Consider the following 62,381-nt stretch of genomic DNA (forward strand, 5'->3'; position numbering starts at 1 on the left):
GTACACTTTGGCAATGAGTTAAAATCCTAAAGCCTATTTAAGACTTGATCATAAATTACTTTTTGATCAGCAGCCTGGCTGTTGAATTTTGCTCTTGGTAATTAAGTGCTGCATTGTACACTTTACTGTTTGATTAATCTTCATTTATATGCTACATTTTTGCATTTTCAAAATTTAAACTTTCACAGCATTAAAGTAATCTTTGTATGTAGGCTACATGTACCATGAGTTCAGGCTATATTTTCTAACTCTTTCACATTTTGTTTTTTTTTAAACAGAGAGACATCTGAAACACCTAGTCCAAGTTTTAAAAAAGTACAAGTCTCTAAGTGGTACCCCTCAAATGATGTGACCAACATGCATTAATATATGATGTATTGATGCATGTACGAATGCTAGAACTTGAAAAAGCAACCAGTTGTATTAAACTGAGACCAATCCTTTTATCTTATCTTATCTTATATAATACAGACATTACTTCAAAAAAGAAGATGATTACGTCCTACGCGTCATGCATTTAGTCATGCATATTAACCAATGACTTAAATTCTGCCAAGTCACTGGTTTTCCTGGCTAGCTCAGGCAACCCATTCCATGCTCTAATAGCACTAGGGAAGAAGGAGTATTTGTACAAATTTGTCCTAGCATATGGGAAGGCATGAACACTGACCTGCGACATCGCAACCTGTGGGCAGTTTACACCAATAGCTCATTGCCATGTCACAGTTTTGAGAGTTAAATAGTAACATCTTAGGCCTTAAGTCAATTAGAATATTGTGTATTGTATTGTCATTACTAATTTTAAAGATGTCCTAAGCATTAAATGCTGATGTACTTGCATCTGTGCATAAGACAATGTTCATTAACTCGAATGTCTTTAACAAAATCAAAAATGATCAGTACTCTTGAACATCTCAAAATAAATGGATTGTGTAATAAAGAAGAATGGTCGTGTGATATGCATTTCAAACTTATGTAGATGGTCTCCAGTTTGCACCTTGCTCACTTCCATCTCCTGAAGTTTAGTTTAGGTCCTAAAAATAAATACATTTTTTTTTTCTTTTTTTACTTTATGATCTTTCATTAAGTGAAAACTGAAAGTCTGTTGGCCCAGGAAATTTAGATGATTTAGAACCTTGTATCTGATTCAAACAACATAATAATTCAGCTTGTCTTTGAGTCAGAAAATTAATGAGCAGTGCAGTATTTCCCCAGCCTGCGACCTTCATGTAAAGTTGTTGTTTTTTCTAGTTCTTAAGTTTGTTAATACTTGCACATCTTGAAGCTGATAGCATTTTATTGGCAGAAGTAGATGATGAAATTGTATCAGGAATAAAATATCCAGTAAATGTTAGTGTGTCTCATTTGTTTTTATTTGATGTGTTCTAACTAAATAAATCTAGAGTGCGTGTGTTATGAACTTTAACATTGTGCTGATTCAAAGCTGGATCTAGTGATAACTAAGTGTCAACCTTTATTCGCCCATAAAAGCATTTAAATTATAAATAACTTAAGAGCTAAGTTTACAATGAACATTTTTTTTTCAAGAGTTATTCATCTTGTCTGTTGCTAACCATTTTGATGATAGCTATTGATTGAAAAAGGGGGTCGGGGATTATGCTATACTATTTAAAATGTACATTAAAAGCCTTAGACCTTTAAAACAACATAAATTGATATGTTCATACAACAGCAGGATTAACCTGAATATTAAGAATGTAAACAAGCATGAGGGTGAAATAAATTTAGAGTGCGTGTGTTAACTGATCTGAATTCTTTGAAGAGAAAAAATGATCAACCAATCTGGGTTTAAAACATAATCTAATGGATCTGGGTCTACAGTCCATGCTGGTATTGCACTATGTTAAGCCCATTGTCTGCAGCATTTTACAACTTCGGAGACAATATTTTCCCTTTGCAATAAAATGAGGCCAATCCTTACAACACAGTTGTGGTCACAGGTTGGGCATCTGTTGCATTTTCACCCTTCTTTCTATTACTGATATGTATGGCATCTGCAATCCGGAGCCCTTCCTTTATGCCCTCTTTCCAAGTCGATAGGGATGGCTGCCTGGTCGTGCGGTTTGTGCCTGGACTGTCGTTCGGATTTATCGACTGTCGAGGGTTCAAACCCTGCCCGCTCCCATCCCCCGTCGTCCTGCTGGAGGTTTGGACTAGGAAGTAAACTATCTTCAACTCTGAAGGAACATCCGAAACATTTTACAAACAAACATAGATCCAGTGCTACTTTTTCCCATCTGCTAGTGTCGATTTTAAAGAGCTTAAGACCCATTATGCATCAGGAATACCCTCAACTTAGTCGCTATTGTTATAGGATATAAGATTAAAATTAGGGGGGAATACACAAAGCACTAAGAAATAAGAAACTGAGCTCTGACACAAGATATATGTGTATCCTGTTTATTGTTGACGTTACTTTTTTTTTTCCAGTTATTTTTATTTATTTGTACGGTATTGGTCTACAAAGCAGGCTTCAGTTGAACAAAGTGTGTGATTAGAAACTATCTCAAGTTATCATTCATGAGTCAACTCAAGAAAACATAAAAAAAACTAGAACATAACACAAAATAGATAATTTAATCAGGCAACTCGTTTCCTAGAAATTGGCAAAGAAATGCCTCAGTATTTTCAGGTTATGTTTATCTATTTGTAAATCATTGGCCCAGTGTTTTATGTAGGCCCAACTAAGGGTTGTTAGCGATTCTCACATTTCCTACAAAATGATTAAGCAGTGGCGTAGCTACCAATGTGCGGGTGGTGCGGGCCGCACTGGGCACCAAGTGGAGAGGGGCACCAAAATTCCCCCAGTGTGTATTAATTTCCTATTTCCCTGAGCGTTTCAGTAAAAACGACTAATTGTATGGACACAAACAAACATAAACTACTGTATTTTAAACATGAACTAACAATTTATAAACTAGTCATGTCGCTATTTTGTTTCATCTCCTTGACTATTTCTTCCATACAATGTAAGCTATAGAACAGTTTGAATCTAATTTACTAGATTTATTTCGGACACACGGTACATGTTGTTACTACACTGATCAATGCTCTGTAATACAAAAAAGAAGAATAAGATAGACAAACCTTTTTTACTTTATTGTTTAGTCCATTAGTTTAATTTAGATATAGAGTCTAGAGGGTGAAAATCTGTTACATATTGCGCATAATGTTATTGTGTATGAAATAACTGAACAATTAAAATAAAAAAAAGAAAGATGAGACGGTTATCATTGAATCCAGAAAAAAATGATGAGACTGACATCCTGAATGATGAAAAAGAATACCGCAGGTTCTAGAGACTAAAGGACAGCACACAAGCATGTCTTTAGTAAACTCCTCAAAAATTCATACTGAAGAAGCTGAACCATCAGACAGTGTAAACAATACAGAAAGCAGGATAATAAACTCTAGACTGAACGACATTGGAGATTGGCCTGATGTCATCAAAGACAATATTCGTATACACCTTGCCACTCAAGGATCTGAAACAGTTCAGCGTAAGGACAGTCAATTCAGAGAGGTGTATAGACATCCAGAATCAGCAAAAGGAAAGGCTAGAAAGCTTCCAAAGGCTTGGTTTTTCCGGCAAATGTCAAACGGCGAGAAAGTTCTTAGAAAGTGGATGTGTTATTCGCCAAAAAAGAATCCTTATTTTGCTTCCCCTGCATACTCTTCTCAACAAGATTAAGTACCAAATCTTCATTTAAATCCAAAGATGGATTCAATAATTGGTGGAGGTTCTCCCCGAAAATAGAAAAACATGAGACCAGCAGAGCTCACATTCAGTCATCGCTTGTTTGGGGGGAGCTTCAAGTTCGCCAGAGAGTAGGGAACAGTATTGACAACAAGGACCAATATTTGATTATACAAGAGACGAAAACCTGGAGAGACTACCTGAAGAGAATCTTGAACATCATTCGTTTTTCTCAAAGCAAAATATGGCACTTCGTGGGCATCGCGAGCGAGCTGAAGAAGTGTTGGAAGGGCAAAATCAAGGCAATTTCTTGGAGTTAGTAAAATTACAATCAAAGTACGATCCACTCTTGAGGGAGCATGTGCTTCGAACTAAGCTTTGTTCCAGACCGAATACATACATGTCTCCAGAAATACAAAATGAATTTATTACAATATTGGAGAATTAAGTTAAAAACAAATCATACAGCAAGTAAAACAAGCCAAATATTTCTCTATTATTTTTGACAGTACACCTGACATCTCAAAGCTGGATCAAACTTCCGAAATAAATTTTATGGTACGTTGTTATGGAAAATGACGGGGTGCAGGTTCGTGAGTCTTTTATTGACTTCATCGACACAAAGAACAAGCATGCTGCTGAAATCGCTGAGATGATTCTAGAGAAACTGCGTTCGGATGGCTTAGACATAATGGGCTGCAGGGGTCAAGGCTATAATAATGCTGTGGTCTTGAAAGGTCAAAACTACGGTGTCCAAAAACGTATTCTAGAAGTCAATCCCAAAGCACTATTCATTGCCTGCTCAAACCATTCTCTTAATTAAGCAGGAATTCGAGCTGCTGAAGCTGAAGTCAATTCGGTAACATTTTTTGGTATACTGGACCGTTTACACGCCTTTTTCTCAACTTCAACACACCGCTGGGATATCCTCATCAAAATAACCGGAACTAGCCTGAAACGTTGAGTTGAGACCCGCTGGAGCGCCAGAGGAGAAGCCGTCTAGATGATTAGGGATACATTTTCTAAAATTATAGAAACTCTGGAGACTTTAACTAGCAGAGAGGAAAATTCACCGGCTAGATCTGAAGCAGGTAGATTATTAGTTGCTATTCAGTCTTTTAATTTTCTCACCTATCTTGGATTTTGGGCTCCTGTATTAACTGAAATTAATGATACGCAAGTCTACCTTCAAAAACAAGGATTGTCTATTCGAGACTGCTCACTCAAACTAAAAAAAAATGAGAGACATTTTTAAGTAGTAATCGAGAGGCCATTGCTGAAGCCAGCATTACCTTTGCCGAAAGCGTGTGCTCAGATCTGAGAATCAGTACAGAACTTCAAAAACGTATTGGCCTGAAGAAAAAGATTCCTGGTGCGAAAAGTGACTACTCTGTACTTGCACACAAATAAGAGCTACGAAGGGAAATTTATTCTACCTTGGACAGGATTGTTCAAGAAATAATCACCCGATTCGAGCAACTTCATGATGTAGCAGATAGATATGAATTTTTGTCGCCTTCCCAACTATTAAATCCTCAGGTCGAAATCAATCTCGATAGTACTCCTAGCGACATTGATAAAAAAGAATTTCTGCTGGAGCGAGAGAGGCTTCAACGGTTTGTCACAGTTTCATCAGAAGCCTTCGCACTTCCAAAACAAGGACCTGTTGAGCTCTTGAATTTTATAAAAAATATCAGCTAGATGATTCAGTCCCGAATATCGTCATCATGATTCGCATATTTTTGACTATTGCGGTAAGCGTCGCTACATGCGAGAGAAGTTTTTCCAAACTTAAACTGATCAAGAATTACTTGCGATCAACGATGACAAATTTACGACTCACTAATTTGGCCATTTTGTCCATCGAACAAGAGCTGGTGGAAAAAGTTGATTTCGATAAAATTATTGATACTTTTGCCAGTAAGAAAGCGCGTAAAACTCACTTGTAGTATGTTTAAGTAAAAGTGATGTTTTGAATTAACAATTTTTTATTAATGAATACATATTATTTTGAACAAAAAAGTAAGGTTTTGCAATGTTATTATTTAGTTATCTTTTTTTTTTGGGGGGGGGGCATCAAGATGAGTTACCGCACCAGGCATCATATACTCTAGCTACGCCACTGTGATTAAGTCTCCTCATTTGTCTAAAAAATTGCGTGGATTCTCCTCAAATTTGAGCAGACTCTCCAACAGTATTCCAAACATTTTTAAAAAATTTTGCTAATTTCTTGCTAAAAATATATATTAAAAAAAAAAAAGCGTGTCTCTAATCATTGCGATCGTATGATTGGCTGGCCTTGAACCAGTTTGTGTGCTAGCATTTCACCTGTCACTGTTTTCTGCAGGCAGCGAATATCTAAACAGAAGACGCTCGAGCTAGATCTAGTCTACATCTTATTCGGATGGCTGTCCGGTCGTGCGGTATACCGGCACCTTCGACATAGAGGTCACGGGTATACGCGCTGGACTGTCGTTCGGTCGTTTCGATGGTCCCGGGTTCATACCTTGCCCGCTGCTATTCGTCCTACGGGAGGCTTAGGGTATAGATTATCCAGCTCTGAAGGAACATCCGAAACACGTTTACTATTGTTTACCAGCCGAACGGCTATTGTACATGACAGCCTTATATTATTACAATGACCACTTGTAAGAGAGATTAAACGTATAGCATGTACAGACCTTGGAGGCGCGATGGCTGAGCGGTAAAGCGTTTGGCTTCCGAACCTGGGGTTCCGGGTTCGAATCCTGATGAAGACTGGGATTTTTAATTTCGGGATCTTTGGGCGCCTCTAAGTTCACCCAGCAGAATTTTAAAACGCCCACGTTGACCTAGGCCACAGAAACAGATGACCTTTACATCATCTGCCCTATAAACCACAAGGTCTGAAAGGGGAACTTTATTTTTATTTATACAGACCTTAAAATGTTGGGGAAAAAAGATTTTCCACTATATGACAGTGGCCCAAAAGAGAAGATGTATGTCTTTCAGAATTGCAAATGTTCTAGGAAGAAGATATTTTAAAACACCCGGATATAATTTATTGTAGGTTTATATATATATATATATGTTTTTTTTTTAAATAGTTATTTTCGTTAAATGTAGCCAAACGTAGAAGAAACCAGAAAAATACAAGACCACGAAGTAGAGGAGGCTTACATGGAGCAGAAGTGAAAGTAAAAGTCTGCAAAATAAACGAGATTTGATTGAACAGATGGCCATGAGGCACAGGCGGCTGTGTACAAATCGACACGAGATAAGATTCTGCATCGCATTTTTCCAGATCTTATATACTGGTGCAAAGAGTGAAAACGACGCACCCTTCTAAGACAAACATTGGAAACAACTACAAAATAAAGAAGAACAGGGCGCAAGATGAGTAGAACACTTCTAGGAAACAAACCCAGAAATATATACCGCCTCCTGCCCTGACCTTTACATTCGAATATCCATCCCCGGATGATGACCAGGAAACCAAGACAAATCCAATCAAAACAGAAGATATTTCAGAGGCTATCGCGCTTCTAACAAAGTAAAAAAGTAACCATAGCTAGACTCTGTGTCAGCAGAAATGCCAAAATACGGAAGACAATTTATTGTTATAGAAGGAATGATCGCCTAAATCAGTGCTGACGAATGTCCCAAGTCCCAGAAGACTGGCAAAAACTTGGCGAACAATTGGAGTATCATCATCCTACTCTCAGTTCCAGGAATGCATCACGCCCTCCTATCAGTTCCGGGTAAAAAGTTCTGATACGACAACTACCACAAGGCGGTAGACAAAAGTCTCAAAAGAAAAGTAGGCAGGCTTCAGAAAAGGCAGATTATGTAGGGCCTACTGAACAGATTTTCATCCGGCGAACCATCTTTTGAAAAGAGGAAGCGAAAACAATTAAGGCCGTCCACGTATAACATGGCATCGCACCTTCTCAGAGGACCCAAACTCTGTGGGTAGGGCCTACCTGCTGAGAAGAGGCTGTGGAAGTCGCCTATGACCGCGCTCTTTGGGGCGAGCTTGCAAGCTTGCCGCCCTATGCGCCGTAGATAGGAAGAATTCAAAATTTGAATTTCTGAGCGTTTACCCCATCGTGTTAATGAATTAGCATGTAAATTAATTTCATATAAATCAAATTAAGGTCAATGGAATCTAGAATGCCTATTTATATATAATGTATGAGAACCATTGGCGTAGGCGTTATCTTTACACACACACTTATCAGTTACCAGCAACCAGCAACCCCGTACTAAGTGAATTCCCAAAGACTAAATATACGCAAGATTTTTCTATAATTCTTACATGAAAATGGCATGAGTCAAATTTAAAAATCATGTAGTTTTTAAAAACTGCCATTTGTATGATAATCTTAGAGAATAATGCAGATAAAAGGATGCTTAATCCATTTCACTATTCTAAACTTTTTTTTTTTTTTTTTTTTTTTTTCCGAAATAGATCTACTACTTCAACTTAGTACTTGTCTACTAGTACTACTAGAATCTAGATCCATTCTACAGTAGGCTTGTGCCTTGATCCGATTAATGGCTATTGTTTTTGCATTTGGAGAAAAGGGAATAAATCTCGCAATGTGTATAAAATTTAAAGAAAGCAACAATTAAACAAATTAGATTTAATGAACATATTTAATCATGGTTTAATCATTTGTCATATTAAAAGGGCAGTGACGCCGTATGTTTAAAAAGGAGTGATGTATGTTGAGCTTTTACATTTGTTTTGGTCTGAAAACAGGAAAAGTCATATGTACATGCGCACTGATGAAAGTATCCGGGCATCCATGTAAAGTTAGTAATTTCAATATGGCTGCACAGAGTGAGGGTGGGGGTAAAGATGACATAAAAACACATTTCGTGACTCGCGAAGGATCTTATAAACTAATGACCCATTCAGAGTATTCAAAACCTAGCCGTGTTGCATTTAATGGGCAAACAAATACTCCTGTGAAAGTATCATTTGTTGATGTAAATGACGGTACAGCGTCTCCCGATCGTTTATGTTTCAATGTTGGCAGGGAACTTTACGTTTATGTTTACAAGGGTGTTCACAAGGTAATCCAACCTAAGACAAGACGATCCATCCCATGCATAGAAATACAGCTTAAATTTTTGTATATGAGTTGAAGACGTTTTATCTCTAAGTATAATTTGGAGAACGAGCTCTAGAGAAGTAGTCAGTAGATAATCTATACTAGTCAGTAGTGAGTAGAGTCCAGAGATAAATTTGAATAATTTGATTCAACATTGTCATTGATTGATAATTTGATTCATGATTCATCAGTCATAAGACCTAAGTCTAAGTACCCAAGGGACAAGCGCCTTTAGAAGATAGTAGATCTATCTAGATTAGATTAGAGTTATATTTTTGAATGATAAAATCATAAATTATGATAAATAATAGAGAATTTAGATCTACTATGTTACATAAATGATCATGATGATTCAATGAATGGCTGACTTAATTTTAATGACCTAGCTCAGTGACTTTATCATTCTCATTTCAAATCTCACATTTGTTAGTCTAGATAAATCTCTTATTCTCTAGATCTATCATCTACCTAGAGTGTCCTAGAGTCTAGACCCAGTCAAGACTACTCTAGATTCTACATCCATCATAGTGACATTTATATAAATTTATAATTATAAAGTAAATCATTAAAATGAATTGCAATACTAATAATAACTAATAATAATAATATTGAGTTGTAGACTAAAATTGAGATATTTTGTCTTTTTAAGTAAAATTTGGAGAGTGAGCTGTAGAAAATATTAGATCTTGAAATTTAGAAAAAATGATTCTATCTTTTCATTTGATTTAAATGATTCAGTCAGACAGAAAGTTTGAGTTGTAAGACTAAGTAGATCAAAATTATTCTAAATGACCTAGCCTCCTAGCTCAGTGACTTTATCATTTCTCATCTCACTCTAGATATAGATCTCTATCTTAATATTTTTATATGATACTCACTGTAGCATGTATGGCATTGATTAAATGTGTGTGAATGTTCAGACTCTGGCTCTAATCATGAGTCTAATCTATTATTAATAGTATTATTTTAGATCAGAGATCTAGACCTAGATTCTAGACTCTAAAACTCAGACTAGAATCTTGATTCTACTAATGATCTAGATCTAATTCTAATTTAGATCTGGAATAATAGTATGGAATTCTGACACTTTTTCACACTTTTAATGAAACTTTGTATTTTTTATAGGGATAGTGTGATAGGCAGAAAATGGGAAATGTTCATTTTCTGGCATATAGGCAAAGACAATCTCTTCCAGTTGTACCCATGTCCAAAACTATCTTATTTTGTTAGCAGTACCGGTATGATACAAATTTTTGTTAGCAGTACCGGTATGATACAAATTTCAAAATGAGAATACACAAATAAAAACCTACTTTATTACTTAATAAAGGATTTCCAACTGCACCAAATTTATCCTTGAAAACAATTTATTAATTTTTAGAGGTCTAAGAATTTATTATTGAATACATATGATGCTGGCCATAGTTGTTTGCAAAAATTGGACACATGAATTAAATCGAACACAAAATCAATAGTTTCAGCCATAGACTAAATAGAAGTCTTGTCAATATCTATTTGCTTAAACTCAATAAAAATGGCCAGTGAATGTTTTTATTTTATTGGAAATGCTTCATTAGTTTAAAAATCAACAGTTATAATAAGAAAAATATAAATTTTCATTTTTGTACATAAATTTATTGAACACGCACCTATAAATTTAGTTTAGCCTAATGGACTAATTCAAAAAGATAATAATTTAAAATCTCACTAGATATGTCACTGAGGTCAAGAGAGCTAAATCTATTTTTTGAATTTCATGGTCGGAAAATAAAATATTTTTAGTTAACCATGACTTTCAATTTTAGCAAAAATTCATAACTGACGACTCTTAGTCTTCTCATATAGATAAAACTTGAGGACTTTAGAGATCCAACTTAAGTGTTACGCTTGAAACTTTTTATAACTTACATGTGGTAAGCAGCTAGATGTAATTCACAATATGATGAGTGTACATGATTCTTCAAATGGCTTAGACTTAATAGTGACTTTTAAAATTGTAGGTCAAGCACTTTGTCATAATTGCAAGTCAAATATTAACTCTTCTAAATAAAAAGATACAAGAATTCTAATTGCTCTGCAGTTGAATTCATTATAATATCTTGACATTTATTATATTTTTTTCCCCTTACTGAACTGACTTATAAATGTCTTTCTCTATTTGATTGGGATTTTAATGGATCAAATTTTTTTTTTGATAACCATTTTTTTTTAAAGTTATAATCAGTTATCTTATAATTTAAGTTTCATTTATTTAGAATGAGATATATTCACATTGTCAAATTAAATTGTCATTAAAAACAAGCTGTTAGGAATGGTCATGCTTCCTACATTTGGTCATTTATTTCTCATTAAACTTATCTACTTGGCATGTTCCTCCTTGAAAACATGTAATATCATTTTAATTCTCGCTATTTTCTGTATCCTATAGGCTGTGGACTTAACAAAGCCCATTGACAAGCGTATTTATAAAGGTACACTACCAACCTGCCATGACTTCAATCAGCATTATTTCAGCCCAGAGAGTGTCCTGCTTCTAGTTGGCTTCACTGCTGGCCAAGTCCAGCTCATTGATCCCATTAAAAAAGAAATAAGCAAACTTTACAATGAAGAGGTAACAGTTTTGTTGATGTTTTTTTTTTATTGTTGTTATAGTAACCTACGCTGTATTTGTGATTGAAGGCAATACATTATTTTTTTATAATTAAAAATTAACTGGCTCTTAAAAAATGTTATTTTGATGTAAAATTGAGTATAAAAAGTTACTGGAGGAAAAAAAACAGCAGTAAATGACAAAAGACGAAAATCGATCCCCAGCAGTAAAAATTTGTGCACATAATGTAGGCCTCAGCCAGGCCTTCCAAAAACCTGCATTCTTTCCTAATGTTAGCAATTTAAGACAAGAGGCTACAGGTTTTTCAAACATAGAAAACTGAATGTATACTTCTGTTAATAAGATATTAAGTTATAAGTAACGTATTGTTTTTTTAGATTTTAAAATAAAAATTGTTTTGTTGTTTTTATATAGCATAAAGTTTTGTTTCAATTTAAGTTTCTTTGTTGATTTCAGAGACTTATTGACAAGACAAAAGTGACCTGCATCAAATGGATTCCAAGCTCCTTAAATCAGTTTCTAGTCTCTCATTCCTCGGGACAGATGTACCTTTACAATGAGGAGTTGCCTTGTGGACAGACCCCGCCAAACTATCAGCCTTTTAAACAGGGGGATGGTTTCTCCGTCTACACTTGCAAGACAAAAAGTACTCGCAATCCTATGTATCGTTGGGTCATAGGGCAAGGAGCCATCAATGAGTTTGCCTTTTCACCTTGTTCCAAATATTTAGCAGTAGTGAGTCAAGATGGCCATCTTCGAGTGTTTCAATATAGCACTATGGATTTGTTGGGGACTATGAAAAGTTTTTTTGGTGGTTTGTTGTGTGTGAATTGGTCACCTGACGGGAAGTACATTGTGACAGGTGGTGAAGATGATTTAGTTACTGTTTGGTCTTTCCATGAAAAACGCGTTGTGTGTCGGGGTCATGGCCACAGGTCATGGGTCAACATGGTGGCTTTTGACCCATATACTTCCATTGTTTGTGATGAAACTGTCAGTGATGTTTTGGGGCCTGATGGTGAAGTTTTGTCAGGCAGGACAGCTCCGGGTGTATTAACAGATGGCTCAAACCATATATCTAAACCAGATTTAACCGGTTGTTCGCAGGATTACACTGCAAATAATTTGCCACAGCAGCAACCTAATGGCCGTCATGTGAGCACATCCAATCATTATTCTCCTTCAACTCTAGAAACAAGTACAACATTAAATTGCATTTCCTACCGCTTTGGCTCAGTGGGGCAGGACACTGAGCTGTGCTTATGGGACCTAACTGAAGACATTTTGAAGCAGCCCTATGGCAAATCTCGGACTAGTAGTGTAGGGCTAGCCGGCATCAATTCATCTTCATCGCAGTCTTTACCCCGATCCAATAGTTTACCCAGTTCGCAAAAATCAAACTCCGTAGCCTCGGTTGTGGCCAATGACGTTTCTTCAAATGCATATGCAGATGGCCACGCCCATCCTATACAAAACGCTGTGATGAATGCTAGCTCCAAATTTGCAACACTTTCTGTATCTGATCGTAAAGATGAGAAGAAAGAACACAAGAGAAACTTTAGCTTAGCTGCAAGAAACAGTGAAAAATCTTCAGTTGTGAAATCTAATAATGTTCGTCCGGTGGATAGTGCAATGAAACTCTATGGGACACAGGCTTGTCCTCGTTTGGACCAGGTTCCTATCTTGGAGCCATTAGTCTGTAAAAAAGTTTCCCATGAAAGATTAACTTCAATTTCATTCCGGAATGAGTGTATAGTGACAGCATGTCAAGAAGGTATTATTTTAACATGGGCCAGACCAGAAAAACCGGTAAGTAATCAAATTTTTTTTTTTTTTGTGTACATTATTACTTAACTAAAACAAGACATCTAAATATTACTGTTCTATCTAAATATTGCTGCTCTATCTAAATATTGCTGCTCTATGTAAATATTACTGTTATATCTAAATATTGCTGCTCTATCTAAATATTGCTGGTCTATGTAAATATTACTGTTCTATCTAAATAATGCTGTTGAAATACTTTTTGAGAAAAAAACCCCCCACTAATATTGTTTGATCATCATTACTTTATCTAGATACTGTAGAAAGACCTGCGTTTATTTACCTAAGTACATTGACAGTACATATATAATATATTCTTTTTTTTTTTTTACCAAGACTTAAGTTCATCTCCCTGAGCCTCAGCATTAGCCAATCAGGACATAGTGGCTCAGAAAGCGGTTCACCCAGCCAAGGATAATGGAGCCCCTCCTGCGTTGTAGTTTAGACACCAGTTTTATACCTTTGCCTCTTCCCCTGTCGGTGTTAATATTCCTTCCACCAGGCCCAGTAAGTGAGCCACAGGTGAAGACCAGGAGTCTATGTTAGACTTATCCCTATGAAAGTATTTTCCAGAGATTGGAGTGCTTCTAGCTCAATCTTACTGAACCTGCAACCAAAATGCATCACTGAAGAGGTTCAACTATTATTAACTCTTTCTCTCCTAATCAAAGATACCATGTTGATTTTGACCTCATTAAATTAAATTAATGTTATATTTTTAAACTTGACTTTGCATTATATAAAAAGAGCATGCATTTCCTTTTAATTCTATACCAAATACAAAATTTTCTGATAATAAACAACAAAGCTATTGGAGCCCAATCATAACAGGAGTAGTGAAATAGTAATGAGCAAATGAAGAATTCCTTCAAAACAAGAAAATAATTACGGAGAGAAAGAGTTAAGACAGCATCAAAAATAAATAATGAATGAAAGGGAAAAAATCTTTGTCCATCTCTGGGAATGTTTTGAGTATCAGAATATCTATTGTTTATTTGAAATAACAGTATTTAACTAAAACTAGAACTAAAAATTTGCTTATGATGTCATTGATTTATGAGGTCAAAAACGTCTTGAAAAGTCACAGTGTGCCCTTTAGAAATCTAGGAGACTTGAAAGTTGTGAAATAATATAAAAAAAGCAACTCTAGTGTCAAAGTGAATTAATGCAGTTGCTTTGGTTAATTCATATTGCTAGTTTGGCTGAACAAATCTAATTCTTGTGAATTCAAAAATGTGATTCTAAAATATTTATATATACAATTTATTTTCTATATGAATTAAAGTGTTTAAGCATGCTTTATTTATCATGGTGTGGATTGTGTTCATATAACAACAAAGTATATCTGCTAAATCTATTATAGATGGAAATATTTAGAATCAATTATAGCACAATGTGGCATTAGACACTCTTCTGTTTGTAACACAAAATAATAATATAATAATAATATAATAATAATAATATAATATAATAATAATATAATATATAATAATAGTATAATATAATATAATAATAATATAATATAATAATAATAATATAATAATAATATAATATAATAATAATAATAATATAATAATTTCAAAGGACGAATCTTTAAACTTTCATTCTTAACACTTATTTAAAAATAAAAGGGGGGCAACTGCCGCTAAGAAAGAAGAATTGATATGAAGATCAACTGTCACACATTGAGATATTGTTACCTTTACAACTCAATTCTTTAGTTGGCAACAGTGAAGTTCAGTTAAGCATCCTTGACATCGTTTACTTGAAAATCTCCAAGTCTGTGTCATTTTGAATATTCTAATGCCCTATATTACTTCTTGGGTCTTTATTAAATTCATTTTCTTTTATGTTGAGAGTTACGTGCATCATTTTGAATATTCTAATGCTCTTATTTCTTGGGCCTTTATCAAATTCATTTTCTTTTATGTTGAGAGTTATGTTTTATTTTCTTGTGTCGTGTTTTCAAATAAAAGAATTTTTTTTTTTCTTGTCTTTAGAGAGACGGAGCAGAATGAACTCTTGTGACCACTAAACTTAACCAACGAAGAAGACATCCCATAACTGACAGTCTGCCAAGATGATTATTTAGCGATTGACCATGCCCTGGAGCTGCCAACTCTTTAAATTTTGTTCCCAGACAAATGTTGCTGTTCATCAGGAATAAAAACAAACAAACAAATTCTGATGCGTCTAGAATGTGTTTGGTTCACTGGGATAGATGCATATGTGAACAAATACAGTCCTTGTTTGGCTCAGTGGAATAGATGCATATGTGAACATATACAGTCCTGGCAATGTTATTTATAACTTACACTGTCCATAACCCCTTTTGTATTTATTACTTTCCCTTCCCTCTATATTCCAGACTTTAGATAGTCCAGTTCTGTTGTGTTAGGGTTTGATCTTTTGTGACTCCACTAGTATTAGGGAACAAGATTGAGGTATAGTATTGTGATGTAGTTTCATTGCTATCTATAACTACTAGCCAGATGGGAGCTTTTTTTTTTTTTTGTGTGGCTACTAGCCAGATAGCACTTTTTCGATGATTACTAGCCAGATGGTTAGCACTGTTGGGCAGTTACTAACCAAATAGTATGACTTTTAGGCAGTTACTAGCCAGATATGTAGCATAGCTTCTGTATCTGTAATCACCAGATGCCCCAAAATGTGACTGCAGCTTTATATCAAGGATTGGCCTCTTTAAGTCACACAGGAAGTTGCAAAGAGACAGATAAAAATGCTACAGAGACAGATATAGCATTGCTTAGATGGTCGTTTGGTAACACTGTTTGATGGCTGTGAACTTCTAAATTTATATATATACTTGTTTTTAAAAACTGAAAAAATCTACCTTTATATTTAGAGAGCGCCTTCCCCATTCCTTATCCTTCACATTATAAAACTATAAAACTGCACATATATAGGGTTTTAAAAAAGCTATTTGATACTTTCACGGTGGCATGAGTTTGTGTCAATGCTGCTAACTCGAAAGTGGGCCTGTGTAAGTTAGCTTAACTCTTTCTCTCCTAATTGACGATATCATCGTTGATTTGACCTCATTAAATTAAAATAATGTTTGATTTTATAAACTTGACTTTGTGTTATATGAAAAGAGCATGCATTCCCCTTGAATTCTAGACCAAAATTAAACACTTTCTGATAACAAATGAAAAAGCTATTCAAGCTTAATCATAACAGGGCAAAAAAATAACTAATGAGCAAAATGAAGAATTCCGTTGAAACGTGGAAAATAATTATGGAGAGAAAGAGTTAATGGTCAATGGTCAAGATCTTCACAAATTGACCAAAAGTGGTGACAAACAAATGTGCATAATATATTCCTGCAGTCCATTTACACTTGATCAGTTATTTGAAGTGAATTTATTTTGTGTAGTGCTAGTTAACTTACAATTGTGTTAAGGCTTTATATCATTCATACATTATGCATTAGGTTTTCTAGATACTGTTTTCATTTTCCAGAGGTTTACTTTATTGCTGAATCAGTTTAAAAATAAATAAATTTTGTAGCAATATGGAATCTTCTTTTAACCTCTGATCTCTGATTTATGTTTTAATCACCTATTAATGATGTCACACCTGTTCCGAAATTGTGGCAGGCACTGACATAATGTAGAAAGTATATTTTTATTGATTGGGGGGGGATGCTATCAGCAACTCCCGTGTTAAATTTAATACACTTATCATTAACTGTATTTGTTTTTTTTTTTTTTTTTATTCTCCAACCAATGTTGGTACTTAGTAAAATCAGACATAATTATATTTTTGTTGAATCGGGAGCTCCTTCTAACTGACCAGTTCTTGGTCATTGGCTGTTGTCAATGGGTTAACTTATCTCTGTTTGTGTATTAATCAAAGCCCGATTGTGATACTAGTTCAATGATGTTATTATCTCCCTTGAGGTTGTTCCTATACTGTTCATGTCTTTATTTATTTCAGTTGCAACCATTTGCTACGCACTTATTATGTTGTATGTTGAATAATATATTAAATCTGAAGAGTCAGTTCAGAGATGACGCGTGTGTAATGCTAATGCAAGAATAAAGAGGTCAAACGTGTCCATTTATGATTCTATTTATGCGAGTGAGAAAAAAAAAATACTGTGAATCTGATGTTGGTTTGTGTGTTTGCTGTGCGCTGGATTGTGATGTGCGTTGGATTGTGGTGTGTGTAGGAATGAGTACTTTGATGATGTTTTGTCCCTGGGTTAAACTGAATGTGTTCTCTTTTCCCTCAAGGGTCACCGGGATATGTGGCTCTAACCCTTTCTTACTGGCACATAGTTTTGTGACTTGATGTCTTGAACTTTGCACACTTTTTCTCTTTGCATTCAGTCTAATTCTGTTATAGATTTGGCCCGTGGTTTTGATTCCAAATTATGAAGAGGGTTTCTTTATTGGTTGTGAGGAATGGTAAGTAAAGAAAAAGTTTTGAAGAACTATTTGATCCTATACTAGAAAAACTTAAGATTATAAAGTCATATCCATTGTGAGCGTCATTTGTCAATGTGATTGTGTTTTATCCAGTTCTTGGTAGTTCCTTGATGGCAGCTATTCTGGTTGGTGCTAACTTGGAAACATGGGTTGCAGATGACCCAAGGGAATGAACAAAGTTTCAGGTTTTTAAAATGTAAAATGTGCAGAACCCACATAGAAACTAACATGTTTCTATTAATTTGTTATAGATCTCTAATTCTATCTGATAATTTTAACAGTACCTTCCTGTTTAACGTCATTCTCATGCACTGACAAAGTTTTCCGCTCCAGAGATGCCTCATTTAGTCACAGTTGATTCTGCCCCAGTTCAAGGAGAAGTCACCAACTAGGCACAGTATTTATGTTTCTTTGGTGGCTACATAACGTTCATTAAACTATTCCCTACTAGTTGTCAGTATCTGTGCTGTTTGGCTTAGAATTGTCCTTGTGTTAATGTTATCGTATACATATTTTTTTTTAGTACCCAGCAGTTCATTGCTACTGGTTCCTGCTAGCTCTATTTTTATTTATGTCTTTTGTAGTCTTTAGTAAACCAGTATGTCTTACAATTTTAGCATTCATTTAGCTTCGCTACTGGTAGCTGTAGTACAGGTTCAAGGATTGTCCATAGTATGTTTTCTCTTCTAAACCTCCGCACTTACCAACTTTTTTGACAATATGAGTGAATTAGTAAACTAGTTGGTGTCAGAAAAAACTAAGGCACTGGTTTTCATTTAATAGTTTAACAGGGTTGGGTCTGGAAGGTTTTTGTGACTTTTAAATGATATTTGTAGAAGATACCAAATTGGTTAGGAAAGTCTTAAGACTTTTTGTCAAATTTTTGCTTAAGTAATTTAATGTAAGTCATGTTTTGAAAAAAAAAGACAGTTTATTGAGATACAAGCCCCAGCTGGTGGTAAAGGGAAACTCTGATGGTTTTGACAATTTTTGATATAATATTTGTTTTGATTTACAGTTAATGAATGTATTTTTTTTTTTTCAAAATTTGCAATTAATAACTTAGTAATTGATGTTTTTCCACCAGTAATTGATGTTTTTCTGGTGTAATTTTTGCTGCGCATCCAAAACAATCAGATTTTCACTTATTTTGACTTTTTGTATAACGGGAGACCAAACAGTAAAGTTTACAATCTCGTAAAAGAAATATATCTTTGTTTATGCAGTTAGATCTAGATCTTGTAAGCAAAGAAAAAAAATGCGTGTGTGTTGAAAGTAGATTTACACTCGCCTGACCACTCAACACTATCGCTTGGTTGCTTTGTCATGATCGACTACACGTAGTCTAGACTAGCCTTACACTGACCAGTTTGTTAGAATCAGTCAGACACACCATCTATTTACTTTTTAGGACAGGGAGGGGCTTAGTTGAAAATGTTACTTTTTTTCTCGAGTTGGTTATCCTAATGCTTTTAGATCTATCTGTAGATGTATATATATATATAACTGTACCATAGCTCTGGACTAGGCCGTCACTAAGCCTAACAGTTACTGGAAGAATGAAGCGATATGATTGGTTAAATCTAGTTTCTCTTTTAATATGGTTGTGGGAAGTGACGTTTGACTGAGCTAAAAACAAAATCTCAAAGAACCCCGTTTTTTTTTTTTTTAAATGTCAAGAATTTACTGACTAATTTATTAATTAAATATAAATGTTTCTAAGCATTTCAATACAAAATGGTAAAATGTTTACTATTACAACTTTTTACGCAGAATTTAATATGTCAATGACACAAATTTGAAAAACCATCGGAGTTTCCCTTTAAGTTAGTTGAAAGCACTGGCCCCAGCAGGGGTTTGGTTTATTGAGATACAGTTCCCAGCTAGTGTTTAGTTTATTGAGATACAGGCCTCAGCAGGGGTTTGGTTTATTGAGATAAAAGTCCCAGCTAGTGTTTAGTTTTTTGAGATACAGGCCCCGGCAAGTGTTTATTTTATTGACATACAGGCCCTGTGTGAATGTGTCTGTCATGACAATCACATTGTGTCTTCAGTGTACACACACACACAGGTTTAGTTTTCGACTGTTTTCATGAGTTTGTCCCACTGAGTACATTTGAGACTTGAAGCACCTAACTCCATCCATGGCCTTGACACTGTTTCAAATTTGTTATTAAATGTGTTATAACATTTTATTATATCCTGACAAGCCTCTTGCTCTAGTGTGTGCTTGGGGTAAATGTGTGTGCTTGTTGCATGTGTAGTGTGCTCGGTGTATCTGCTGTGTGCCTGATGTTTCCCTCCATTGACTTTTTTGAGCACACTATTAACAGGAATACAAGGGGCATAACTTCTCCTGTATGTTGTCTTCTCTTTACTGATGGATGTCTCCTGTACATTATTATGTCAGTGTGATGCTATTTCTACAACATTTTGTTGACTATTACAACACTATATCTACAACTAAATTCTGTGTTCTTCATTTCATTCCAGAGTTTTTTGTTTACATTTGGTAAGGATTTTGGGACCAAAAACAATAAGCACCTTGCGATGAGCGTGGTCGAGACGCCAAGTGCGCTTGAACTTGGCTTGGCTTGGCTACCTAGAAGGGGGCTCGAGGTTCGACACCCGACTCGGGCAGAGTTGTGTTTACTGAGTGCCTAAAGGCAGCATGGAAAACCAACTCCTAGATACCCTCCTCCCCCCCACTGGTTCACAAATGAGATTGGACCAAAAGCGCTCTGAGCATGCTATAAGCATGAAAGTAGCGCTATATAAAAACTATAATAATAATAATAATAAATAAATAAAATCAACTTCACAACTTTTACTGATGGTTCATGCACTAATTATATTTTGGTTGAGGGGTGTTGGTGGCTGACAGGTTAAGTCCCTTAGTTTACCTCATCTACCCTAAAGATCACGAAATGTCTTAAAGGGGAGCTTCTATCTTAATTTACATAGGAAATAAGCCATCATTTATTTTAACAGATGCTGGTCATTCCAGTGGAACTAAGATTAAGTAATGAATTTACATTTCAAGATGAAGTTACTAGTTGAAATCAAACTTAAGAAAGCGCTGTAAAAATTCCACACAATAACGAAAATTCTATAAATGATACACAAAAATAAGTTTGTTTTAATCCATTGTACTATAAACATATTGCAAAACATGAGGAACTCCTTGAGTAGGCTACCAGTGAAAAAGAAAACAAGCCAAGAACTTAATATCACAGTTAGCTGATGACCTTCAACAACATTCTGGTTCCATCAAAATGAACATCTCAGACTCTGGGGGGAATACAAAACATGAACATAAAAAGTGAACTTCCTGGGGAAATAAGTAAATTGTCCAGATATTTAGATGACAAAAAAATAGTTCTCTGCTTGGACTTATCAATGTGCACTGAACTACAAGTCCTGGACAGGCAGGCTGCCTGCTGGTGGTGTTTGTGCTTTGGAATGTCACATGATAATCCTGAGTTAAAACACTGCTGTCCTGCTGGGGGTTTAGGCTAGTGCAAAAAATCTCCATTTATTAAATAACATTTGAAACTTTGAAAGAAAAAAAAACAAACTTTTGACTTCATGGGGTCCCAGTGTGACACCAACAGAAGAAATGCTCAGAATTTAATACAAATAAAACAAAATTTAATAAAATACTCTGAAAGACACAAAGATAAAGGCACATTCCTCGTCCCATATGCTAGGACAAATTTGTACAAATACTCCTTCCCAAGTGCTATTAGAGTATGGAATGGGTTGCCTGAGCTAGCCAGGAAAACCAGTGACTTGGCAGAATTTAAGTCATTGGTTAATTTGCATGACTAAATGCATGACGCGTAGGACGTATTCATCTTCTTTTTTGAAGTAATGTCTGTATTATATAAGATAAGATAAGATAATGACTACCCGGTATTTATATATTTTACCATCTGAGCTGGTCTGGTCATATTATAAGACATGACTCATTAAAAGTCATTCTTCAAGGTACAGTGGAAGGAGCACACAAAAAAAAAAGGGTGGTCCAAAAAAATAATTGGCCGGACAACACAAAAGAATGGATCTGCCTCTCTCTTGATATCCTGCTGAGGCCTGCCGATCAGGAAAAGTGGAGGGATTAGGTTATGGGAACTGTCGCAGCGCCAGTAAGTAAAATGTTTGACATGTTTCGGATGTTCCTTCAGAGTTGAAGATAGTTTACTTCCTAGTCCAAACCTCCCGCAGGACGACGGGGGATGGGAGCGGGCAGGGTTTGAACCCTCGACCGTCGATAAATCCGAACGACAGTCCAGCACGCAAACCGCACGACCAGGCAGCCAGTAAGTAGTTTTGATTCATAAGTGGTCTCCCCTTTGCTAACATAGATTTAAAAGTCATTTCAGTTGTTTTATAAAACACAATAACAGTACTGTAATACAAATATTTAGTCAGTTATATAAATCAGGTTTCAAACAAAGAAATCCTATGCCGAACTGGGAGTCAAACGCTTAGTGAGGTTGTGACAGAGCATCGCATGAGGTTTGACATGTTCTCTGACAAATTGAGCTATGCATACCAAGAGTTATGATGACATGGAGGTCAATACGAGGAAAGCGCAAAGAGGGGCTTCCTGGTATAACAGTGGACACCAGGTGGTAGGAGGCTTCAGAACTTGCCAGTCACAGATCTTTGTGGAGACAGCTTGCAGCCCAATCCAAACGGCTCAGGAGGATAAGTCTAAGTAAGTTAATACAAATATTACGACATGGCCTAAATTGTGCCAATGTGCAAAAAAACTAAAATATCAAATATATATTACAACAGCTGTAAAGTCTTAATCACTACAAATACCCCCCCCCCCCCCTCCCACACACAATTTTTTATTCTAGATTCTAGAAGTCCCATTCAGTGTGTAATGTAATGTACCCCAAGAAGCAAGAATTACATACATGCAGAGTCTCTTGAAAAATTTTACTTCGAGATATCAGGTGAAATGGAATATTTGGCCATGGGGTCTTTGGATGCCATCAGGTCTGTCAGTTTCCTGTAAGCCTCACAATCAAATGAGAAATTATTTTTCTGAAATGAAAACATTGTCCAAGCTGTAAGTCTACACGTTAAAATCACTTTTACAAAGAAATGTATCTCTCATGTAGATCTATGTATTTTCATGTTTATGACTACACTTTAATAGTCAACTCTACAAAGAAATGTATCTCTCATCTAGATATATGTATTTTCATGTTTTTATCTACACTTTAAAAGTCAACTCTATGAAGAAATGTATCTCTCATGTAGAGCTCTGTATTTTCATGTTTATGACTACACTTTAATAGTCAACTCTACAAAGAATTGTGGAGACAGTTTGCAGCTTGGACCAGGATGAAATTATCTTCAAATCTGAAGGAACATCCAAAACATGTAAAACAAACTAGTTATAAAAACAAATTCAATCAGTTTCTTGTTCTTGGATAAGACGAATGGAATTCTAATAGAAAAAATCAGCAACTAAACATCTCTCATGTAGATCTATGTATTTTCATGTTTATATCTACACTTTCAAAGTCAACTCTACAAAGAAATGTATCTCTCATGTAGATCTATGTACTTTCATGTTTATATCTACACTTTAAAAGTCAACTCTACAAAGAAATGTATCTCTCATGTAGATCTATGTACTTTCATGTTTATATCTACACTTTCAAAGTCAACTCTACAAAGAAATGTATCTCTCATGTAGATCTATGTACTTTCATGTTTATATCTACACTTTAAAAGTCAACTCTACAAAGAAATGTATCTCTCATGTAGAGCTCTGTATTTTCATGTTTATGACTACACTTTATTAGTCAACTCTACAAAGACATGTATCTCTCATGTAGATCTATGTACTTTCATGTTTATATCTACACTTTCAAAGTCAACTCTACGAAGAAATGTATCTCTCATTGACATGTATGTACTTACATGAAGCTGCAGTCTCAACAGACCATTTGCTCCAGGTTTATTTTCATTGGCTAGTGCTAGAGTTGTCTGGTATTGGATTGCCTTCAAAATAGCTGCCAGACCTTCCTCGCCAATGTTGTTACCTACAAGTAGACATAGTCATTTCTTAGCGTTTCACTAAGAATGCTATCCTTTTTTTTTAAACAAGTTAAACAAATTTGTGACCTAGCTTTGAATACAGTATTACAACTGTACTAGAATAAGACATAAATAATCAACTATACTAAGAGTCGAGGCAGCTTTTTATATGTCCTTCTCTGATTGGTTATTTGGACCAGGATGAAATTATCTTCAAATCTGAAGGAACATCCGAAACTTGTAAAACAAACTAGTTATAAAAACAAATTCAATCAGTTTCTTGTTCTTGGATAAGACAAATAGAATTCAAATAGAAAAAATCAGCAACTAATCCAGGAATGAAAATTCAGAACACTTTAATCCATTAAGAATTAATTCCAGAATTCAAATAGTAATGAATAAACAAAATGAATATATAATTATTAAGCCAAACAGATGAAGGAATCAACTTTTTTTCCTCTCTTAAGTAGGTTGCTTGCCCTTTAAATATTCAAATCACAAAGTTAACCCCAAAGTACTTGACTAGAAATTTCCTAAACTATGACATCACACAACTATTTTTAACTATTCGAGTCACTACTTACAAAAAGAAACAAATAAGTTCAAGGTCAATGTTATCAACACAGAGACATTTTTATTTTTATTATACACTTATGATCTAAATTAATCTACGAGTTGACTACTAAGACTATAGCACTTGTTTAAAGATGTCACAAATAGCACTTTTTCCCATATTTTTACTGTAGTTGGTAATTCGCCCTTAGTTCTAGCTTTGCTTTATACACAGAGAGATTCCTTACTGCCCATGACTTACGAGCTAAGTTTAGATTGACCAGGACTCTGTTGCCAGCTATCCAATATTGGCCATCCATAAACTCTCCGTTTTCCAGCAATGCACTGAGTTGATCACTGCCATCAGAATTCTATTTCAAAAAAAAAAAAAAAGAGTTTATATTATTAAACATAAATGCTTTTAGTACTGATCAAATGATTGGATGAAAAGAATAAATGCTTTTAGTACTGATCAAATGATTGGATAAAAGCATTCTAAAGAAGTAAAAAAACAACCACTTATTGGAACAAAAATCTGTGCACCATAAAATGAAATTGTTTATTGGTGGAAGAAGAAACTATTTTCGTTTTAGTTCTCTCCCTTAGAATATTTCTAATGTATTTTTTTTAAAAAACTTTTCAGATGTTCCTTCAGAATTGAGTATTATAATATCCTGGCCCAAACCTCAAGCAGGCTGGATGGGGGATGGATGGTGGCAAGCAGGGTTCAAAACCATGTACCATCATGACGATAGTCCACAGCGCATGACCACATGACCAGACAGTCCAATAAACTTTACATGTTTGTAGAGTACGAAGGCCTCGTGACCCAAACTTCCTGTTTAGGTTGGTGCAGCAGAGTTTCTTCTACTTATATCCAAAATATTATTCTATACAGTTGTTCCCCCCAACAGCTGTAAATCATTATATATTTCTTATAGCGATATTTTGTTTCAAAATAACTGTCTCACTAATATTGGTTAGGAAAAGGTGAGAGTGCTTGCCATATAAAAAATTGCTTTGAAAGTATTAGATGGAAGAGTGATGCATTTGTCTTGTGAGCGATACAAACGCGACGACAAAAGAAGTTTTTAAGTAACGAGAGGAGACATTTAAATTGTTAAATAAATGGTGCCATGTGTGCAGAATTTAATCAGAAGAAACTGTGAAAGATAATCAACAAAAAAATGAGCTGCGGTACTTAAGTGAAGCTCAACTGAAGCCAATTGCAGGTTAGAGAAGCAGTTTGGACGACAGAAAAAAAAACAGCCACAAATTGAACCTAAAAGTGCACAGTCTACAGCAATAAAGAAAAATCAGTGATGCAGTTGGCATGCCATGTTGGACTTTTGCTTGCAATGTAATTAATTTAGCAGCAGCATACTATATGCAGTTATGAGAGCTGAGAATATTGTTTACTTTATAAAGAAACTTTGACTTTCTGGAAAAAACATGGCCTCTTAAAAATGAGATCTAATCAACAGCAATTTTATAATTTAAAAAAACACTCCACAAACTAAAAACACAACAAACATTCATGCATGCCCAAGCAATATAAATGGTGCTTCTTATGTTTTGCTTAAGTTTTCTCCTGTTCTAATAATTCAATTTTGTAGGTATAGTTCTCAATGTTAATAAAATATTGGTGGGACATTTGGAAACATCCAAAGATGAGAGGATATACTAAAGCATATGAGGTTAAATATTAATTGGGGGGGAAAAGCATGCATATTTTCAGTTAGAACTTGGGAGAAGGTCTCTTTTTAGGATTGGATAGTCATAATAATTAAACAATTAGTGGTTTTTAGTTGTAGTTCAAAGGTTATTGAGGTGCACCACACAAACAGGAGGACAAGTCCATTCCACTTCAAACAAAAAGCAAAAAAACAACAACAAACTCTTTAATTTGGATACGAATGACTTTTGTTGTGAAAAAGGAATGGAAATATTTAGTAGTCAATACAAAGAATGTAGAGAAAACAAAAAACAATGCTGTGCTATGAAACAGAAATTCTCACCATTAAGTCAGCATCCTAGAAAATAGAACACACTTTTTTGATACTAGACAATTTTACAAATATTTAAACATTACATAAATCAGGACCTACTTGGAATACAAGACTACTGTTATCACTAACAGGGAAGGGGCAAAGACGAGCAACTGTTACCTAAACCAGTAATTATAAGCTTTGGTCAGAAAAGGCTTGTTGATCGTGGCTGGCTACCCTCCTAGGAGAATGAAAACTCTGAAACCTTTGGGCTATACTCAAAGGCTTCCGGAATCAACCCTGTAGAAAAATCAGGAGTTGGTGACCCTTAGGCAGCTTGGAGCACACAGTATTACATCCTGGCAAAACTTACAATGCTACTGATACCAAACTGTATTGGGTATTTGCAGTTGCTTTGGACATATGACTCTAGTAAGGTGGATTGTGTGGGAATGACAAACCATTTCATTTGAGAGAATTTAATTAGTGAGCAAAATACATATATATCTGCTGTTTACAAACAAACAAACACAAAGAAAATATCTGTAAGTAAAGTACAAAAACTAATATATCAAATTAAACAAAAGTTTGTCTAAACATTAACAAATTTTGAATAGCAAACAAAGAAAATCCATTATCCTGAAAATCCATTTTATATCCTGAGAATCCATTTTATAACCTGAAAATCCATAACAAATTAGGAAACATTTCAAATATCATAAAGGACGGTGAAAAAATAAATAGGGTTACCTCGCTATCTGTTGGTACTGGACGACCTTTACCAGGTTTTTTATCTTTCTTGGCAGTCACAGATTTGGTGGCATCAGCAATGGTTGCTATACAATAGTAAAATTTTTATTTTTAGAAGGGGCGGCTATAAAGCCATTTTTGGGGGATAATGAGTTGCGGGGATTAGAAACAAATGTATAAAGGGACAGAATCAAATGTAAATATTGCTTTTGAAGAATAAAAGTAATAGAAAAAACAAAAATTATAATTAAAGTCTTATATAAAGTATATTAACTTATACTTAGTGACTTTTAGATAGTTTATTATTTTTTTGACTCAATAAAATAATTATTTCATATGAATACAATTTTAAGTTATCTTTTTATATATAAATTTTAAGTACTTAGGTATTTCATCTGAACATCTTTAAAGAATCTTTAAAGAAAGTGAACTGATCAATAAAAGCACCTAGAAACAAAAGCAAGAATTATCAGTAGCAACCCTTCCTGGCAGTTTAATGAAAAATTTTTTTTAATTCAAGCGAATTCTTAAAGCCCATTGGACAGTTAGGTAATAAAGAAGAGAATTACAATTAAATCCTTTTGAAAACATAAATAGAAGCCAGAAATATTTTGCTTAAAATAATTTCCGCAAAATAGAAAAAAAAAATCTACCTAATAAAGCTAATGGAAACAAAAAGAGTTTATTTAAAACTTTGTGTGATTTAAGCAAAAGATCTATGAAGTAAACTAAAACATCAAATGTCAACACTTTCTAGCTGATTGAGGCCAGCAATAATGAACCGAAACTCTTCACACACATCAAACACTTAATAGATATAGCAAGGAATCGTGTGTACTATGGATATAATGTACTATGTTTCCTAGATAGTTTTGTTGCAACTTCGAATTGAAAGGTTTCATTTCCTATTGAATTTTAGTTTATGAATATATTTTAATCTTAAAATTTAAATTATATATTTTTTTTAAACAAAATAAAACTCTTCTTAAAAAGGTTTTTTATATTTTATTATAAATATTAATTCTAGAAATCTAAAAGAATTGCAAGAGAAACAAGTGGGGTGGGGGGGGGGGATAGGTTTCATAAAGATGTAACATTATCATTTTACAAAAGTTTACTTTTAAATCATAGGCAATAAAATTTGATGAAGAAACTAAATCTAATGTAAATAATGTCTCTCAAATGTGAAGATTTGAGCTTTAGTACAACTGGAAAGGATCTAGTACAAGTAACTGAAAAATACTAATTTAGAAAGTTTCACCTGTTCAGAATTGACCTTGATCCTAAAAGTTACATTCATTCCTCCACTAAAGAAGATTATTACATCCTACAAATATCTATAGGCTTTAAAATAATCCATTTATTTTATCATTAATATTTTTTTCTTTAAGCATTTTTTGCCATAAGCCTTATATATCTTTTAGAATGTTTGGCCACAGGGCTATTTTTTTTTTTGGTACATTTACTCAAAGCACCATGTTTTGTTTTTTTTAGTATTCTTAAGCAGAATGAATTTAGAATTTTGATCACAATGCTACATGTCAGAAATTATTAGTGACACAACTGGGGTGCACTTTCAGTTTATAGCCCTTGTCATATTCAAGGACAATGTCATATACCTGAAGGCAAAGTTGGCTGAACATTTCTAGGTAGTGTTCTATGTTTCCCTGGTTAGACCATTGTTAAAAATATTTGATAAAAAAAAACATTTTCTAAGATAACAAAGATCGATAAAAGTTAAAAAAAAAATATAAAACATAAATTATAAAATAAAATAATGAAATATAAGTAATTAGTTACATCTGCTTTTCATCTAGTGGTTTAAATTGCAGCAGAAAAAAAATAATTTGAAAAGATAAGTTTCTATATCTTTGAAACACTACATTATGTCCAATAATTATATCCAAGACTATCTTATCTTATTAAGTATCTGATCTTATTAATTATCTTTCATTATATTAATTACAACAATTTCCATGATTATCTCTTCAACTATCTTATCTTATTAATGACAAAGAATAGATAACTATCACCCATATAAATACTGACTTACTGTATGTCATAGCCTATGTATATAGCCACTGACATATATAAAATGTCTAGTGATATTTGCACAGTCACTATCATGCCAACAATCACACAAACAAAATTAATTAGAGCGTTGAGGCTACACAAAAAAAATTCACGAATTTCTCTAAATTGTCAACAACACACGATGAACAACAGTGCAACGATACTCTACACATGCGGTGGAATTCAATTAGTTTTTCAGTTCTATGTATTAGTGTGCTTACTGCATGCCTGGGGCAAGGGGGGGATAACACATTGAGGATATCTAGGTAGATCTGGCAAATTTGACCTTTTTTTTTTTGTTAAGGAGATCTAAAAATGAACTACTATCACAAATATACAAATCATGCTGGGGAATGAGGGAATCCACAGATGACGTTACCACTGGTTATCACTTTTAGAGCAGCTTTCAAAACCACAGAGCCTATTGGACCAATTAGAATGGTGTAAAAAATATGGAAGGAAGGCCATATGAATAGACCAATAGAATTCTCTAAAAAAAATGTCTAAAAATATATAGGCAAGGGCTTCTTTGTTTACAGATGTTTTGGTCTATAAAAGAAAATTTTATATAGGTCAGAGCTGCACCTTGTCATTATAGAGCCTTATTGATTAAAAATAAATAATGGAAAAAAAAAAGAATTCTGTGAAAAATACTTGTTTTTATATATAGCAGTTTGATTATGTAATAATATAATTTGATTAAAATATGGAAATATAAAGATGTACCGTATTTTTGCGCATATACCCTGCCCAAACATGTACAAATGACTAAATACGATAAAATTATTGTATTGGCAGATAGTCACTGACATTCTATGTTTATGAGTAAAATCAAATTTGTAAATCCTGCACATTTGCATACCTCCCACAGGTGATAAGAAAAAAGTAAAGTTCCCTTTCAGACCTTGCGATCTATAGGGCAGATGATATAAAGGTCATCTGTTTCTGTGGCCCAAAGTTAATGAGGGTGTCATGTGGTCACAACAACGACCAACCCCCTTTACTTTTCCCCAACTAATGTCAGGTACCCATAAGAGCTGGGTTGACTGAGAGGCGCCCAAAGATCCCGAAATTAAAAATCTCAGTCTTCATCAGGATTTGAACCTGGGACCTCGATTCGGAAGCCAAGAAGTGCTTTACCCCAAAACCACCTGCACAGGTGATATTCATTATTCATTTGTAAAATTGTGTTTATAATATAACCCTTGTTGGGTTATATGCATGAAAGTATAGTACATTAGCCTTAATATGAGAATTGAATATTGTAATGTGTTTCAATTGAATATTGTAATGAAATAGCTATTTATCTCCAGATAAATGAAATTGCATATTGTAATCTTAAAATAATATAGAAACGTGATTCTACGTATCTTGCCACGTTCACTATGACCGTTTTTTTTTTAAATTAATGAATGTTATAAAGGCATAAAGCCAAGAGGGAGACAATGAGAGTGAGAGAGACAGAGAGAGTGAGGAAGGGGGGAAGGAGTAAAAAAAAAAAAAAGAGACTCCTGCCTTAGAAATATTTTTGCCGATCTCAAAAGATTAATATACACAAAAGAGGACATCAGTCAATGTCCTATCTATGAAGGACACCATAAAATAATGTTATATTTTGACACTTATATTAGTTGACTACACTCATTCATCATAACACTGTACACATTATACAAGATTACCCATTCAGTAATAATGTTATGTTACAATGTTATTTTAGTACTGGTACTTGTTTAGCAGCTTCCCGTCTTTCCAGAATCATCATGCATTGGTTAACATTTAAAAAGTGACAAATATTAAAAATACAGAAATACCTATAAACAAAAATCAAATATATATATATATATAGTCATAGTCATAATAATTATAATAAAAATAGTTATGTTTACTTTTTGTATTATAAAAAAAAAAAAGGGAAAAAAATAAACATGTCTAGCAAACTCTAGCTCTAGCCAGGGGTCTCTATAATCTCATTACTTAGTGAGTAGATTCCCCTGGGGTTTATCTCACTATCTATAGTTGACAGTAACTGGGTTTAAGTGTTATAGGACTGTCTACTTGTATAAAGTATTGAAAGTCTATATGATACAATGTGAAGTCAGACATGTGGCTCATACACTCTTGAAACAAAGTTATTTACTAGTCGGATTTGGTTAAATTTTCAAATCATGAGTTTTTATTCATAGTAAGTAGAACCAGAAAAACAACAAATAATTTACGGTACCTGCCAAAAGAATGAAAAGAGATAAATAAAAATAGGAGCATATTTCATAACATGTAATTAATACATGTGCAGTAATAGAGCCACATGTCAAGTTTATTGTAGGGCTGTGGAGTTCTTATCTTATCTTATAACTTAGAGACATTCTTTCAAAAGAGAAAATAATAATTTCCTAGGAGTTGAGGAAACATTCCATGTGTATGGTTATACATTCTATGATTCAGGTCCTGGCCAAGACACATTTTTAGGTACTAGAAGATTTAAAGCCACATTAGAATACTTGCCACTTATTCAGCTGCAGATGATTGATACTAATACAACTTCTATGAGATGGTCATCAAGTCAAGGAGTCATTAAGAGTTTTATATTGGTTAAAGTTATTAGACTGAACACAAAACTAGTTTAGGCAAAAAATAAATTAGTAAGATTGACATGTACATTTTCAGAAATTCCTAAGAAAAAGATGATTATTAAATACTAGACCAAACCTCGTTAAGAAATGAAGATTATTACATCCTTGCTCAAACCTTCTTAAAAAGTGAAGATTATTACATTCTAGCTCAAACCTCCTTAAGAAATGAAGATTATTACATTCTAGCTCAAACCTCCTTAAGAAATGAAGATTATTACATTCTAGCCCAAACCTCCTTAAGAAATGAAGATTATTACATCCTAGCTCAGACTTCCTGCAACATATCAGAGAATGGCAGCTTGCAAGGTTCACCATCAGGCTTATATGAATATAAGGCAGTTAATGCATTTCAGAATTCATCAGTGGCTTCTTTAAGACCTATAAAGAATAGCTATTGAACTCAAAGAAAGTGTAATTATTTCCCTTTTCTCTAGCAGTTTCCTGACCCTCAGTTTACCTCCCCTATTCTCTGTATTCAAAAAAGTGTTTAATAGTTATTGGCTTAAGGCTTTAACAGTTCATATAATAAAATTTAACTGTTTGTATTATTTTCACAAAATATCAGCTTTTTATTTAGGCTACCCCCCCCCCCCCCCCCCTATTGACAATCACTCCACAGCCCTTAAGTTTAATATGGTCATGATTACTCAAGAGAAGACGACTATTGTACAGAAGATAAACACAAAAAAAATAGTAATAAAATTTTTTTATAAAATAAAAAAAAAACAAAAAACCTCCTCTTGTTCCCCTGGTATCTGAGTGACGGAAGAGAAAATTTTCTTTATATTTAGATTAGTTGTAGACAAAGGTTAGGTGGCTGAACAAAGTATTAGTCATTCAAACCAGCTCATCAATCATGACATATACATATATATTAATGCTATGTTTAATATTTGGCAACAATTTGTCACGCAAAACCACATCATACACCAAAATTTGCAAAGTAATCCTAAGATTATTCAGTTAAGCTTTATTTTGTAACCTTTACACATTAGAAAACACACACACATATATATCTTTTTATATATACTACATGCCTTTCTTCTTAAAATAGTTGTTGATAAAAATGATGGCAATACTAGATGAAAATATCTGTTCTACGAGTGCTGCTTTTAGTTTAGAAAAGATGCCAAAAAGGCCGACTATTCAGACAGGTTAGAGATGTGATGGGTAGAGTTCAGAGAGGTGCTTAGATCTAAAAGAAGATTGTTTAGAGAAATAAAAATGAATTTGAAGAAAAAGCATTGCTTTATAGTTAGATCGCAAAGTATTCAGACATGTAGTATATAAATTTGTGTACATAAATAAAACATCTTAAAATGCAGTAATCTCAAAGTAATGTCTGTTTGTCAAAATCTGACTAGAGTCTGTTATGTTCACACTAGTAGAGCTAGAAAAACTCCTGTGTGAATGAACACTTGCATATATATAAATACTCAACACGTGCAATACCGGAAATACCCAAAGCTTCAAGAGTGCTACTAAAAAAAAAACAACCCTAACCCAGTATTGCTTTATCTAAAGCAGAAGTAAAGCATTTGATTGGTTGGCCATGGTAAGCAAAAGCGGGATTAATTATTAATATGTTGAAATCCTCTTTAACAAAGCATACATGCATCCCTCCTTCCAAACCAGCCAATAAAAAAAATTCTGAAATGTAGAGGGCTGAAGCTGAATTACATTTAATTGCTTGTTATGCTGTTTATGCAAATATTAAAAACCCTAAAATTAAGAGGATTTCAATATTACTTCTGCTATAGATAATCCAGATTTATGTCTAGATATACTGCTTAAAAGTATTTTCTTACCCCACAAAGCTATTCAAAACAAAACAAAGAAAATAAAAAAAAGTAACAACATAAAAATGACAGAAATATTTTTGTTTCTTCAGTGATACACAAAACTTCAAAAATCCAGCACTGCCCTAGGTCCTATGATGAGAACAATAAAGAAACGACTGGTTTTAGAATTACAAGACATTGGGTAGTAATATCTTTTACAATTTGGAAATTTTTTTTTTTTACTAAACTTTACAGAAAAATATGCTTTCTATTTGTTCTCGCACTATAACAGTTTATGTTTGCCTTAGAAATTACATCCCTTTTCATTAACAAAGGAGATTATTAATTCATGTATCGCAAACTTCTTGCAGAGAGAGATGGGAAGGATCATGGGTTTAAAGTGTCGAAAATGACTATAATGGTTGAAAATATGAAGTGCCTAGGACTGGATTGTCCAGCCAAACAATATCTTGATTTGACAAACCACTTTGATGTGTGTTTGTGTGTACGTGGCTATGTAGCTAAAACTTATACAAAACAATAACAGAAAAGTAAAAAAATAAGATTCCACGATTATTATACAAACATTTGATGGAAGCCACAAAGCAACTAAAATTATAATTTAAAAAATAATTAGAAAAACCCAAATTGACTCTTGAAATCATAATTTTGGTTTCAAAAAAATTAATGAAACTTAGACAATGACCTCAGACCTGTGATGTAATGAACCATTTACCTAATTAAAAATTTTACTTAAATGCATATTAAAAGTAAAAAAAAGAAAGAAACTTAAAAGTAATATCTACAATTGCTTGGTGCAAGTTAAAGCTGATGTACTGTGAATGAACAAAGTGCTCAACACAAAACACAGATTGAAGAGTGTGAGAACAAACAAAGAAAAAAAAAAAGTGCAGCAGAAGATAAGACTACTTACCGGAAGCTAAATATGATTTTAAAAAATCACAAATACTTTAGTGAACATCAAAATAGTTAAGCCCTATTTAAAATATCATACAATGATTTTGTTGGTTTCGGATGCAGACAAATGAATAAAATAATAGAAATATCTGAGATTAGGAAGTCATAATCAAACATGAAAAAATGAGGTTTTTATAAGCTTTGAACATTCCTTAAGAAATAAAAATTTGACATCCTAGCAGAATAGGAGAGAGGGTTCAAATGATGGAACATTGTGTCAACAGTCTGACTGAAGCATATATTACATGACCAGCAGCCATGAGGCAGCTGGATAGCACTTGGGGGGGGGGGGGGTTGATTGACAAACAGTGCGGGGAAAAAGAAGAAGAGGAAGACTAGAGAAAGTGATGGGAAGACAACATCAAAGGATGGACAGGCCTGTCATTGAAAGAGATTCTATTCAAGGCAAAAGACAGAAGAATGGAGAGAGACAGTTGGCAGATCATGTGTGGTGTCCCAACAGTTCAACAGACTAAGGGATGGTTGACAGTACTGACTCTACAGTCTACAGTTCAGGCTTTATTGAAAGTCAACATTCTTTTAACATCTAGAGATAAGAGTGATGAATGAGTGGTACTAGAGGGTATCGTATTGCCCTCCAGTAACTAAATCAAAACTTAATTAAAGGCAACTAACCTTTACTCTTTGACCCTCTGCCGTCTCCTTCTTTGTCTTTTTTCACTGTTTTAGTTCCTTCCTTGGCATCTTTTTCCTTGATATCCTGAGAGAGTTATAACACTTTATCTCACCGAGACAATACTTTTGTTTTTATAGTGCTTTGTTGAAAATTGTTTTTAAAAAGTGATTACTAAATGTGGGATATTCTAGACAATTTATTGGTACCTAACATTATGCATATTATAAATATTTCTTTTAGTTACAAAATTTATAAAGTATAACATTTAAACTCAAATCATGCAGACATTTAATGTGAAAAACAAACTACTACAACAATGCAGTGATACTGTGTACAAGGCTTGCTATATGTAGCAATTGATTGGTCGTTACTAAAGATTAGTATTTTATTTATCAGGCTTCTATCAGTAACGTATATACATATGAGTATCTAATTGGCTATATAGTTATTTCTTGTAAAAGAAGATTATACATACATATCTACCCTTTTCCATTGCCATCAGATTATGGACTCATGATAATTATATCTTCTACTTAAAATTTATTTACAATGTTCACTGATCCCAAAACCCATAACCAACACTGTGCTGAAATAAGAACACCTATTTTTCCTGGGCAAAGACTGTGAAAGAACTTATGGCTCAGCAGCAAAAATCTGGCTAGAAGAAGAAGATCCCACCAACCCTGTGCTAAAAATGTCTTCTAAAGCATTGATATTAATATTTTGAATGTTTAAACATAAATGTTGAATTCCCTTGAATATTCTTAATAATGATAACATTACTTTATGTCCTGACTAAATATATCATTCTTCTATTAATAAAACAAATAAAAGGTCAAGAAATAATGTACTGACTTTTAGAAAATCAACTTATTTCATATAAAAGCAACTAAAATTGAAACTCAACCAATGAAAAGATTGAACACAAAAGTAAAGACAGCGACGTTCTGGCAGACTTACTGCAAGTTAAACAAAGTAAGATTCTATTTTAAAGAGAAAGAAAGATCAAGTGGATTTTGTAGTTCAATTTATATCTGATGTAGTATATTTGATGCAGCATAGTTGATATAGTATATTGTAGTATATCTGATGCAGTATATTTGATGCAGCATAGTTGATATAGTTTATTGTAGTATATCTGATGTATATTTGATGCAGTATAGTTGATATAGTATATTAGATGTAGTATATTTGATGTATACTAGATGTAGTATATTTGATGTAGTATACTTTTGATATATTATATTTGATACAGTATATTTGATATAGTATACTTGATGTATGTTTGATGCAGTAAACTTGGTGTAATATATTTGATGTGGTATATTTGATGCAGTATATATGATACAGTATATTTGATATGGTATACTTGATGTATGTTTGATGCAGTAAACTTGATGTAATATATTTGATGTAGTATATTTTTACAGTATATTTGATATAGTGTATTTGATGTATGTTTGACGCAGTCAACTTGATGTATTATACTCGATGTAGTAACCCTGTTATAATAAGGTCTCACTTTTTTCTTGGCAGACGGCTTGGTGCCTTTTGTCTTTTCTATAGTGCTAGTACTGCGTACACTCCCAGGCCTGTCTTTGGACTCTCCTCTACGGCTTGGCGTGGGCTAATACAATATATAATTATCAATTTTGGAATTTTAGTAACTGTAAAAAAAAAGGATCTTGTTGCCTGTTGATAAACAATGTCTTAAGTGATAAAACTAAACAAAAACTCAAATATGTAGTTACAAATTTTAATGAAACAAAGTATTTATCCAATGTGTTTTTCAAATGTCTATATTCTAGTCTATATTTTTTTTTTCTACTAACTTATACTAATGATAGCTTGAAAAATATAAGTCCCTTTAAAATTATAGAAAAAAATGCTTAAGAAATTTTTTCCTTTTTCTTTCTTATTGATGCTTTAACTCTGAAGTCATGATGGAAAAAAATCCCCAAATTAGTTATGATAATGCATTTGAAAAACACCTAAGTATAAAAAAACAACCAAATAACACAAAATAAATTATAAAGATTGAAACCGGTGAAACATCTGGCAAAAAACAATAACTTTGTCAATGCAATGATTACCTCTCCACTAATACTGCTGTAGGATTGGGAAAGGGAGAAAATGTCAAACTTCAAAAGAGAAAAATATTTCAAATATTAAATGAGGCACTTAACAAAAGGTTTACATTAATTCTAGGCCAAAAAAAAAATACACATAATTTCTTTAAGGGGAGGGAATAGTGGTGGTGTAGAACAATGTATAGAAATTTCTTCAATTCATAAGCCAAGTGATTTGTAACCAAACTTAAGGGGATCATGTGGCCAGTATAATTGTTGGCCTCCTTAAGACATAGAACGGCTATGGTTCATCTCGCACACTTCCTCATGTGGCTGTGGAGCCCTATTTAGGAGAGACACTCCTGTCCACAAATATCACAGGTTAAGATGGCTTTTGCTTCGGTGGTAGAGGAGCTGGCCATTTTTCATATTGTAAATTTTTCTTCCTGAGCTGTCCATAGCTTTCTTGGTCACTGTCTCTCTCCATCTGGTGTGGTCTAGAGCTATGTCTTCCCAATGGTCAGTATTGATCAATGCTGGCCAGAATAATAACCAACAGATAATAGGACAATATAGGAAAAAAGGAATGGCTGGCCTAGGATATGTTGGGGTTAGTGTGGGATATATAAATGCTTTTTTATAAGTGTTGGTGCATTGTTTTCTATAATAACTAGTTTTTTAAATTAAAGGTTATCATATTTGAGAAATGACAACAAAGTAAAAATGTGACCCCCTTGTGACATAATATCAAGCTGTGAATGACACCATAACATACCACCTGGCTATGAATGAATCATTGCATAGCATCCAGCTGTGAATAAACCAAAACATACCACCCAGCTGTGAATGACACCATAACATACCACCCAGCTGTGAATGACACCATAACATACCACCCAGCTGTGAATGACACCATAACATAACATACCATAAAATGTATGTTGCTCAAGGCAGAGTTATATATTGTTCAAAACAAACTTATTTCAAATGCATTATTAAAACATACTTAAGTTAATTCATACATTTAGTTGATTGTATTTACACTTACAGATTTACGCTCGGGAGAGCTCCTGTCTGACAAAAGTTTTCTCCTTTCTACTATTTCCTCATGAGTCAAGGGAAAGCGAGAAAGAGTCTGGAAACATTAAAAACAAGTTTAGGAGGCAAGGAACAAATCTTGATATTAAGCAAGTGAAACCATTATGTAAGTGTATTCAAATTCAAAACTTAATGTCCATCTGAAGTGTCTTCAAAGTCAAACCTTAATGTCCATCTGAAGTGTCTTCAAAGTCAAACCTTAATGTTAATCTGAAGTGTCATGAATGAGAAGACTGAAAGAAGAATCTCAACCTTTAAATGCTACAAAAAAAACTGCTGGGTATCACATACCAGGAGAAGAAAACAAGTCAACACTCTGGCTGGCAAAAAGGAGGAACTCCTCAATATGTGAAGAGGCAAAAGCTGAGCTGGTTTGGTCATATTGTTGTTTGTAAAATGTTTTACGTGTTTCGGATGTTCCTTCAGAGTTGAAGATAGTTTACTTCCTAGTCCAAACCTCACACAGGACGACGGGGGATGAGAGCGGGCAGGGTTTGAACCCGGGACCATCGATAAATCCAAACGACAGTCCAGCGCAAAAATGACCAGGCAGCCAGCCATATTGTAAGACATGACCCATTATCAAAAGTCATCCTTCAACATATAGTGGATGGAGAAGGCTTGAAGAAAGGGTCGTCCAATGAAAATCTGCCTTAACAAAGTGAAAAATGGATTGTATTTCTCTCTCTTGAAATTCTGCAAAGAAGAGCTGTTTACCAGAAAGAGTGGAGAACTTTGGTTACTGGAACTGTCACAGCACTCCTGTGACAAAGGCAAAGATACTGATGAAAGAACCAAGATCTGAGTGTTATGAATTAATTTTAAAATTTTATTTTTTAAAACGTTTGTTTCTATATTTGAAGAAAGTAATTTTAATCCCCATATAAGACTAAAACCTTGTGACCTTGATGCATAAAATCAAGATAATTCTTTTTTTTTTTTTCACAAACCAAGAGATTAGAGACAGGGTTACTTCAGCAATTGGACCCCATGATGACCTGCTAACTATAGTAAAAAACGCAAGCTTAAAATCTATGGCCATATTACAAGATCTTCGGGTCTCGCAAAGACCTTCCTTCATGGAACAGTACCAGGAAAAAGAAGAAGAGACGGACAGCGAAAGCGATGGGAGGACAACATAAAAGAATGGACGGGCCTGTCATTGAAAGAGGTTCTACACAAGGCAAAAGACAGGGAAGAATGGAGAAAGATGGTCGAAGAGTCTTGCTTGGTGCCCCAACGGTCCAACAGACTAAGGGATAGGTAAAGGTAAAGATAATTTAAAAAATAAAGAGTGATTTTACACCTCAGCAAGTTTCTCTGATCCTTTGTCACCAATGTTGTTGCTCATTAGTGTTAAAGACAAAAGTGTCCTGTTCATGCGCAGACCCTGGACAAATAGACAAACATAATGAAATGTATGCAATATTTTCTTTTAAAAATAGTATATCTTTATTAGGATGAAGCAATAAACTTAAGAAAAACACAAAAGCTAAAAAAAAAATTTGCATGCTATTTGTCCAATTCAAATGTCTAATGTAAAAATGTAAATTATTATCCTTATTGAGAATCTTTCAAAAAGCTATTGCAAATGTCTAAAATTAGTCTTTACAGACACCACAGAAATCAGATGGGTAATAATTTAAATTATTCTTGTAAGTTATTTCCCTTGAATAAGGACAGTAACCCACCATTCAGAAGTGTAAATAATATGATCATTATTCAAAAGGTTGATATCAGACTCAAAATGTCACCAGATAGCTAGCTATTCAAGATGGTAAGTCTCGTATAAATAAATAAATAAAAATGGAATTATCTAAACAAATTACATTTTTTTGTTGCAATTCAACTCTTAATTCAAGTTATTTTTATAGTTAGTATACTCATGCAAGAATAATATTAATAAGAAAGCAATACAGCAATGTACTGACCTCAGCCAATGCCTGTGCACCAACATCACCAATTAAATTTCCACTCAGATTTAGTGTAATCAACTTTGTGTTACACCATTTGGCATGACCAAGAGCTTTCCCGATTTTCTCTGCTCCCTTGTCTGTTATTTTACAGTGACGTAGAGATAAGTGCTGGATTCTGCCGATGATAGTAATGCTTCATTATTTTTATTTTGGGATAAATATTTTATCATCCTTTAAAACTGCACTATGGGAAATAATTCACAACACAAACAATTCATACATTGTCAAAAAGATTGATCTGGTACAAAAGTATATGCCGGTTTAAACAAAATAAAAAGTAGCAATGAAAGAAAATCTTATTTCTGCCAGTGCTGAAATGAGAAAGAGTAAAATACTTACAGGCTTTCCAGGCCCAGAAGTTCTGACCAGTTTTCCTCTTTAACAGTGTTACCATCTAACACCACGTTGCTGAAAAAATAAAAGTACACAAACATAGTTATAGACTTGGATATAAAGGGAGTCTTAAAAGTAGCTGTGCAGTTTTATATAGGTAAGTGTTTGTTGTTCTGTTAGACACCCCCTCTCTGTAATCAAATAACATTTACTGTAGATTGCTAAATATTATTTATGTATTAAAATCTGTACTTAAACATTGATAAAATGAAATGTATATCCAAAATGTTATTTTTTAGTCACTGCACAGCAACTTTTCTGACATGTTATAACAGCAGTACTATAATAATAATAGTGAGGCGCGGTGGCTGAGTGGTAAAGTGCTTGGCTTCCGATTCGGGGGTTCTGGCGAAGACTGGGATTTTTAATTTTGGGATCCTTGGGCGCCTTTGAGTCCACCCAGCTCTAATGGGTACATGACATAAGTTGGGGAAAAGTAAAGGCGGTTGGAGGTTGTGCTGGCCACATGACACCCTCGTTAACCATGGGCCACAGAAACAGGCGACCTTTACATCATCTGCCCTATAGATTACAAGTTCTGAAAGGGGAACTTTTTACTTTTCTATAATAATAATAATAATAATAATAATAGCTTAGATAAAACTAAAGATTATCATTTATAATCTGGCCAAACTGCTTTTATACTGTTCAAAATGTCAAGAAATTTCCTTGACTACTAAAAAACATTTGAACTCAAATATTTAACTTTAAATTACTTGAATCAAATATTTGACTTTAAAAAATCACAACAAAAAAAAGTATTTCAACTATTGAAAATGAAACAGCTCTAAAAATAACTGTAAAAAAATATGCCATTTCAACTTACACTAAATTCAAACACTGTGGCAAAAATGTGGCTAGAGTGTGTAAAGTACTTTCTGTGAGGCCAGTGTTCCACAAACTGGATTGGAAGAGAGATTTTTATAGAATTAATTTTAAACTTTTTTATTGAATTCTTATATGTACTTAGAAAAAAAAATTAACTCCTTTTGTCTACACATCAATAACTTTGTTTATTCTCACTACAAACTAAATATTATTCAACAGCTATTACTTAATGGTATGTAGTCTATCAAGAGTTAACCAACACTGACGAAATATCTCCATCATAGTTGCATCAATTTTCCAGCCTGTAAAATAAAAATAAAAAGTTAAAAAAAAAAGACAAGACAAATAATAATAGCCAGAAATAAATGTAGCTTGTCTAGAAATAAGTGTAGCAAGGCTAGAAATGAGTAAAGCTTGTCTAGAAGTAAGTGGTAGCAAGGTATATACATAATTACTCAATTATTGTTGTACCTCTGACATAGACCTCAGTCACTGTGTCAAACTTGTCTGGGTTGTCCATCTCAACTTGGACTGAAGGCTTTAAATATTCAAATATCGGTTTTGTTGTATATGTTTTTGGTGGCAATTCTATAGGTTCTGTTAGGATTTGAAAGAGAAAATCAATATCAAGTCAAATTGGTACCTATTACAAACTCAAACCCACACTAAAAGGACTCTCATTTGAAACTAAACTTTAATCAGTCTTGCTTGTACACCTTACAGAGAGAAGACACTTAGAACTTTCAGAGACAGTCACTTTAAGACATACTAGAAATAACTAATTTGAGAGTCAGAGTATAAGGCAGAGAAAATACCTCAAGAACAGACACTCCAGAAAACTAAGTCTAAACATTTTAACAATTACAAAAGAGTTATCTACTTCATCTTTAAATATTTACTGTCCAGAGCTTAAAGTATTTCATTAATGATAGGTGCCCTATGGGTCAGGGGGCTTAAGTATTTCACTTTTGATAGTTTCACTATGGAGTCTCAGCAATTCACATTTTAGAGAGATTGCTTGGACTTAATTGAAGTGTCTATCAAACCATGCTAAATTATATGGAGTCTCAGCAATTCACATTTTAGAGAGATTGCTTGGACTTAATTGAAGTGTCTATCAAACCATGCTAAATTATATTACCATTCAAATAACAAAATTAATCATCCTAAATAATGCTTATTACTTTTGTTGATAAAAATGGAATCCAAATTCATTCATCATGAAAAAAAAAATGGGAAAAAACTCTAGGCCTTCATCAATACTGGAATCAGGTGGCCAGAAAAGATAGAAACTTCAATGTTTGAGATAGAACAAAGCAGAAACCTATAGCCCTAGACATTAAAAAGTGAAAATGGAGCTAGATAGGACACACCTTGTAAAAAACAACTATCAATGTTGCAAGGTAGGCATTAGATTGGAATCCGCAGGGAAAGAGGAAAGTGGGCAGGTCTTAACAAACCTGGAAGAGGTCAGTCATCAGCAATACAGAGGATATTGAAATGATATGGGAACATATAAGAAAGCTGCTGAGAACCAAGTGAAGTAGAGAGATGCGGTTGCTGGCCTATGTTCTCCTGGGAGCAAATGAACAAAGCTGCTGAGAACCAAATGAAGTAGAGAGATGTGGTGGCTGCTCTATGATCTCCTGGGAACAGATGAAGAAAGCTGCTGAGAACCAAGTGAAGTAGAGAGATGCCGTTGCTGCCCTATGACCCCTTGGAGGTACACAGTAAGAAGTCAAATAAATCAAGTCATCAATCGCTATGATTAGCTTTTTTAGTACTTTTAAATGAAACAAAATAATTTGTAAAATATTTGTGAGTTTGGTTTTAAAAATGGTTGAACAGACCTCCATCTTCATTAATCTCTGTATCAGCCTCGGATGCATCATGGACTTGGGCAACTGGCTGCTTTTTATCTTCCCTTTTGGAAGATTTCAAGTCAACAGAACCAGACTGACCTGTTAAAGATTTTTGGCGCAGCAAGACATTGGGGATGGCAGACATTGCATTTTGTTTGCACAACTCTGTAAAGTCTTTTTCAAAACTCCCAGTGCACTTATGTGGCTCTGTAATTACACAAACAGTATTAAAAAAAAAGGTTAAAAATGTTAAAACCATTGAACGGAATTGACAAAATATTTCTTTAAGTCAGCAATATTTGAATCAATTAAAGCTGCTCAGGGTGAAAGATTACTACTAAGTTAAAGTAAAAGTCACTGGTAGGACATTGTCAAGTTTTCTATTGAAAATAACTTGCCTTTCAGAAAAGACATTAAAAAAAATTATAGGTTCATGGTCAAAACATAATAATGATAAAAGAGCAGTGGCATAGCTAGGGTGGGGGAGGTGGGGGGAGAATTTCAAAATCCCCCTGTGCCCCCATTTGAGGGGGGTCCCCAAATGAGTATTCAAATTAGTTTTTTTACATTAAATATTACGCAAAATGGAGAACCCACAAAGAGGTCAGACCCCCCGTGCCACCAAATGATGGTCAATTACATTAAATATTAAATATTATTCAAAATGCAGAACCTACAAAGAGGTCAGGCCCTCTGTGCCCCCAAATGATGGTCATTTCCTAGCTACGCCACTGTAAAAGAGACAAGGATAAGAATGATAACAGATTTATAAAACAAAGTGAAATCTGCTACCTGTAATAGTATTTATAACAAAGTATCAAAAAAAAACCATGTTCTATATTTAGAAATTTTGTTTACCTGCAAAAGTTTCAAATAAAAGTTTTGTTTTTTATTGTTTTGGTATTAGAATATGTTAATTTGTAGTTACTTAATTTTTTATTTGAATTAAAGTGTATATGTAGATTAACATTTGAGATTTTATAGATTTATAGAACCTGTAACCTTTGAGATTTTATACATTTATGGAAACAATGCCCATTATTCAGTTGCTGTGGTTGTTGTTTTTATGTTTTAAATTTTCTTGAATAAAAAAAAGTTATAAGATAAACGAATACATATTTACACAAACCATTTTTGCAATATACAATTTTTAACTGTTTAAATACTCATTGATCTTTAAGTCTGTATGGATTAATGACATTTTAATACCATCAATTTACACACTAAACAACAAATTCACATGAAAGGAGCAAATCAAATTGAAATCAGTTTTACATGAAACAAATGAAGCTTTTTTTTACTATAAAAAAATACAATAAAATAACCAAACAATGTCTTTTAATGTACAAAGTAAAATTTGGAAGAACCAAGGTCTAGAATTTAAGAAACAATTATTACTTTGAAACAAAACGAAAGAAAAGATAATTTTTGGGGGGTCATTCCTAAGAAAGGTTTTATTTTTCAATACTTTTTAACCACAACAACAAAAAGTCAATAAATGAGACAAACAAAAACTAGAACTATACTTTATTTCCAGCACAAGAAAATAAAGAACCAAAGAGCTATGAAGCTGCTGTTACAGATAATGTGAACAAGTAACTTACTTTCTAGTTCAAGATCTGGCTCTAAGTGAACAGTGGAGGAAAAACATTAAAGCAAAGTTACATTATGAAATGTTCAATACATGAACAGTTATTGTGGTATTAAGCTTTAAAAAAGGAAAATGTTTGTAAAATGTTTTACATGTTTCGGATGTTCCTTCAGAGTTGAAGATAATTACTTCCTAGTCCAAACCTCCAGCAGGACAACGGGGGATGGGAGCGGGCAGGGTTTGAACCCGGGACCATCGATAAATCTGAACGACAGTCCAGCGTGCAAACCGCACAACCAGGCAGCCATGAGAGAATGGCTATTTATAAGTTCAATACTAGGTTAATATTTTAACCATACCACTAACAGAAACAGGTGTTTAGTTAAAGTGAAGGGAATAACTGTTCACAACATTGGATGGCGATAAAACAACTTGCTTTAAGTTATTGATGTATTAAGTTTTCAATAACAAAAGGCTTACAAAAGTGTTATGTTTCTATATATAGACTGACCTGGAGTTTTGTTTGAATTTTCATCATCATGATGTGCAGCTGATGATAAGTGTCTGTCCTTAGAAAAAGATTTCTCTACTTTTTTCCCCATCTTGACTTTGTGTAGGATACTAGTCAAATAAATACAATAAAATACAGATGACGAGAAGAAACAAACATTATTATTATTATTATAAACAAACATTATGAAAAAAACATTAAAATAATAAAATTGGACTAGGAAGTAAACTATCTTCAACTCTGAAGGAACATCCGAAACATGTAAAACATTTTACAAAATTCTAATATCTTGCCATTCATGTAACAAAATGTTTGTTTTGTAAAATATTTTACATGTTTTGGATGTTCCCACAGAGTCAAAGATAATTTACTTCCTAGTCCAAACCTCCCGCAGGATGATGGGGGATGGGGGCAGGCAGGGTTTGAACCTGGGACCATCAATGAGTCTGAACAACAGTCTACCAAGCAAACCGCACAACCAGTCTGCCATCCAAGATCTGGATAACATAAAATATAGCATGCAAAAGGCACCCAAAGACACATCTATCGCAGTCCAAGGTGACGTGCTAGAAGAGGAGGAAAGCTTCACCTATCTTGGCAATCTCCTGGACAACCATGGAAGAACAGATGCAGGTGTTAGAACCTACATTGATAAAGCTTGAGCAGCCTTCTATCAGCTGAAAAACACCTGGGATCCAAGGAAATAAGCACCGCCACTAAAATCAGCGCTCTTCAACACCATTGTATGGAGAAGAACCACTGTCACCACCATGAAAAAATCAAGATATTTATCAATACCTGACTCAGGAAGATCCTTATGATCCTCTGGCCAGACAAGATCTCAAATGAGAAAGTGTGGCAAAGAACAAAGAAGCAGAAGATATCCTTCAGGATGCTGGCCATGGATAGGCCACACCCTAAGCAAGTTTGCATTTAACATCACTAGACAAGCACTCACCTGGAACCCGCAAGACCAGATGAAGAGGGGATGGCCCAGAAATACATGGTGCCAAAACTTATCATATCTTATAAAATACTGAAGCTACTGTACTTCATAAAAGAAGATGACTATGGGTGCTATGGAAGCAGATACCAAGGAGATGGGCAAGACATGGGGACAGTTGGAGAGACTCGTCCAGAGCCAGGATGCCCATGGAAAGCTGGTTGTTGGCCTATGTCCCAGATGGGATCACAGGCAGAGATGAGAGGATAGAGATAAAATACTAGGTGCTTAATTCTTTTAAAAATAAAGAAAGAAATGCATTGCTCAACAAGAAATGCATATAATAATGTCTAAAACAGTGGCTTTGAGTAAAGCAACACAGTAAATTGAATTCCCATGGAACTAAAGTCAACATTAATCAGTTTTCTTCTATGCATAGGTAAATACTGCCCATTGCAGAAGAGGCATTCAGGCCTTGAAACAAAGATATTTCCATAAACTCTTAACAAATTAACAAGAAAAACATTACCACTATAAAGTACTAAGTCATAAATGTAATCAGTCTGTGAGTTAATGCTCATTTTCCATTACAAAGGAGTCTCCTAAAGGAATTTGACTTTGATCTGTGAATTTCTTACATTCCTTCAGAAATGACAAGTATTATCTCCTTCAGGATGACAGTGGATACAATGGAAGCAGACAGGATTTGAACTTGGAATGATCATGATGACAGTCAAAAGCATATACCAGATAACCAGGAATGCCAGGTACCCAGGTAGAGTCTAGTGTAGTACTACTTACCTACAGTAGTAGTCTACAACTAAAACATTTCTAGTCTAGAATTAGAATCCTGACAAGACTATAGCCTATATTATATTAATTATTGTATATCTAAATCTAGATCTATTCTAGATTCTAGATCTAATCTAAAGTCTAAAGTAAAGCAGGCCTATCAAGATCTAATCAACCCTAGATTTTCTAGATCTTGTCAAGTCTTAGATCAACTCTCTCTCTCTCTTATCTTAAACTATTTATACAGATGATACTTCAAAAAAAGAAGGCTACGACCTGCGTCTTATCGAGTAATCGACCTATCACTCCTATTCCTATGCCTATCCTATGACTATGGGCACTATGGGCCACTATGGCGGCTATGCGTCTCTCTCGAATCTAATATTGACTATAGATCTATATAATATAGAGAAAGACCTAACTCTAAAGAATCTACTCTTAATAATATTGCGTTCTACTGACTGCTTTAAAATGTACCTGTTTAGCTTAAATTGATGGTTTAACTTTAGTGCAAATGATTTTTGTTAATTTCAGTATTAATCGCCATTTGTAAACACTTTGTTATGGATCATTTTTTTTTATTTGTAACACCGGAAATCGTAACCACTAAATATAGTTCTTTACTAGATAATCAAATATTCCAATAAATTAACGGATTCAATTTAAAAGTTCTTAATTCAAAATTATTTTTACATTCAGAAAACAGTCTTTATGCATTATAAATAAATCTATTTATTTTTTTGCAATCATCGACATAAACTGAATCTGCGTAGTAATTGAAACTTATCCTACATAGCAACCACTATTTTTTGTTGTAGTTACGTCCCTTGAATATTTTTTGTTACTTTTCTAGAATCACAGACCTATATAGAACTTTTAACAATTACACATCTCGTACATGTAGGCCCCAAAAATGTCATAATGCATGTATCAGTACACGTAACCAATTTAGATTTTAGATGGTTTAGGGCAGGTTCACGTGAATTTATATGATGCTTCAAATAATAAAAAAAAATACTTTAAAGATAACTAATTAGAATTTTAAAAATTTGGCGCTTAACATTTTAAAAATTAAGAACCAAAAAAAAAATAAAAAAAAAATAGGTCACTAGATGTGTAGAATGTTGTTTTTTTTCCTTTATATACATGACGACTTGTGGGTCAGAAGTGGACCGAGAGTCAAAGTTTGTCCTGGCATTAGTAAGCCGTATAGGTCTACAGCGTACCTGTCTTCATTATTTGATAATGTATCGAACACCCATGCCCATGTTTACGTAACGTATTGTTTCCCTACAAATAGCTTATGAAATCTAAATGTGTACCAAAAATTTTGAAGTACAAACTCAACATGAATTTATTTGAGTAGAATATTTATTAAATGATTTGGAAATTATTTATTTTTACCAACAAAAAAAAAAGAGTAAAGCATAATAGGTCTACTTGACAAGGGAGAGACTGACGTAAAAAAAAGTTCATTATAACGAAAACATTAACTTTAATAGCATCTACCGGTGGACTGATATTCCCATTCAAGACAGGGAGTAAACTGTCTCCAACTCTGAAGGAACATCCGAAATATGTAAAACATTTTACAAAACAAGCATTTTACAAAACAAACATTTTACAAAAAAAACAAAAAACAACAGCTTACAATACATTTACAAAACAAACAGCTTACAATACAAACATTTTACAAAACAAACATTTTACAAAACAAACATTTTTACAAAGCAAACATTTTACAAAACAAACAACGAACAACTCTCTGCTGTAATGTTTATAATAATCTTATAGTTCAACAAAGATTTTAAAATCTTTTGTGACAAGCTGACGAGAAAAATAAAAAATCTGCAATTTGAAACCTTTTGATTGTGTCCGAGGATTCAATTTTTGCTTTTTCTCACTCAATTATTCTGCTTCCCCGTTTTCCTTTTTTGATTAAAATCGATTGAGATTGCAATAATTGAGATTTGTGATTGATTCCTTGCCGGGCAAATCCCGAGATCTTTCCACGAACCGACCTACACAATAATATAATGACCATGCACAAGACATTTATTTTATCTTCTTATCTTATATAATACAGACGTTACTTCAAAAAAGAAGATGATTACGTCCTACGCGTCATGCATTTAGTCATGCATATTAACCAATGACTTAAATTCTGCCAAGTCACTGGTTTTCCTGGCTAGCTCAGGCAACCCATTCCATGCTCTAATAGCACTAGGGAAGAAGGAATATTTGTATCTGTTTATTTTGATAACTGTTTTTTTTTTCATTTTGGAAGATTATGTTCAGACTAAAGCTATAAGAAATAGGCTATATACTCTAAACAATATTTGTTAATCGCTTAGTGTTTGTAAGGGATTTAAGAGCCCCCGTTAGTAAGACAGTACTATAAAAATAAAATCGTTTACGGACCTTACTTTCATTCAAGGGTTTATTAAAAGAAATTTCTATAAATCAAATAAGAACATAAGACTAAAATGTTATTTAACCTTGGTTAGGCCAATAATAGAATATGCATCCTCCGTTTGGGAACCCTCAACTCAAGAAATCATTAAAAAACTGGAACAGACACAAAATAGAGCAGTGAGATTCATAACAAACGAATATTCACATTTGACTAGAGTAATACCTTTAGTAAAATCACAAAATTTAGAAAGCCTTCAGGATAGAAGACTCAAAAGTAAAGTAGAAATTATACATAAAACACTGAACCATAATCTTCAAATACAAAAAACAAAACTTAATAAAATACTCAGAGACACAAAGATAAAGGCACATTCCTCGTCACATATGCTAGGACAAATTTGTACAAATGTTCATTCTTCCCTAGTGATATTAGAGCATGGAATGGGTTGCCTGAGCTAGCCAGGAAAACCAGTGATTTGGCAGAATTTCGGTCATTGGTTAACATGCATGACTAAATGCATGACGCGTAGGACGTAATCATCTTTTTTGAAGTAACGTCTGTATTATATAAGATAAGATAAAGTGGCCCAAGACTGCAGACCCACAGACCCATGTGATACCGACCCCTCGCCCCTGATTTTGGGTAGTAGCGTTAGCTTACTGAGAAATGAAATGTTAGGCAATTCTAGGCATCTGAACGACACCAACTCACCGAGTTTACGATTAGCTCTAGGCGTGTCCTCATAAACAAACATTTGCAAGCACAGAGCTATAGAACTGAAATGACTGATCAAAGTGATCTCTCTCTCTCTCTCTCTCTCTCTCTCTCTCTCTCTCGCTCTATCTCTCTCCTTATGGACAATAATATTAACGTTATTTGTATTTTAAAAAACAAAAGAAAACAAAAACACTATCAGTTAAATGTGTTGAAATTATAACAATGCAGTTGGACTTGATTGTTGGGAATATAGATCTAAAGAAAATGATAGCAAGTAGGCATTAAAGACTATCTGCACAAATGGCGATACATCTTAACGCCAAATTAGTAACAGAATTGTTCATGCGATAAAATTCCATCACGATAATGTGTAATCGAAGTAAGATCATTGCTTAATTAGGGGATCGATGTCAGGATCGATACCATTGGTGCAAAAATTTTGTAATAAAATTATTGAACCACGCGGAGCCGTATGAAAATAGAAATAGGATCCTCGAATAAACTTGAATTTTTAAGTTTATAACCTAAATAAGGACTTCGAAAGTTATAATCTTGCACTATTGCTTAGGCATATAGAGATGTGTTTGCGTCTTAGAAGATCGAAAGTTTTTACTTTGCAGTGTAAAGTACTCCTTCAAATATTAACACAATCTCATTTCACACGAATTCAAAGATGGCTGTGAAGTTTGATTTTTACTTAGAAAGCCGATAACACACACACAAGAAAAAAAGTAAAGTTCCCCTTTCAAACCTAGCAATCGAAAGGGCAGATGATGTAAAGGACATCTGTTTCTCTGGCTCACGGTTAACGAGGGTATCATGTCGCCAGCACAACCGCCTTTACTTTTCCCCAACTAATGTCAGGCACCTGGTTGGACTCGGAGGCGCACTACAAATTCCGAAATTAAAAATCAGTCTTCACCAGGATTCGAACACGGGACCCCTTGGTTCGGAAGCCAAACACTTTATCACTCAGCCACCTGCGCCTCCAGGGCATAAGTAAATTGGAAATTGTCATGACACACTCCAGACTTAACACCTGTCGCAGATATACAGGTGCATGTCAAAGCAGACATGTCCAAACTTTTGACAATCTATATATATAATTCTCTTCTTCCCTCAAAAGTTTAAACGAGTAGTAAGGAGTAAAGGAAAGATCACTCTCTTATTTCTGTGTTACGGTCGTAGCGCAGCATGGTGTGAATGAAAATGGTGCGAATTTGGATATTGAATGGAAGTGAGATTAAAAAGGTGTAAGCCGGAAGGGATGGATATGAAGAGAGTTGGAAAATAAGATGTTTACGTAATTTGTGATCATATTAAAGTATTTTTAGATTAACACTGCGGTCGCATAGGTTGCAGTGGCCTAAGGCCGGCCCTGCAAAATAGCGGCGTATGCTACGCTGCCGGTCGACTAGTAAATATTTTGGCTGTGAAAAGAATGTCAATAGTAGACGCTCTCGTGGAAATCAAGATAACACCAAGAATTTTCTGTTTCTACAAAAGAAATGAAATACGGTTGGCCTAGATTACTAAACGCAATAATAAATAGAGACAACTTTATGTTTAGGAACCTTAATCTTTATAGACGTCACATTTTCACAAGGCGTTGCTACACACAAACAAGAAACAATTGTATTTAAGAATAGATAAATATAATATAAAAAAGAGCTCCCTCGAGAAATGCGAATCGAAGAATTAGTCAGTTATTGTTCCTGATGGCGTGGAGCAGTCATTGTTTCAGACCACTATACGAAGAGGATTCATTTTTATCTCGACTATCTTTTAGACTGTTGGACAGTTGGGGCACCATGCATGATCCGTTGACCATCTAGCTCTATTTCAATGTCTTTTGTCTTGGCTAGAGTCTCTTTCAATGACAGGCCCGCCAATTCTTAGATGTTTTCTTCCGATCGCCTTTTCTGTCTGCTTCTTTTACTGTTACTGACACTGTTCCCTGCAGGAAAGTCTTCTTCAGCCCTCAGGACCTCATGATATGCCCCATAAAGGTTTGGTTTACGTTTTTTGTTGACAGTGGTTAGCAGGTCATCATGGGGGCCCCATTGCCATTGTGATCCTGTTACAGATTTCCTCATATGTGGTCGGGAATACCCATGTGAAGAAAATTGTCAAATCTTTGGCTTAGGTCGTAACAGACACATTAAACAGTAGTGGGGGGGGGGGGGTGAGTTCATTTTTTTAAAAATTATCTGAAAGGATAAACTGACTTTTATTGAAGAAGTTTTGTTAAATGTATACAATTATCATCTTTCGGCGGACCCTAGCGTTCCGCGAGGCCTGAATAGGTGTTCCGCGAACTACTGGAATAATTAACTAGTATAGTAGTCCACCAAGTGAATTCATCTCTGTAAAGAATAAGTTAAGTGTTCCGCTAAATACTCCGAAAGTGGGGGACGGAAAAATTCACATATCAGGTGTAACCAGGTGGCTGCCTGGGCATGAAGTATGCGCGCTGTATTGTCGTTCGGACTTGTCGACGGTCCCGGGTTCATACCCTGCCTGCTGCCATCCCCTGTCGTCCTGCGGGAGGTTTGGACTAGGAAGTAATTATCTTCAACTCTGAAGGAACTTCCGAAACATGTAAAACATTTTACAAACAAACAAACATTTTGCATTTCCCTTTTTCGATATGAAACAAAATTGATTAATTATATACTTAATTTAATTAACCTATTAGTTGTTGTTTTTAATTGATTCATATTTTGTTAGGAACAGTGAATAATTGCACAAAGTTTCAACTTGATCCGAGAATGGAAAGTGGGAGATATAATGAGTTCAAAATTTTACCAGACAGACAGACAGACAGAGGGAATTCATAAAATCTTAGTAAAATTAAAACACTAAAAATAAACAACATACATAATGGAGGCATAGAACTGGCTCCCAGACCATTGACCAAATAGAAAGTTTGATATACCTAGGGAGTGTCTCAATGTGTCAGGTGGCGACATCAAACGTTGAATAAATCTAGCATGACAGATATTTACACACCTAAAAACTATCTGGATAAAGAAATAAGAATCTTAAACTCTTATGTCAAGGCCGTCCAATTTGGTCTATGGAAAACAGCGGAAGTAACAGCAACAACAAAGTCCAGACTTTCCTCAACAGATGTTAGAGAAACATCTTGAAACTACAGTGATAGGACAAAGAGAAACATCTTGAAACTACAGTGATAGGACAAAGAGAAACATCTTGAAACTATAGTGATAGGACAAAGAGAAACATCTTGAAACTACAGTGATAGGACAAAAAGAAACATCTTGAAACTACAGTGATAGGACAAAGAGAAACATCTTGAAACTACAGTGATAGGACGAAGAGAAACATCTTGAAACTACAGTGATAGGACAAAGAGAAACATCTTGAAACTACAGTGATAGGACAAAGTAGAAACATCTTGAAACTAAAGTGATAGGACAAAGTAGAAAACATCTTGAAACTACAGTGATAGGACAAAGAAGAAAACATCTTGAAACTATAGTGATAGGACAAAGTAGAAACATCTTGAAACTACAGTGATAGGACAAAGAGAAACATCTTGAAACTACAGTGATAGGACAAAGTAGAAACATCTTGAAACTACAGTGATAGGACAAAGTAGAAACATCTTGAAACTACAGTGATAGGACAAAGAAAAACATCTTGAAACTACAGTGATAGTTTAAAGTAGAAACATCTTGAAACTACAGTGATAGGACAAAGTAGAAACATCTAGAAACTACAGTGATAGGACAAAGTAGAAAACATCTTGAAACTACAGTGATAGGACAAAGAGAAATATCTTGACACTACAGTAATAGGACAAAGTAGAAAACACCAAACTGTGGGAGATGGCCACGACGGTCAGAGAAATATAGAGGTAGGCTACATATTAGAAAGTGGAAGATGGATTGGTCAAACGCTAAGAAAAGATGCCCACAACAGAGCTAGACAGGTCCTAAAATGGAATGCCAGGGTAAAAGATTCAGAGGAAGACCAAACTGAACGTCAGAACGAAGTTTTACTAGATGAAGGTGAGGAAGCAATGAATAGACTAGCATGAGACCCGTACAGACTGGCGTGTTTTTACGGAAGTCCTATGTTTTGTGAGGATCCATAAAGGATAGATGATTTTGATGATGATTTTGATGATAATTTTGATGATGATTTTGATGATGATTTTGATGATGATTTTGACAATGATGAGCTACGTTTCTAAGTAACAACTTACTTTGTTTTACTCCAGAGGTTCTCCATCATGCCAGCCACAGCCACACAGTTCACTCAATTCAAGCTCGTCTGGTAGATCAGACAGGTCATAGGTCACAGGCCATGAAAATTCTGTGTAGCCACCAAAGTCTCTTTCGCTAACTTGAACAGTAGGTCACAGGTCTTCTGCCACTGCGGCTGTCAGATTTTTTAAAAAAATTCTTATGATCACTTCACGGTCTTTGGTTAACAAAGTCACCCATTCGATCAAGTATTAAACTAAAATCAATATAGAACTATTTATTTAAAATCAACTTAAAGACTTTTACTTCTTCTACTACGGTGACCCTACACTAAGGCGAGTCACAACCTGACCTATAAAACTAAAGCACGCAGAGGACTCATAACAATAACACCAATAACTGAAGTTGGCAACCGAATGGAACAAAACATTCGCTATCAGACCAGTCATCTGTCTTCTAATCACAAGTGTGTGTGTGTGTGTGTGCGCGTGCGCTTGTGCTCGGAGCAAGAAATAAGATGCCCCATCAGATTTTCGCAATGCTGTTGAGAATGTTATTGATTCCCCTCCCCCCAAGAGAAAAAAAATGTGTTTTTTTACACCTAGATCTAGTGTTGCATTGAAACGTCTGAATGTTTCTGACTACAATAATATAAAGCTGTCAAGTAATTTTTTTTTAAAGTTTAATCATACAAATCTCATTTCACGTAATTTTTTTACAGGTTAATCATACAAATCTCATTTCACGTAATTTGTTTTTAAAGGTTAATCATACAAATCTCATTTCACGTGAATTTGTTTTTAAAGGTTAATCATACAAATCTCATTTCACGCAATTTTTTTTAAAGGTTAATCATACAAATCTCATTTCACGTAAATTTTTTTTAAAGGTTAATCATACAAATCTCATTTCACGCAATTTGTTTTTAAAGGTTAATCATACAAATCTCATTTCACGTAATTTGTTTTTAAAGGTTAATCATACAAATCTCATTTCACGTAACTCTTTTTTAAAGGTTAATAATACAAATCTCATTTCACGTAACTTTTTTTAAAAGGTTAATCCTACAAATCTCATTTCACGTAACTTTTTTTAAAAGATTAATCATACAAATCTCATTTCACATAACTTTTTTTTTTCAAGATTAATCATACAAATCTCATTTCACGTAATTTTTTTTTATAGGTTAATCATACAAATCTCATTTCACGTGAATTTGTGGGAAGCGTGGTCGAGAGGCCAAGTGGGCTTGAACTTGGCTTGGCTTGGCTACCTAGAAGGGGGCTCGAGGTTCGACAACCGACTCGGGCAGAGTTGCGTTTACTGAGCGCCTAAAGGCAGCACGGAAAACCAACTCCTAGATACCCCCCACCCCACTGGTCGACATATGTGATTGGACCAAAAGCGCTCTGAGCATGCTATAAGCATGAAAGTAGCTCTATTTAAAAGCTATAATAATAATAATATTTTTTTTAAAAGGTTAATCATACAAATCTCATTTCACGTTTATCAGACAACTGCGTATTTAAACGTCTTATTGCACGGCAGACATGAACTTTAATTAAGACATCCTTAATCAGCTAGGATCATCATGAAGCCATACTTACGAAAAGCTTACATATCCATTATCCAGTGCTGGATTTAGCCACCTATAGGCAACATAAACTAAAGCTTAGGGCCCCTACTCGCTTTTGCCCCTCCCCCCCCCCAAAAAAAAAAATGGTTACAGGGATATTTTCAATTATTTTGAAGAAAGAGCAAAGGGGGAAAAAAAAGCCTTATGTTGATTACAAGGGGGACCCATATTTCAAATAGCTTAGGGCCTTATAAAGTCTAAAGCCGGCCCTGCCATTCTCCAAGTTTAAATGAAGTGGAGGGAAGAGAAGGAAGCGCAAAAACAACAACAACAAAAACACTTTTAGTACGTAAGCATCAATAGTTATTAATCAAACCCTGTGTTTAACTCTCTCTCTCCGTAATTATTTACCACATTCTGGTGGAATCAACGCTGGTATCGTCAGTTAGGAGAGAAAGAGTTAATCTTCTTTCATTTTCCAAACCTACAAAAAACCCAGAACATTATCAATCCATTATATCCCCATGCCGGATCCTGTAGTCTTCCCCGTGCTACTTTTAAATAATCTTTACCAACAGAGGTTAACTTAAGTTCATTTGAAACATAATTAGGTATAATTAAGCCGTAATTATTCTGTTTATTTAGTAAACTGACATCGATCGATAGTCAGACTACAATCGTCCAAGTTCGTGCAGGACATGCTGGCTAGGGTCAGCTAGGGCTAAGTCGTATCACAACAATAAGAACAATATACAATACAGTCTAGCTGAATACGTCTTGAATAGCAGGCGTTATAGCGCGTGGCAGACCTTTCATTATGGCTTCCCAGAATACTTTTAATCTCCCGAGTACTAACGCTTGAGTGAGCTCCCCTTCCTCGTTTAATTCAAACGAGGTCAATTTTTTTTTCCCGAGTTTTTAAATATATTTTTTATGATTTTCTTGGCAGTGGAATGACCCGACAGTTATCTATATTTAGAAAACTTATTACTATACTTATACTTAGGGTTACTAGTCACGTGTGTCGCCCAATGGAGGGCAGAATGGACTCGGTGGAGGACAAATCTTTACAAACTTTACAGATCTTGAAGAGCTCCTAAAATCACGAGAAGGCTTTTATTTAATTGTAACAACATCTCCGAACGAGGTTGTCGCAAAACATGGTCATCTTTCTGTCCTGCAAGTGGTTTAAATTTTTAGTTCTGCTACTGGTCAACCAACAGAAAAGTGTTTAATTCACTATCTTTTTAGTGTGGCTCTGTATGCATGAAAATTGACTTCATTCGCCTATCGTAAACAAACACCCTTGAGTCACGTGATTCCCTGTCTCTATTCTATACAACTTAAGACCTAATTCAAAATAAACATGGACATCACGTGTCCGTATTTTTTCAACTATTCAGCTAGCCTGCTATTAAACTAGTTAACTTTTCAACTTTTCAGCTAGTCTGCTATTAAACTAGTTAACTTTTCAACTTTTCAGCTAGTCTGCTATTAAACTACTTAACTTTTCAACTATTCAACTAGCCTGCTATTAAACTAGTTAACTATTCAACTATTCAGCTAGCCTGCTACTAAACTAGTTAACTTTTCAAATATTCAGCTAGTCTGCTATTAAACTAGTTAACTATTCAGCTAGCCTGCTATTAAACTAGTTAACTATTCAGTTAGCATGCTATTAAAGTAGTTAACCTTTCAACTTTTCAGCTAGTCTGCTATTAAACTAGTTAACTTTTCAACTTTTCAGCTAGTCTGCTATTAAACTAGTTAACTTTTCAACTATTCAACTAGCCTGCTATTAAACTAGTTAACTATTCAACTATTCAGCTAGCCTGCTATTAAACTAGTTAACTTTTCAACTATTCAGCTAGTCTGCTATTAAACTAGTTAACTATTCAGCTAGCCTGCTATTAAACTAGTTAACTATTCAGCTAGAATGCTATTAAAGTAGTTAACCTTTCAACTATTCAGCTAGTCTGCTATTAAACTAGTTAACTTTTCAACTATTCAGCTAGTCTGCTATTAAACTAGTTAACTTTTCAACTATTCAGCTAGTCTGCTATTAAACTAGTTAACTTTTCAACTATTCATCTAGTCTGCTATTAAACTAGTTAACTTTTCAACTATTCAGCTAGTCTGCTATTAAACTAGTTAACTTTTCAACTATTCAGCTAGTCTGCTATTAAACTAGTTAACTTTTCAACTATTCAGCTAGTCTGCTATTAAACTAGTTAACTTTTCAACTATTCAACTAGCCTGCTATTAAACTAGTTAACTTTTCAACTATTCAGCTAGCCTGCTATTAAACTATTTAACTTTTCAACTATTCAGCTAGCCTGCTATTAAACTAGTTAACTTTTCAACTATTCAACTAGCCTGCTATTAAACTAGTTAACTTTTCAACTATTCAGCTAGCATTTTATTAAACTAGTTAACTATTCAGCTAGCCTGCTATTTAACTAGTTAACTTTTCAACTATTCAGCTAGCATGCTATTAAACTAGTTAACTATTCAGCTAGCCTGCTATTAAACTAGTTAACTTTTCAACTATTCAGCTAGCATACTATTAAACTAGTTAACTTTTCAACTATTCAGCTAGCCTGCTATTAAACTAGTTAACTATTCAGCTAGCCTGCTATTAAACTAGTTAACTTTTCAACTATTCAGCTAGCATACTATTAAACTAGTTAACTTTTCAACTATTCAGCTAGCATGTTATTAAACTAGTTAATTTTTCAACTATTCAGCTAGCCTGCTATTAAACTAGTTAACTTTTCAACTATTCATCTAGCATGCTATTAAACTAGTTAACTATTCAACTAATCAGTGGTTGTTTTTTTTGTTGTTTTTTAACAAAATCGAAGCCAGAACTCAGTGTTGGATTGCCAAACTTTTAACCACTAAAAGTTAATAATAACCTTTAAATTGCAAGAAAAGTAATATTTTTCCCCACATTGAAAAAGGTACCGGTACGCCGTACCGGTGAGTACCGTCACAAAAACAAAAAAAAGCACTGCAACTAATCAACTAGTTTCTCATTAACCTGTTAATTCCCGAAACCTTCATCCACTGGCTACACCACAAGGCAATGGTTTAGTCTAGAAATATGTCCTCCTCTAGTAAACGAATAAATTCGTAATGAAAAAAAAATAACAATGATAATAGATAATAGGCTGCAATTAAAATCTACCTAGTCTGACAGTTTTTTTTTTTTTTTAAATCTATGCACTGAAGAGTGCAGTAACAGTCTGAAGTGGCAGTCTCATTTTCCCACACTCAGGTTCCATAACTCGTGGAGCAGACGACATAAAAGTTTCACACTTGAGTTGGTGAACGATTGGTTGTATTAATGAAAGAAAGGGAGAGTAACTCTGAGTGGCGGAGGTGCCGATTTGTTGTAGTGACAACTGCTTTGTCAATAAACCTTTTCCAATGTTCTATTCGTTCCTCTATCTGTCACAAACACAATCGCTTTGTCCATTCATCAGCCCTTATAATATTTTTTCTTTCAGCCTTGCTTTACAGTATAGTAATAATAATAACATGACATTGACAGACTCACTAGAAAATTACTAACCAAGTTTCGATGCCTACACCCCAAGTCCTCCACCATAAGGTTATACCTGCCCAGGAAGGATGGGTGTCGTGGATTGCAGAACATCTTCAAATTGTGTAAGATACAAGTTTTAAAAATACGATCAAAACTGCTCGCCTCCAGCAACAAATTAGTTTCCTTCCTACGGAAATACGACTCCGATGCAACCCCTCTGAACCTACACAATGCTGATGTCAATCTCGGTCTGGACGACGTAGGGCATGAGATTCGCCAATGGGAAGAAAAAACACTCCACGGAAAATTTCCGGCTTCATTACATGGGGACAACATCGACAAGGTTGCTTCCTTAACATGGCTCAAAGCAGGTCATCTCTACCCTGAAACAGAAGCCTTTGTTACAGCAATACAGGACAGAGTAATCAGGACAAAAAATTACGAGAAGCATGTCCTGAAACTCAATGTTGTCGACAAATGCCGAAAATGTGGAAATGTGGGCGAGTCGATTGAACACATTATGTCAGGATGTCCAGCCCTACAGAATTAGCCTACCTAGGTCGCCATAACCAAGTTGCAAAGTTAATACACCAACACTTGGCTTTGACGCACAACTTGATCGGTAAGGACACTCCTCTTTATTGTAAATACTCTCCACAAGAGGTTCTCGAGTCTACTGAACATTTATTATACTGGGATAGGCCTATTCTGACCGACAAAACGGTAGATTTTAATCGCCCTGGTCCGCTGCTCATCGATAAAAAAGAAAAAGCCGCAACCATTATTGACATCGCCGTACCACTATCTCATAATTTTAAAAAAATTGACCTGGAAAAACAGCGAAAATATGGGAGCCTAGGCTTGGAGATTAAGTGTTTATGGAAATTATCTAAAACAACAATATACCCCATTGTTATATCAACCGAGGGGATAATAACAACTGACCTCACAGATACCTTCAATGCCCTTGGCATTTCTAGGAACATTCTCGTTGCCTGCCAAAGGGCGGTACTGCTGCAGACCTGCCCCATCACCAGAAAATTCCTCGGTGGAAACTGATAAAGGGACTACGATGAATTTTGTTTCCCTTTAACGAAACTCGACCCTGGCAGCACCAGAGAATGAATACTCGCTCTTTTCTAACATAATAATAATAATTGTACATCGAAATAAAAAAAATAACGCACATTCATTTATGTTTGATCTAATTTTTTTTTTAAATTTTGAGGAGAATTAGAACGGGCTCATAACTTTCACCAAGACAATGATGAATAGACAGACTGTAATAATTCAAAAATGATATTTGACCCCTAACCAATAAGAGAATGATCTAACATCGACAATAACCAATGAGTTACACTCAAAATGTTATTCTCTCATAGATTGTTATAAAAACACCAACCTTAACTCTAGGCTTCGTATTCCTAAGCTATGGAGATTTTAAGCGTTTATGGAAGTTATCCACAATAACAATACACCCCATTGTTATATCATCCCAGTGGATAATGGCAACAGACATTTTTACCATTTACCATTATATAACAATACTTCACTAAGATTATGCCAACATCTTAAAATGGGTCTTGTGGCCCTATATGCTACTGAATTTCATAACAAACTGCTGCATTCAACCACTGACACAGATGTCTGTGAGGTTGAGTTAGTCAGGTAATGTGGATCGCGTGTTTCTCATCCCTTCTGACACGAAAAAGTGTAATAAGAAGACTGACTGGTCTTTTGGTATGTGCTCTGGTCTGTCGTTCTGATGGTCTCAACATCAAACCCTGGCCGCCGCCTATCCTCGCTGTCCTGCGGGAAGTTATTCGCTACCCCATCAGTCAACCAACTCATACCGCTACCCCATTAATCAGTCAACTCATACCGCTACCCCATTAATCAGTCAACTCATACCGCTACCCCATTAATCAGTCAACTCATACCGCTACCCCATTAATCAGTCAACTCATACCGCTACCCCATTAATCAGCCAACTCATACAGCTACCCCGTTAATCAGTCAACTCATACCGCTACCCCATTAATCAGTCAACTCATACCGCTACCCCATTAATCAGTCAACTCATACCGCTACCCCATTAATCAGTCAACTCATACCGCTACCCCATCAGTCAACCAACTTATACCGCTACCCCATTAATCAGTCAACCCATTCCACTACCCCATTATTAAAAGGCAAATCTAAAAGTCATTGGACAATTATCTCCATTCATTCCAACGACAAACACACATACACACAATCATAACTACACACAATCAGGACCAAACCAAAAAAAATGTAAACACAGGTTGAGACTCTATGACGAAACAATTTATTACACATGTCCCATTTCTCTTTTCACTTGCCCCAGTTTTTTTTTTCTTTTGTTTTTCTTCTAGTGCACCGTCAACTAAAGCGGTGTTAACCATATTTTTTCCCTCCTCAAAACTAATATGAGAATATTTCCCAAGTATTCTCAAGCTGTAAAGTCTTATCAAAACATTTTTTGAATCTTGTTATTGGACTTTTACATATGGGGCTGCGCGGCTATAGCAAATGCTGCATTCCTCACTAATGTTCGGACTCGAAGACAAGCCTTATTAATATTATTAGACTTCTATTTCAGACTTTTAGAACTGAATAGTTCAGCAGTTAAATTTCACGTC

General features: G+C 34.5%; 2 protein-coding genes across 14 annotated transcripts; one reads left to right on the forward strand and one right to left on the reverse strand.

The window, feature by feature from the left end:
• The first annotated feature begins 8,511 nt into the window (after positions 1–8,511).
• Positions 8,512–17,303, forward strand: LOC106059514 (WD repeat-containing protein 20-like). Its single transcript, XM_013217188.2, has 4 exons — positions 8,512–8,779; positions 11,246–11,428; positions 11,885–13,237; positions 15,253–17,303. The coding sequence occupies exons 1-4, from the start codon at positions 8,531–8,533 to the stop codon at positions 15,268–15,270; spliced, it is 1,803 nt and encodes a 600-aa protein (XP_013072642.2). The 5' UTR covers positions 8,512–8,530; the 3' UTR covers positions 15,271–17,303.
• A 3,519-nt stretch (positions 17,304–20,822) lies between these two features.
• On the reverse strand, positions 20,823–59,279 carry LOC106058773 (leucine-rich repeat-containing protein 71-like). Of its 13 annotated transcripts, XM_056022723.1 has the most exons (21): positions 59,212–59,279; positions 54,592–54,767; positions 45,490–45,599; positions 44,992–45,012; positions 43,376–43,594; positions 41,997–42,122; positions 41,752–41,827; positions 41,524–41,598; positions 40,644–40,712; positions 40,260–40,419; positions 39,635–39,718; positions 38,279–38,365; positions 36,684–36,788; positions 35,161–35,245; positions 29,515–29,556; positions 27,063–27,148; positions 26,343–26,357; positions 24,587–24,695; positions 23,656–23,777; positions 22,638–22,767; positions 20,823–20,997 (listed from the first exon to the last, which is right to left on the reverse strand). In XM_056022723.1, exons 2-20 carry the CDS (start codon positions 54,618–54,620, stop codon positions 22,660–22,662), a joined length of 1,728 nt encoding a protein of 575 aa, XP_055878698.1. In that variant the 5' UTR covers positions 54,621–54,767; positions 59,212–59,279; the 3' UTR covers positions 20,823–20,997; positions 22,638–22,659. The 13 variants fall into 13 exon arrangements, with proteins under 13 accessions (XP_055878698.1, XP_055878705.1, XP_055878709.1 ...); XM_056022730.1 differs by lacking the exons at positions 36,684–36,788; positions 59,212–59,279 and adding an exon at positions 37,255–37,302 and having other exon boundaries at positions 54,592–54,765; XM_056022734.1 differs by lacking the exon at positions 59,212–59,279 and having other exon boundaries at positions 43,487–43,594; positions 54,592–54,761.
• Between the last annotated feature and the right edge of the window lie 3,102 nt (positions 59,280–62,381).

This window comes from Biomphalaria glabrata, chromosome 3, assembly GCF_947242115.1.
Source record: "Biomphalaria glabrata chromosome 3, xgBioGlab47.1, whole genome shotgun sequence".
Classification (NCBI taxonomy): domain Eukaryota; kingdom Metazoa; phylum Mollusca; class Gastropoda; family Planorbidae; genus Biomphalaria; species Biomphalaria glabrata.

Excerpts from the sequence above, each read along its gene's own strand:
- LOC106059514 (XM_013217188.2), top strand. The coding sequence starts at position 8,531 with ATGGCTGCACAGAGTGAGGGTGGGGGTAAAGATGACATAAAAACACAT. Across the intron at positions 8,780-11,245 it reads TTTACAAGGGTGTTCACAAG|GCTGTGGACTTAACAAAGCC; the intron begins GTAATCCAACCT and ends TGTATCCTATAG. Across the intron at positions 11,429-11,884 it reads GCAAACTTTACAATGAAGAG|AGACTTATTGACAAGACAAA; the intron begins GTAACAGTTTTG and ends TGTTGATTTCAG.
- LOC106058773 (XM_056022723.1), bottom strand. The coding sequence starts at position 54,620 with ATGATGGAGAACCTCTGGAGTAAAACAAA. Across the intron at positions 29,557-35,160 it reads CAGAGGGTCAAAGAGTAAAG|GCTCTGTGGTTTTGAAAGCT; the intron begins GTTAGTTGCCTT and ends TTGGTCCAATAG. Across the intron at positions 22,768-23,655 it reads TGTTGAGACTGCAGCTTCAT|AAAAATAATTTCTCATTTGA; the intron begins GTAAGTACATAC and ends TTTTCATTTCAG.